This window comes from Nansenia antarctica, assembly GCF_963989245.1.
Source record: "Nansenia antarctica genome assembly, chromosome: 10".
Classification (NCBI taxonomy): domain Eukaryota; kingdom Metazoa; phylum Chordata; class Actinopteri; order Argentiniformes; family Microstomatidae; genus Nansenia; species Nansenia antarctica.
Window position 1 is genome coordinate 17,818,098 of NC_137680.1, and position 72,089 is coordinate 17,890,186.

The window sequence follows — 72,089 nt, forward strand, 5'->3', positions numbered from 1 at the left end:
CAAAGGAAACACACATCAACACTCATTCCACTGCAAAGTTGTTAAAGCGATATATCACAAACCAGATGACTGCCGTACAGTAGAAACACATATAACATTTACAATGGCGATATACAATGGCGATATACAATGGCGATATACAATGGCGATATACAATGGCGATATACAATTGGCGATATACAATAGCGACAATGATACTTCAACAATACAGTCATAACTGTTAGATAAACCAGGCACATATTCCTGTTTGAGACAGAGCGTGCATTTGCATACATCAGTAAAACATCAGTGCTTGAAGGAGAGGGTGTGTGTGAATCGTGGAAGCAAATGGGGAAGCTTCAGCTCCTACGAGGCAGCGAGCAAAGACAACAAGCTGTTATTGGCAGGGAACAGATGTTTGAGGGAAAGTTGGCATTCAACAACCATTCTTCACATGACAGAAGTCTATGACGAACACAAGAGACGCGGCAGCGTGATTGTCAGGCGATGAAAGAAGAAACCCTTAAATACAAGTGGCTGGAATCCAAAACCGTTATGATTTTCAACAACATCTGACCGATTTGAGTCGGTTTTACAAGTTGATTCAGCTGAGGAGATTCATGAAACACAACCGTACGCCGCTTCCACATGTCGGATTTCCTTTCGTGAGGGGGGGTCGGAAGCCTACATGTTGACCACAATCTCACCAGTCTCACCCAAGCCTTACTGTCATACCCCCCCCCCCCGCAGCACACACACACACACACATACATACACACACGCACGCACGCACGCACACACACACATACACACACACACGCACGCACACACACACACACATACACACACACACGCACACACACACACACACACACACACACACACACACACGCACACACACACACACACACACACACGCACACACGCACACAGACACAGAATGTTGGCAGTCAATTCAGTAAACACTCCCCTTATCCCATACCACTGTAAGTTGCCTCTGATAAATACCCTTCAAAGATATAAATGTCACCTGATATGATAAACTGTATGCTGACGTCACATCGAGTGTTCTTATAGTAAGCAGCTGAACAGATATACATACGCCACAGTATATACCTGATATCTGGACTGTGTCATTTGAGACAAGTAGTTACAGTACAGTATGTATCTCTAAAAGTCCCAGTAATATTACAAGACAGTGATTGTAAATGGCTCTCTCTGTAAGAATCATGCAATCTCCTCTCCTACGAAAGCACTCGCCCCTGACCCCCACACCTCACTCTCTCCACTCTGCTCCACGGCCAACAGTTTTGATGAGGCATTGTGGGTGAATAAAGAGGGTACAGCACACGGTAATGCTCCTACAACTCTATTTGACCAGCTTCGCGGAGGTAAGATTGTTATCCAATGCGTAGATTGGCGCATGTAAACTGACAATGCATTCTACAATCGTAAATTCAACATACTAATAATGTTTCCATGACAATATACAGTCTTATCATCTCGATAATAGTATCATTACAGTCCACTTCTTTTGCTAGATTCATCTAACACAGGGGAGGGTGCAGCCTGGTAGACAATGTCTGGTAAAGAGGCAAAGCAACAACATGAATTGGAAGCTACAGCATGTAGTGAAGTTAGCGGAGGAGTACTAAGTCAATTTAATAAGCACATTTGACATTAGATGTCTGCACATGGCCTCTCAACAACACTAGTCCAATAGGATTCCATAAACAACAGTGGAGAAGTGCTCCCTACATCATCCAGATTCCCTTTGGGCCATGAAACTTTGGGAGCAATTTTACAGAAAAATTACTCGGGAGAGCCCGGTTTCAATTCAGCCTGTTCATATCTTTCCTTCCTATTAAGCATCAAAATGCACCCCTCAGTACAAGTAGAGGTATGGACACTACCAGGAGCCAGCCAGAGGTGAGGGGGAGGGGAGGGTGTGGGTGGGGGAGGAGAGAGGGAGGGAGCTTGAAGGAATTCACACATCATATTACCCCCTAATCGCAATCCGCAGAGCATCAGAGATATTTTCATAATTTCTGTCAAATTTAGCTGACCTGCTTTGGAATGGCTAACAATCTGGGCAATTTATTGGCATATTGGCAAGGGGTGATAAGGCTAAAAACAACAGCAGCTAGCAGCTGGCCCGGGGAGATGAGCTGATAACATTGATATGTGCTCCCATACAAAACACCTCCTCTCCTATCTCCACTTTCTATCAAACTCTTATTACAATAAAAGTGTATGGGGTTTTTCGCTTTCTTGGGATAGGAGGGGGGGGGGGGGGGGGGGGGGGATATAGGAACGACCAGAAATATAGAAAAAAAATCAGATGTAACGTTTCAGGGGAAAAAAACAAGGGGGGAAAATACATAATTTATCACTGTATTATCGGGATATCCAGGCAGCCTAATCAAGGAGCACTGAGTGACTATTTTTTGCCTTATCATCCAAAGTGGTGGAAACGGAGAAGGAATTATCAGCCTGCTGCAGATTGCTGGGTTGGAATTTTAATGGTAATAATCGGGTTTCTGATGGTATATCTTCCCTGCTTATCTTTCCCATTATCTGGCCTTATCTCCCCAGTCATCGGAGCAAATTAATGGTGCTCTTTCAGCATCGCCTTTTTATCACCGCTCAGAGAGCACCCAAGGGGAAAGAATAAGCAAAATATTAAAATACTGCATAAATCACAATTTTAGATAACAGGCCAATGTATGCAGGAGGGGGGAAAACTGCGCCCAACAACCTTTTTGTCCTTTAGAATGACTGTCTGTGCTGACTTTCTGTGCATCGCCTCCCTGGCCCTTTCCTTCCATAGTTCTGGGGGTATGAGAGATCTAGGCTCCTCATGACCTTTCTGTTTCTAACTAGGGCTTTGTCTCAATGCTGCATACTGCCTCCACATTAACAACATCTCACACATGACATACTAATTCATACAAGTCACAATGAGATTTAAATGCGCTATTCCCTTTGCTTGACAACAATATTCCGACGCTACTACAGTACCTTCGGATTGGTCCATACAAAAGCGGACTGATCACGTCATACAGTGTGTGCTTATATGAATTCTTTGTCGATTAGTAATGCCTCCTCCGCTTTTCAAAATAATGAACGATGGAAAATCCAAAACGATAATCGATCACCAACCAAGTTTACACTGTTCATTACTGTAAAAGCTGATTCATTCCAATAACACACAAATATTCTACATTATAGAAATGTCTATGAGAGCATTGGAGAACATTTCTTCAAATCTATAACCCTAATTACTCAGAAGTCAAAATGATGGGTAATTAAAACTGGCCTTTAGGTGTTTGTGGAAACCACTTGAATATGAAAAGGCATTAGAAAGCCAGTTGTTACTCTAACATTGTTGCTACTCAACATTTTCTTCAATTAATTGTCATTTTGGTAATATGGCAATACCATATTAACGCAAAAGGCTTCATAACAGATATGCTCATTGAATTTTTTTTACATTAGCCATTTTGTTGATAACCATGAACAGTGCAATCCATTTTGGAGGATTCATATCAAATCCTAATCACTACCAAGTATCAACAAATTCATATGCAACATAGCCTTACATAAAACTGCATACAATCTCCAGTAAATACGAAAAACATACACACAAACGCTCTCTCTCACAGACAGACGCAAGCATGCATGCACACGCACGCACATGCACACGCACGCACACACACACACACACACACACACACACACACACACACACACACACGTGCGCGCGCACACACACACACACACACACACACACCAATCATTTCCCTCTAAACACAGACAGAAATAATCGAAGATATTAAAACGCAAAACTGTTTTGAGATGGCCAAAATAACTTCAAGCATACATATTCCATCTTCTCACCACTTTGAGACGAGACGTCCCAAAGGAGCCTTATACTTCAAATAAACCCATGACTGAGGACACATGCTCCCCAGTGAATCAGCTCAGTGTAATCTATGACTACTGGCTAAATGACACAGACAGCATAGAAAAACATAAATATCCACACATTTGTTACTGTTAGTTTACTGCAGGTATACATCTACCTGCTGACAATGCCTTCAAATACTTTTAAGACAATAATTCCCCATCCTGCTTTTCCATTGTAATAGGAATATGTCATAATGAATATTAATTTATCTTTGCCCATGTAAAATAAATACTGGAAAAAACGATTCATGTTTGTTTTTCAATTCACTGTGTAGATCTGAAAATATGCACTGTTATGTTCACTTTCAGTGTGACACGACTTAAACATTACTGAAATCTAGGCCATAGATTTTAATTGAAAATTTTGGATAAACTGAAAGCGTCTTCCCATTTTGCCATTACCAAAATCACAGGAAAGGAAATCATTGTATAATTTGTGTGACACAATTATTATTATTTTTTTTTCAAAACATGCAGTGACTGAAATAACCGTTGAATGCAGAAATACAGAGCCATGATGCTTTGTTGAAATGGGGAGTTAAAACTCAGCAACAAGTATACCGACTGCCATCAAAAACACTTCCCATATTTCATCCATCATACTTTCATACTGTATACCATACTGTATTCATCCAGTTAAACAAATATATTATTTAATGTAAATAACTGTTCAGTAACTCACAATGGAAATTCCATTTACCATTCCTGTACATCCAGTACTAAAGTACATCAGATCATACTGCACAGTTCCACAATCTATAAATGTGTTTGCTATAATCAAGCATGTTTTTTAAAGTTAAACTTAATAAATATGTTCTGTGTGTGTGTGTGTGTGTGTGTGTGTGTGTGTGTGTGTGTGTGTGTGTGTGCGTCTGTCTGACTGTCTGTCTGAGTGTGTGTGTGTGTGTGTGTGTGTGTGTGTGTGTGTGTGTGTGTGTGTGTGTGTGTGTGTGTGTGTGTGTGTGTGTCTGTGTGTCTGTGTGTGTGTGACACACATATTTAATACATATGACAATAAAATGTAAGATACAGATACAGCATATGTGACTCAATGGAGACAGAACTATCAAAATCCAGTTTGCAAAACAGTCACTCTACAGCTTCATTATATTTAATAAAAAATAATTTAGGATCCAGTCTTCATTGTGCTTAACAACTACTATATAATTTAGCATCCAATCTTTCATCTTGACTGTGCAACAATATTACAGTACACTTAACACATCATGCTAATGCACAATCATAATGATCTTGCAATAAGTACGCCTTGCCAAGAGCAGACAGACAGTCTATCCATTTTGATTATACTCATTTTAACAACAGGAAAACTTTAACAGAATATAGCTTTGCTGCTATTCTACTTTGCAAAAACATCATTTCGTTATCTATCATACAAACATGAGCATATTTTCTCAACAATGTGACAGAATATGATAAATACCATCACACACACACACACGCACACACACACGCACCGGCATCAATTACGTCTGAGATTGGCAATTGACATCGCTGCAGAAGTAGTCACTAACCTAATTTAACTTCTCCAACAAGCTGTGGGAGATAACAACAGCATAGCCAGGGTGGACAAACTTACGTTTAATTTGCCTCGGGTTGCTCTGCTTCCTGCGGGACATGCCTGCTCTCTCTGAGCCGGTCAGCGGGTCCAGGTGGAGCTCTGGCAGATCGATAGGTTTTGGTTCATCCAAGCACCGGTAGGGTTTGTGATGAAATTCAGAAAAAGAAAGAAAGGGGTGACGAATTTTGGACACTCTCTTTCAGTGTCGCTCCGTCTCTTTTCCTTTCTCTTCCTCTGCTCTGGCTCTCTCTCTCTTTCTCTCTCTCTCTCTATCTCTCTCTCTCTCTCTCTCTCTCTTTCTCTCTCTCCCTCTCTCTCTCTCTCCCTCTCTCTCTCACTCACTCTTTCTCAATGGTGTTCTCCGAGATGAGGCTGCACTGAGCTGCGATCCGCATGGACTGACTGAGGAGGTGAAGGCGTTTCGCGCTTTTGTTTGAAGATAAGGTTTGTGCCTCCCCGGGTACCGTAGCCACACAGCTTCTGAACTTGACTCTTAGCATGTTCTACCTAAGTGTTGACCTTTTTAATGAGAACTTTATTAGTCGCTATTTACTGTTTCTGTGCTTAGTTTAATCATATGCAGCAGTATTGCCAAATATGGACCAGCAATCCTTGTTCTTGTCTTGAACATTCAGCCACATCCCACAATGCCACAGCTATTTGAGATCATATCTCTAAAATGTCAGGACTGCATTTGTCTTGAATAAGAATCATTTACAATGGCTGACAAACAAGAGAGCAATCAAAATGAGGATGTCAATTTGTTTAACTTTAATTGATCAAAATGAGGATGTCAATTTGTTTAACTTTAATTGATCACTAGAATAAATGGACAAAAGTTATAAATCACAATGTCATAAACAGTTTGTGTGTGTGTGTGTGTGTGTGTGTGTGTGTGTGTGTGTGTCATGCTTGCAAGTGGGTGTGTGTGTGGTCTGAATGAATTGTTGTAAGGAAATATGATATCCCCCAAAAACATATTACTACAGTGGATAAACTAGTAAGATGAGTCAAGATGCTTTAGCTTGGGCACTGGAGTCAGTGTTCAAGTTGAATCTGTCTTCATACTGAAGAAACCTGGACACATTCCCTAGTAACCATGAACTGTATTTACTTAGCCAATAGAAATACAGCACTAGTGGCAACACAGGAAGTACCAAAAACTTGGCAGTTCAACTGGCTAATTGAAGAAGCCTGTTTTTAGTTCCTGCAGCTATTTATGAAATGATTCCTAAAATCTGAGAAATTACGATAAAACGGATATTGGAATCCAACTTAGACAACAGACCCTAAATTAACTTCTCTTCCTTTCAACCTGACCCTCAACGTATTCCAATTATTATTTTTTACCTTTCAGTGAAGTCAAAATCTGACGTTATATGAAAGTAACTTCTGAAAACATGTTGAGGTTTGATGATGAGGCCATGTTGCAGCCAAGGCTTGTGGTGGCCTGGTCTTGCCCACCCAATCAAAAGTTACCATTTGTTTTTTCTGAATTGTTGGTATTCTGGGGGCGTGTTTGAATGTTTAGTGCTTAAGTAAAGTAAAACCACCATCTCACCACACACGTTGGTCATGTCATGTGGTCATGACCACCCCCCCCCCCCCCCCCCCCCCCCGCCAGGCCTGGTTGCAGCTACTGCAAGAAACAAACCAACATGCTTTGTCATTAAAATCACTTTTATTGTAATTTCAGAGATTTTAAGAATAATTTAATAAATAGTTGCAGGAACTAGAAACTGGTTCTTCAATTAGCCAGTTGAACTACCAAGTAAGAGAAGCAAGTCACCTGTGAAATTATCTTGTAACCCAATTCGAGGTATTTGTAATGGAGTCTCAACTGCGGCATAATTCAAGGGGTTAACTGGTCAACGAGGCTGCACCTTGAGGAAACGTACAGGATATACACTTTCAAACACATATTTGTCGACAAAAAGACTTCTTAAATTTGCTACACTTAGTAGTTTACAAACAAGGAAACTAGTAGGCCTATAGTTTCTCTGCCATGGCAACTGTAGAATGTATTGTGCAAATAATGTGGCTCTACCTGTATCTGTTATACAGTCATTGTAATTCATTTTCCAAGCATATTTGTTTTCCTTTTCCAAGTTCATCTTCACTGAATACAATCATCTGAACACCCACAGACAAAATTACCCTTCATTAAATGGGAGAAAATAAAGAAATTAGGTATATTTATAAAGCATTACAATAACGTCCAACAAGATAGTTTTTGTACTGCCCATATTGTCAACCAAGCTCCAAAATCAATAATGATTTGTGGTACGACCAGCAACATAGTGAGAGAGGAGAGTCAAATTGCCAGCTGACGATTAATTTAAAACCCAGTCCCAAATCCCCTGAGACTGAAGCGTGGTTTCTGCTGTTCCTGAGCCCTAGTGGCTTGTTTGAAGCTGGGTTTGACTGACAGGTACAAATCTGTGAGAGGAAGAGAAAGCTTTCTCACTGGCTGGACCAGATGGTTGTGATAATTAACATGATACTGTTTCCATCACAGGGGAAATCAATGACACAAGGTTCATCATATTAATAGGTTAAGGTATACAGTATACGGAGATACAGAGCAGTGCTCTCATAATCTGGTTACAGGGAAAGGTTGATTCGATGTGATGTTAAATCATTTGATTATAACTGCCAAGTCACATTTGGGTGACCTCCTTCACAATCAGGGCAAAGGGGGTGGGGTGTCTGGTGGTTTGCTTGTGTTCGTTTCAAACTGTGATTTAACTGTGTTTTTATGGCTCATCAATATTCCGGAACAGTCTTCTGAATGCTTGTCAGCATGTCCACTATTACCTCAACAATATAATGTCAGCATGTCCACTATTACCTCAACAATATAATGCACATGCTTTGCCTGAATTGATACTTGGGACACTTGGAAGTGACACTGTTGTAAACCGTACCTTTTTAGCTTTGCTAATATAATAATAATAATAATAATAATAATAATAATAACAATAATAATAATGATAATGATAATGATAATGATAATAATGATAATGATAATAACAATAATAACAACAATAATAACAATAATAATAATATACTGTATTTTAAGCACATATGGGGGCTCTTATTCTTTTAGTGTTTCAGTTCCTTTAGCATATCATTTGTATTACACTTGAGCCACTTTTATCCTTTAGACTCTCTCTCAGTGGCATTTGTTTGCTTTTGTTTGTGTTTCCTGTACAGCGCAATGTATTGCATCCACATAGGAAACGTGCTATATAAATAAAGTTTGATTTGATTTGATGAGATTATGTCATTAGTCATTATTGCTACAATTATTACACAAGTGGAAACAACTTTTCTTAGGTTGCACAGTAAGGACCAACACTCTACACAGTATGTGTGGTTATGGATAGTAAGATAGTTATGGTGTCTTTTTGATTTTGTCTATAATGATGGCAAGTGGTGCAAATTGTGGAGGCACATAAGATATGGGCCACATAATAAAATCCATTTAAATACTCTTAACTGGCACAATGAGAAGTACAATGACATAGGTGGTGTCTTGTATGACACAACTTTGAGATTTATCTCGTAAACATTTCACTGTGGATGCACGAGAAACAGCATCTTTTGGATAGTAACTGTACACCTGAAGGCCAGCATCAGCAGTTCAGCTTGGACATTGGTGTTTTGTAGCTGCTGTGTTGTCATCCTCTGGCTGTTAGGGATCGGTCAGTGTGTGTGTGTGTGTGTGTGTGTGTGTGTGGGGGGGGGGGGGTATTGAGGGTGTTTTGGACACAGCTGGGGACATGGTTTCAAGGCCAACTATGTCCTTCTAGATTCAGGCAGACCCAAGGAGGTGAGTTTTAGTTTTTTCGTGAAAAGTATCACATACAGTATATTATATATAAGTTAGTGTTTATGCAGTGCTCTTAATGCCCACTACAGAATTCACCACACTCTGTCCTTGAATGCCCTGGTCGTGGCATCCAAATGTTGCCCCATCGTGTATGTGGTGAAAGGTCACATCTAAATATGTTCCCATCTCCTCAGCTCTAGTGTAAAGTCACCAACAAGCCTAAGCAATATTGCTGTTCTTTTCACCTACCCAATTAGGTTATGTCAATTTCTATATGAAGCCGTTTTTTTAGAGGAAGGGGCTGCTGGTGACGGTTGTGGCTGAGTGCTCCCCTCAGCCAGCAGTTCCAGCAGCAGTGAGCAAACAGATGTCTGAGAGTGTGCCCACTCCACTGGCCCCGCTGCCAAAAGCACCCCCGGCCCTGGAGGAGTCACAGCCAGCGCTGTCCAGAGATGCACCGCTCTCTGCTTTGCCATCCTGATTCGCCTGTTTACTGGGGGAGATGTATATTCACACGGCCGTACTGATTGTTTGCTTTGAAACAAAACAGAACAACAAAAAACCCTGGGAATAATACACACACAAAATCTAAAACCCTAGAGCATTTGAAGATTAGACCAGATTCAGTTTAAGGAAGTCATGAAAGTGCTAAGAGGAGGGGTGGAGAATGAACAAACTATGCTCCTCCCAATGGGAGTGTGTAAATCTGTGGATAAAGGCGTTTTGTGAAGGAGGAGGACAGCGACATGAGACAGCGCTGTCCTTTAGATTATTGTTGTTGTTAATCTGGATGTCCTTTTATATGGTCAGAAGTCAGAGATTGTGACATCACTTGGGATATGCTATCTTCTACTAGACTGACTCCAATGTTTAAATGTGATGTTTAAAAGAGAATCATCAAAGTGTCTTGGAGACCCAAAGTGTCTTTGCTTTAGAATAGAACTCGATTGTTTTAAAGAGAGAGAAGAAGCTGATGCATGTTTGATGGGGAATTGCCGCATGCAAAAAAAACAAAAACAAAATGATTGGTTAAGCCAACCATAGATCTCATAATACAACCTTCTACTAGAATTAAACACACATGACCTGAGTGTGCCTCTCACTGTTATAAGAATGTGTTTTTTTCTGCATATTAATCACTTTGATAGGGTAGGACTATTTTATTTGTTGTTTATTGTAGTGTCCTGTTATTGTCTTTAAATTATGTTAAAGGATTCTTTGGGCAGCATTCAAGGTTAAAGTTACACGTTTTGAAGTTTGGTCCCCATTTTACAGTATTCAGTAATCATAATTGTATCCACAACATTTGGAGGTTTCTTTCAGTGGTTTGTCCTTGTGTGAATCATATGATCAGCATCATAAAGAAATGCCATATGGAGGCAAAATGTATACTGCAATGTCCTAGCCCTGCATTTTGACAGACTCATTTAACTACTTTAATCTAACCTACAGTTTAATTACAGCTGCATCCAATATAGGCAACATCTTAACTGAAACTGCCAAGAAAATATATCTATTGGGTTGATTAATCTACAATGCTTACAATACAAAGGCCACATACCTTACATACAAAGACCTTGTTAATTATATATGTTTGATAAGTACTCCTAGTGACAGATTACTGTGTGATATCTAGTCTCTTGCTATGGCTGCAAATTAGTTCCTCCCCATATTTTTCTCTTTCCACAGTCTCAAGAAATAAACCATTCACTCATTACTACTAATGTAATAATCATATTAAGTATAGTAGGCATATAACTCATAAGACAGAGGATTTCACAGTACATATTCTCTTTAGCTTTTCCACACTACTTAAATCTTTTTTATTACTATTTTTAATCTGGTTGGTATCGCTGTGATTTAACACTCATCATCATAAGATTCTAGGTACTTTATATTTGATTTGTGTGATTAACATTGTTTTTGCAACCTGTGAATTGTAAACTTAAGACTTGCTATAAAAAAACAGTATTATATCACTGTCTGTTGGTTTATTTTATGTGTGTCTGCTAGTTTATTACATATGCAGAGGCACCAGTGCACAGCAAAATGGAAAATTGCATCAATATATTCACAGAAAGGCAGAGCGTAGACAGCTCAGAAAATAAATCTACATCTGCCAGGCTCCATGCAAATAGCAGAGCCATCCTTAATGGTGAAACCATCGATGAAAACAGATAAAAATATTAAATATTCAGACATTCCTTTCACCCAGTATCAAAAGCGTCCAGATGTGGGAAGCTGAAGTTGTTATCATGCAGCCAAACGACAGGCATTGAAAGAAATTCCTCTGAATTTTCAACCATATAAAAGTATTTTATGGGATGCAAATGAATGGTAATTTTTGACTATGGAGAAAAAAACATGCCAATAAACCCTATCATTTTGGACTAAAACTCCACAAACAGGAGACACTTTCAATTTGCTTTGCCTGTCTCCCCGCGTTAGATGGTTGCGATTGCCGCGAAATTAATCCATTTAACAATCTGTGGCTTAAATTTAAGGATTTCCAGTTTTTTTAGAATATCAATAAGTTCCAATTGAAGAGAGGATTCTTTTGCAATTCAGGCATGTGCAGGCGATAACGGCAGAGTTGGCATGAAGAGAGGCAAAGATGGATTAATTATGCAGAGAACATGGAAATTCTGCTTATCATCGCTTAGCAAAGGAGCCCAGCTCACATAATCAGAAAACGAGGATGAAAAACAATAACAATGCAATGGCACCTTCCAGCCCATCATCTTACAAGTTAGATTTTTCCTGTAATTAAAAAGTAACATACAATTATATTCATATCTCATATGCAGACTATGAGTGGGTGTATATTAAATAATTGCATTGGGGTATAAGGGTGGAGTAAAAAAATAAATAAAAGTAAATAAAATAAATACAAATTCTTGTTTCACTGGGGTATAGCTCCCCTGGGTTGGATTGAACTACTTAGAAACCCAAAACTTAAATTATCTTTTTAAAAAGCAAACAAAGACAAGGCTAAGGAGAGAATACAGAAACTATATTTACTTGTAGTTTAAACGGTTTTTGAAATAGGCTCTTGTGCACATGCATATTGCAAATTAGAGTAATAATGTCCATAGGCAGTCTTAGTAAATCCCCTCTGAGAATGTATGATACTGGCAGATATACTCTATTTTGTTTTCCATTTAATTTATTTTCTCTGATTGAACTATCAGACTGACTAAATGATATTGTGATTGATTGTACAGTGGTTGTTCTGTGGTCAGTTTCTTACAGAGGCTTTGAAACTACACTTTGTTTTTTTAGGGGGGTTAGGAGTGAGTGTGGTAGCGTACACTTGCAAAATGAATTGCCAAGTCACCCAAAAGCAACTTCAAACCAAAATCATCAAGCAACACAATCATTTTAAAGGTTGGGTACTGTATTGTACTGTACTGGATGTACATTCTTGGTTATGAAAACATAAAAGGCGAAGTGGTCCCACTGAAAAAGGGCTGCAGATGGTCACAGCAACAATGTCAGAGATTTTTTGTCACTAAATAGCTGGTACATAGAGGGGATCGAGAGGATTTGGCTATACAAGTAGGCTAACGCTACTGTAACAGAGTTGGGAATATATGTTTAGTTGTGGTGAATGTAGATGAGTTTCGCCGTGCTTTGAGCAGCCCTGGTTGTTGTTGGAGCCCCCCTTTGGAGTTTGGGTGTACTGCAGGTCTGCACGTTCTTTTGTCCTTCTCTTGTTGCCGTACTTGCGGTGGTGCCAGAACGAAGCCGCCATCTTAATGGATTCACAAGCAGACCAGAGAAGAATTGTGTTCTATATGTCTTCTCTGCAGGTCAAATAAAAGGATTGATTGAAAGAAGTTTGGCTGTTTGACTATCGTTACACTACCCCATTCACTCCCATCTTCATTGGTCAATAGTGTCAGCAGTTGATGACAGTGGCCAAGGAAACAAACCCAAACCATGGATGGCAGTCTCTCCTGGCCCAGAGACTACTTTGAAGGTAAGGAACCATCTGACGAAAGATGCAATTTCGGAACTATCCCTTTAAACGGGAAATCCGTGTTTCAAACAATAACAACAAGGTCTCCGCACCACCTTTTTGGTAAATAGCGGATGGGGCCTGGAGAAATGTTACCCCTCTCAACGCTTTAACCATGTTTTGAAACTACAGCATTTGTTTACAATTACATTGTTTACAAACAATAGAGTTAAATAACATTGCTGTATATTTTGGGTTGTGATGGGGTAAGACATAAGTGGATATGGGTAATATGACCATTAGTTCAGTATTGGTAACTCCTCCACTTGAGGTGCTTTATATAATGTCAAAGTGATGCCATAACAATTCAAAACAAATGTATATTAACCATGTATCCTGTAACAGTGTTATGAAAAGTGAAAGTAAGATATTTTGGAGATTCTGCATTCTGCATAGAGGCTACTAGGCTACATTGAGGATGCATTTATAATGCCGACACACATCAGTACATCATAAGTCTGGAAATCATTTGTAATGGCTACTGTATGATTTCATAACAGTCTACTATATTTCAATGCACAAATGCTATAAATATCTCACAGGTGTTTAACAGGAAGTGGTAGAGTACAACTATTTATTTTATTTGTTATATAGTCTTTGGTTCATAAGTCATACGTTTACGGAAACTGACAAAAGCTGTTTGGGTTATGTTATGGTCATCCCTATGTCCATACTCATAAGTTTCACTCAGATTGAACAACAATGATCAGTTAAGAAATCTGAGTACAACCGCAAGCAGTTTATATCTTAGGAAGACGTAATCAAGCATTCATAACCCCTTCAAGACCCATGGAGAGGTACTGTAGCATATACAGCAGCCTCTGAAAAATAGAACAATGATTATGTATCATTGTATTTAACCTCCCTCCCGACCTTGATACTTTCAATTGACCCAAAAAGTAAATCCTTCGATTTGTCCTGAACATCTCAGATCTGCCTTTTCTCTCCTGAAAGCCTTTCTAGTTTCTCTTGGAGATTCCAGCAGCTTCTCAGACTGCACACCTGTTGCTTGCGCCTTGATTTCGTTTTTTGATCAGTAGGCCCCTTTGACAAAGAAGAAAAAGAAGAGGACGAAGAAGAGGAGAGAGGGAGAAGAAAAGATCCTTATCGAATGCTCTCCACCGGACAATGAATTTTCTCCACCATTTAAATGTATCTGCAGAATGCTTGAGTGATTCATTACAGCAGATTCTGAAGTGTGACAATGGGCCAGAGAAATGAGTGATGATATCTTCTTCCTGATTTCATTTCCCTGATCCTCCTTATCCCCTGGCCTGTGTACCTCTATTAATTAGAAAGCAGGGATTTCCACTCATCAACTGATGGGTTTCATGCTCTGCTCTGTCACAAATCTCCTGCCCGCACTATCTCTCCTACGAACCCATAGCGCCTCGGAATGTATTTTGGTAGAGCTTCCATCTTAGCTCCAAGACGGGGTGGCTTTGACGATTCATAAATATTTATAAACCGATTAAGAAAGAATAATAAAGTTATAAGACAGTGGTTGGTTACCCTTGAACAGTGTGATAGATCAGTTACTGAGGAGGGAAAGTGTGTTGAAATGCGTGAGCTACCTCTTTGCTGCATTTTTACTGGTTATTATATAAGTTATTACAGTATATGGCCTTTCGTATCTTACTATGTATAAGATGAGAATTGGTAATTGTTAAGTTACAAATATTAAAACATGCAGCAGAGTGCCCCACTTGGCCGCTCTTTTATATTATTTTATGTTGTGGACAGATAGTATAAATTATAAACACACATTGAGAGAGCTGGATAGCTTGTATGATAAATACATGGCTGACCAACAGTTAATCATAATACTTACTGTAGCTAGCAATCCATTAGAAGCGAAGGCTTCATTTGTGTATAGTGTAAAATCATCAAAGTAATAAAAGGAAGGTTTGCTTAGTTCTTAAAGCGCCATCTTGGTAGGCTTTTTTGGGAGTTCTCCAAACACAACGTTTTAAAAGTGTCATAATTTATTAATGATAACCAGCACAGCTAAAATGACCAATTTCCTTGTTGTCTTTATGACTGCAAGGGTGCTCGAGGGCGAAGACCAGCAATTAGCAGTCATATGTGGGTAGCCATTATAAGCAACATCAAGCCCTGTTAGTGCGATGACTGCAGAAGAGTGTAGACTGAACTGCAAGCCTAATTATGCCATCCTGCTTTCCTGAATATGAAGACATTGAAGTTGATTAGTCTTTTTAATTAAGATATGCTTTTTGATATCCCTTACCGTACGTTGTTGCTTATGGCTTTTATGTAAGATTATCTTTTTTTTCATGTGCAAATGCTTTGCCAAATTTGTAAACATTTGTACATCGAGAAACAACAAATCAAGCTTTTGAGGAGTTGGAGAAGGGAGGGTCTTCTACAGACATACACCCTCCTGACAAATCATGACTTTGGGTAGGTGGTGTTCAGAACGAAATGGAGGAATCAGAGGAGGAGGCTCTGGGGAACAACTTTAGCCGGATTTCCTGCTTGTGCATGTCCCTCCCGTTCTGTCTTTAGAACACGGAAGACAATAAGCTCTTAGACACAAGCCGGGAGCATCCAGTATGAAAAAAGTATGTGGTCAGCGAGACTAATGTACATGACACCCACTTTATCATAAAACATTGGGTCCTCTGTACTCTAAGTGAAATACTTATAATACTTGAAATACTTTAGTATGTAAAAAAGCACAGTGTTACTGAGTCGCAAAGAGAACAGTAACTGTGAACAGCGCTGTTCATACAGTACAGTATGTTCAATATACACGAAACCACAGGAGCCACTTAACCCAAGATGCTGTCTCTAATAACAGCCAAATCAGATATCGCATCCCCTTTGCAACTGCTCACAAGGACATGACTGGGCAGAAAAAGGAGACTCCTCACCTGTAAGATTAGGTTTGGCAACTCTACTCCTCTCCTCCTGGTTGTCAGATTGGTAGAGTAAATTATATTGAGATCCTCTCAGAGATGACAGATGAAATCTGTCTCTTTGGGTTTGACGTGGAGCTGCAGGTGATACATGATACGCGATAAGGCGGGCGGGGGCCCACCGAGCCTTCAGGCCTGGCCTCTGCAGCAGTGATGTCACGGCCGCAGGTGGCTTCCCCCCACATCCCCTTCTACTTGTATAGAAAAATGGCAGGCACTGTGAGAGGCTCACAGAGAACTTTTATCTCTCCCCATCTGTGTGGTCTCAGGCGTGATGATCTTGGACTCCAGCCATCTCAACCTTCATGCCATTTAAGAAAAAAAAGGGCAACAGAGAGAGAGAGAGAGAGCGAGAGGGAGACAGGAGCAATATGAGCTGTCTGTAGCCCCGCTTGAAAGTTTTATGCAAGCGAGCAGCTGTTTGTCATGCTTTAGCACTGCTTATGTCTTGGCTCTTTTAGACTCAGTATGAATTCTTTATCTCGCTTTCATCGTGTCATACAAAAGCAGACAGATGTTTTTCAGATTATGGGAAAAACTATCGTGTCGATCAAATTGGATTATGGATATTTAATAATAAATATACTGTTGCATTAAGTTAAATGTAGTGTTAATGTAAAGATCCTGTACCTAAACAATAAATCAACAATAGTTTAGTTTTCATGCTGAGGTTACTGTGCCTGAGTATATACAGTGTCAATGTGATGCTGGTGCTTTTGTTCCTGCATTATCTAATCTGCAATAGGCACCTGTATGCGTTGAATAGAGCCATTCTGCAGCTCTACCACTGAAACAAGAAGCAACACTCTTTAGTCCAGCCCTTTATTCATCCTTAATCCACATCCAGAAACAAGCAAAAGAGTTTTGGAAAACATGAATGTACCTAAGATCATACCAAGTTAAGGAGCCAATGCACTTACTCAATATGCAAGTACTACTCTCTAGTTTACGTCAGCTAAGCATTCCAGAAGCAGGGTTAGATACTGTAAGAACATTTTCACATTGCTGACAGAAAGTGAAGCTTGAAGGACATATCACTTTGAAATGAGAAGGAGTAAATATATGTTGTTTGTCAATAATTAGGGCTACTTTCGCTTTTGTATCCATGCAGCGCCATGCTAGTTGTCAATGTGCCATTTCGGACTCAGCTGCACTTCAGAGATAGGCTGTCTGCAGTGTAATACGATATTTCAGCACAGCGCTATTCTTTCATGTTATGAACAACACCATACAGTACATCCAATCGCAGGTAATGCATGGTTATGGGAATATTGAACTCTTATGGCTGTAATGGGTTTAGTTTAAAATGTATGAATTCAATCAGCTGACTATCTCAGCATTTTGAACAAGCAGAGCAATGCTAAGGCCAAACATTTCAATCACTTTGATCTAAGTTGAGAATTCATTAATTACATTTAATTGAAAGATGTTCAATCAATTTCAGAGAGGAATCAGCTTCTTCTTGAGGTTTGTGTTTTAAAATGAAATAGTGTCTGTGTGTGTGTGTGTGTGTGGTCAGAAAAAAAAAGAAGAAAAAAAAACTAAGCATTTGGCTGTTTGCAATGCTACTGTTCTTGCTAGCATTGGAGCCCTCTAATTAACCTCAACGTTGATAATGTGCTTAATTACTTTATACTGATTTAGTTTCTTTCTAGAGGTTATACTTTTTCAGATTGAAGAAATAATCTCACATGCCTCAAAGGTGTTCAGCAAAGAATGTGATGCACCAGTGAGACGTTGCAGCAGGGTCTGTGGATTGACTTTGTGATTACTTCTGCATTGACATCAATGGAAAACATTTGACATCTGGCCCAGGGAGAAGGCATCAGACTGGAGTAACTTTGATTAAATGAAAAAAAAAAAAGAAGAAGAAGAAGAGAAGAAAAAAAACTTCTAATCTAATTTTGCCCGATCACCATGTTGGCCCAGTGTCCTATCTCAAGGCGGACCTCTCATCACTTCTAAATTTCTCTGGGCTCATGAAAAAGCCGAAACACATGTTTGATAAAAACATTTTTTTTAAAACCTGTGGCAACAAATGGGGTAGAATGAGACTCAGATCCTTTGGCTTTGATATCTCGAGTCACTGTGCAACAATTTGCTCGCAGGACAAATTTCGGGTCTTTGAATTTGAATGCTGTGGCACATAAGTACACGGTGGTCTGATATGTTACTCCAGTAGTCAGCAAAGAGTGAAAAAGACAGGTAATTGTATAGGAAAACATTGACATGTACGTAGACGTAGAGTAAGTATGTTTAGAGAGGGAGAGTACATCCTACCAGGTGTTTATCTATTAAACAATAATGTCAGAAAATCACCACAGAATTGAAAAGCAGGTAACTACAGTATACTACTGTACTACTCGATATTGGCATGGGACGGTACGTTGATAATAAGACACCCCACCACCCTCACCACGCACACACACACACACACCTCCCCCTCTCTTTGTTTTGTTTTGGTCAGTGCGGATAACACACCTGCCTCTTCCCCAGTTAATGGCCTTTTTAATTCATGGCTCAAACCCATTTAAATGCGAACCCTTTCACAATTTCCTTAATTTCTGATGTAATTTCCCCCCTATAATTACTGTTCTCTTCCTCATATTTATCTACCAATGTACCTGCTATGAAAATATAAGACCTTGACTCCACTTTCACGGAATCAAAACAGTATTTAATTTGAGGTCTTTGGCTGTCCAACAACATTGTTCGAGGGATGTAATTAGGACAAATTTATCATTTTTTATTTTGGGGATATTGCTAGGACATGTGGGACCTTTATGATAAGGATGGGGAAAAAGCGTTTGAACACTGCTGCCCAGTATCTCATGGTTATGTGAATGGCTTTCAATAAAATTAATGGTGTAGGGAGATTGCAAGGTTGCCATGTTGAAACAGGATGCAGATGTGGTTGTAGGGCATCCAGGTAAGGAAGCAGTCGTTTCCTAAACATAGTGTGCGCACACACACACACACACACACACACACACACACACACACACACACACGCACGCACACACACACACACACACACACACAAAGAATGAAAATAGAAATATGGATAATTTCAGTGAGTTCCTTCTTTACTCACCATTTGACCCACAGTGTTTGTGTATGAGTATGTGTGTGTGTGTGTGTCTCTCTCTGTGTGTGTGTGTGTGTGTGTGTGTGTGTGTGTGTGTCTCTCTCTGTGTGTGTGTGTGTGTGTGTGTGTGTGTGTGTGTGTGTGTGTGTGTGTCTGTCTGTCTGTGTGTGTGTGTGTGTGTCTCTCTCTCTCTCTCTCTCCCTCTCTCTTTCCCAGCATTGTCAAGAGTTGTTAATTGTTCAGTACTTTATATAAGAGAGCTGCTTGTTTGTTTTTGAAAGCACACATTCGATTGATTGTGGATGTATCTGTGTTGTTACCAGGCAACAGGGCAAGTGGCACTATAAAATGCCCATCCTGACATTACTTGGTTTTAATGAAGAGATATTTGTTCAGGAAAATGTGTTGCATTCTATGTAAATAATAGTGAGTTTCTTGATTCCAAATAACACTACATTAAGGTATACTTTGGGAGGTTTGTAAGTGTTTATAACTAGTTAATAAAGCTTGTTGTGTTATCTGCAGTTTGCCATAGCCCGTTTATGGTTTGACCAAAGGAATTGTCACACTATTGTATTTCCCAGAGTTCTTACAGTAGTACAGTATTATTTTACATGACACTCAATAAGCCCACAGCCTCAGTCTGTATTGAATTGAATACTAGATTGAATTTCCTACTTTCTTGTTCAGTTGTGTCTCACACTGAATGTACATCAACTGAAATAAAGGTGGGACACCTGCTCCCCAAGGAGTGAGAAATTACTCTCTGGGAAAACAGATTTTGGTGGGTTGTTATGTTCCCGAACACGGCCAGATTCGCTGTGCTCAACCTGCTATACGTTATGTTGTCAAAACTGAAGGTACTCTGAGAAAAGGGAAATTAATTGCGGCGAGGCCTGAGAATTTGTTTTCATGTTCAGTCAGTATTGTTGCGTGCCAGAATGGAGGAGGACAGCTGTGGGGGAAAGCTGGCCGACCCGCTGCCTTCTGCCTCTCCCATGCCTAGCTGCACAGCACCAGTGACAAAACAGCCCTAAGGAATACTGCTAAAAAAAACAAGGAGTATTTTCATAGTCGACATAACTTTCTGAGAGCACTAAAGACAAAACACAGACACTTAATACAGTCAGTGTATGTTCTGATTACATTAATAGGATCGCAGCGGCACGTGCGATAGTCATTGTAAACTGATGAGAGCAGCAAGCAGGGAGAGACTGAACTCATAAACAACCATGTTTGTTAACATGCTTTAACAACTTGCAACAAGAAATAAGGTCAAGCGTGTTGTAAGTGATTCCTCCTCTTCTCAATCTGCTCCAGCATGTGCTCTCACTGTACAAGGCTGGCGAAGCTAGGGAGAGATGAAGAGATAAGGAGCGCGGAGGTAGGGAACCATTTTCACACCGCCACAATTACAGAAATCGTCATTACATTGCTCACTCTAACTCAAATACAGATAGAAGCCCAAAAATTATGCACAGGCTAGGAGGAGAAAGTGGCTCACTTCTGTTTGCTAAATTAATCGCTTCCTAAATGGCTCCAGGCCAGGCAAAGTTAACATTTGCAGTTTCAAAGGTTTTCAGCGCTTGCAATGAGCCATGAAATTACTGCATGCCGTCGAAAATGGCAGCTGATGAAAAGCCCAAGGAGCAGGTCCCACAGGCAGAGAGCGCCTTGGAAGTGAAATCTTAAACACAAAGTCTCATTTCTGATGTGCATCGTGGTGAAATTCAGAACCAAACTTCAGAAAAATACCCCATATGCGAAAGTGAGACAGGCCATGACAAGACAGATGACGAACAGCTGTTTCTGCCCTCGCCGGCTCCCATCCGCACATCCATTGAGGCACAGTGGGGACAGAGGTGGGGTTTAAGGACGATAATCATGATGTTGAGATCTTCACCTGGAGCCAAAATGGACTGACCCAAATTAGGTTTGATTAAATCACAGGGGTGACACTGCAGATCTCAGATGTCGTTAACAACAAAATGATTATGGGAAGACATGTTGGCTCAGTGCTGATCAGTCAAACAGACCATGTGCTGTGGTAATGCCCACCGCTCATTATTGTCCTCCTATTGTTGTAGGCTATTGTTGCTACTTGAGTGTCAGTCAATTCTGTGTATCAACTGAAATCAAAACAAATGGAAGATATGCATCTTCTTCACCATCTACATCTAGAAGAATTGAGAAATAGAACAAATCATTGAAGAAATAGACAAATGAAAGTGCAAATGTGCCAAAGCCCAGCTTTCCATTAAATCACATGTATGTATATCATACCAAAAATAGCTGCTAGCCCTGTTCTCGTCATAGATCTTCAGACTGATTTCAAACACAGCCAGAGAACACCATGACAGCGGCTCATTCCGGTGAACTGTTTTACTTTCAATTACACAATTTGTCAAAAAATAATGAAGATGTGTTTTTCTTTATGCAATAATCCAATATGTGAGCATGCTGTATAATCATTCATGGACACTGTCGTGACAACTGCAGTATACTGTGTTATTGGCAGAAAAACTGAGCATTTTAGACATTAGGCTATGCATAGGGTTTGGATAGGCATGGACACATTGGCTTACCCACCACAGATTCTCTCTAGAGAAACATGTCTTAAGGAACGTATCCCATAAACGTAAAGGACCAAAGTCTATATCATGTTATCCGTTGTAAAACCAGACCCCTTTTAACTAAAACTGGAATATTATCATACCGATTTTGTTTCCTTATCTAAATTTTAAGATGATGTCGTTTGTAAATAATTTCCAGTAGAACCCATCTGAAATATTCTACAGTATGTGGGCTTGTTTGATTTCCAATTCCTCTGAACTGGGGCTGCTAACGCACCTTAGAGATTAGCACTTCTCTAAAACTCCCACTGTGCTTTGGCTGTGTGTTCCTGTCTAGCCATAAAAAGAATTGCCCCACAGATCAATCTTACATTACAGATGTGCACATCCTCATGTGGACTCTAGATTGCAAAGGCTTTGACCCACTTCAAAGTTTGAGTGACGTCATAACGAATTAAGCTAGTTGTGTGCCGAGCTTGTTCCTCATTAAATCCTTATTGATTTTTACATTTTATTTCAAAATGTAAATCAAGATACACTATGGTTAGCCTTATTAAGTGTTTTGGACAAAATGTTAAATTGTCTCTTTGAAATTAGCTTTTCTACCACCAATTTAGCTAAAATTCAACCATGGCCAATATCAAATTAATTTGTAATTATTATTTGGTCTAAAATGGGGGGAGCCCCTCTTTGCAAAGACATCACCTATTACTGCTAATAGAATTCTTGAATATGTTTATCTTGCTGTTCGTGTATTAATGACATTTAAATGTGTTATGCCTCGAACATAAAACATTAATACTCTATTGTTAGGTCAAATTTGGACTGAGTGGGAAGTGTTGGATGTTTATAAATGAGAGCTTAATTAATTAAAGAATGCATTACATTTTAATATGAATTGTTAACTCTCAGTGTACCCTCATTAATATGTGCCCCATGGGGGTTTCAAGGCTATAATTTCACCAGCAACCTGCAGGCTGCTCGTTCTATGGCTATTTCATGGTGCCACAGATTGATGGCTGACAAAGTAATTAATCATATGGAAGAATTAACCATCTCTTTAGCCTGTGTGCAAGGAGGAGAAGAAGAGCCAAGGCTGGTCTTTTGAGTGTGTGTTACTTTAGATAAAGGGTCTAATACATCATTTAAAACAGTTGTGTTCATTTTGTTGACAGTTATAGTAAGTGTGGCCCTTAAGACCACCAATGGTCACTCTATTACAAGGCTTTTAGGTCAGGGAATATGTGTGCTCATTATAGCGCTCCAGAAAAGATTTCTACAGAGGGATATGATATTACTGGCGATCAAAGTTCTATTGTATCCTTTCCAGTGACCCATAGCTCCATCAATTGCAATCTCTCACATACCAAAGTAAATACCTGTACATGTACAATATTTTGCATACAGTATTCCTGAATCTAGAGATATCAGATTCTCTGTGCAGATGCTACATACATATCCTTATTCCACAGCATTTTTCACTTTCAGAGAAGAGACTGAGAAAATAAATACACTATCATGTGAAACAGGGGAGGCTGATGGAGGCAGAAATCGGAGGACAGGCTCATTGTAATGCATGAAACGTGTGATACCATTCCTCATTCCATTCCATGCATTACAGTGAACCTGTCCTCCGATTTCCACCTCCACCCAGCCTCCCGTGATGTGAAAACATACTGACAGAGCAAAAACAACGCCATGTTGACTGGCCGAAGGGTGTACAAGTCCCAGTCCCCGTGCCACTTCGCTTGTGTTGTTTAAGACGTTTCACTCCACCCACTGGCTCTGAAGCTGTCCTCTTCTTTCCTTTCGCTTCTAATTAACATAGCCCAGAAAGTCCTCCGTCTCTCCATCTGTCCTCTCTGCCTCAGACAGAGACTCTAATCACTTCACAGAACAGGCCTCACGTGGTAGAGAGTGATGCAGAGCCACCACACCACCACACAGCCTCACCGACCCTGTTACAGTATGCCAACCCTCACAGGGGGTACACTCTAAACACTGTCCACGAGCTGGTGTGGGATATGTCGCCATTTAATGTTACAGATCTTTCACACTGAGAGACAACACCGACGCCATATGCTTTTTTCGAATGAAGTGTGTGGCATATGCTTACGGTACATACAGTACAGACTCCTCATTTGGAGTCCATATCAAACCTCCACTGAGACAAAGGCATGAAGGTCCTGTTCAAAGGACATTGTAAATGTACATGAAGCCACATACTGTATATGAGGGTATAAAAGTCAAGAAAATGAAAATGACTTTTGGTGGCTCCTTGCATTACAAAAAAGACAGTCTACTAAGGATTTAAGGACATTTAAATATATATATATATATATTATATATTTCTACAACAGTTAGTTCCGACTAAGTAATTTGATTGGACAAGAGGCATTCCATGAGTGCCGATATACAGTACAGTATAACAGCACTGGGACCTTTAACTATATGTATCACTCCACCGCACAGGTGTTCTACTAAATGACCGTTAATTAGACTACATGTTTGTGTTCAGGTTACTAGGCAACAGTCCAGTTGAGGTTCAGTTGCGGAACTATTTTTTGTTGCCGGAGCCAAAATAAATGATTAAATAAACAAACAAATCATAATCTGTTGTTGCTTATTACTGTTAACTAATAAATGGCGCTGTAGAACTGTTGTATAAACGCAATATCACACTTGAGGTCATGCTGTTATACTGAATATCAGCACAGCTGTGATTGTCGTGTGATATTGCTTAAATATATATATACTATTCTATATGACACTATAGTATTCTTGATGGCTCCATGCTATTTCCTCATATCCCTTCCAACAATCGTGATTTCTGTTATCTGTTATTTCACTATGTTAAGATCCCACTGTGTCTTCCCATTTGCTTTATTCACTCTAACAACGTTTGCTCCTTACTGGGGCTGGGCGCCGGAACTAAAAGTTTGACAAGACTTTTGAGAAGTGAACGTTTTTTGAGGCCAGCACCAGAAAGCTTCTCATCTTGGCGGAGAAGCAGCTGAGGGGAACTCGGAAACGATGACAGCAGTCGTGAAAGGGCAGATAAGCCCGTGTGGCTTTGCCTCTGATTGTATGTTCATCTCATTCTGATCCGGCCGCGATTCTAAGCCCCTGTCTCATAGTCTTCACTCTCCAAACAGTTGATCTTCTGCACGTTGAAATCGCCTTATAGATGATCCAGGAGACGAGGGAAAGTGGCTGTTTGTCACACAACTCTTGGTCTTGGCAAAGATAATCTCTACTGTTTCTGCACAGTATGACTGACTGACCGGCACTCATTAGCTTCTTGACGGATAGGTTATACTGTGAACACCACAAATCCAAACGTTGGACATACAGTAGGAATGAGTAGGAGTATACAGCATAATCAACTAGTCTCAGACAAACTGATGGACTGTAAAGGCATGACACATTACAAAAAAGACTAATTCTTAGAGAATGAAGGCTACAGAGCTCCGTCTGTACTGTACCTCTGTATTAAAAGCATAATATTCAATATAATTCAATATATACCATTCAATATATACCATTACACCTAATAGCTATTGGTAAAGTGACAGAACAGGGCAAAAAGAGCAGCACACTTGCTGCCACCATAGCGAGGTAGTGCTCACTATGCTTATTAGAGTGTGTAGTCCGACCTGTAAGCTTCCCTTCACTTAGCTTGACATTTCCAGCAGCACTGTCTGGTCTGTGGCAGACACTCACAGCCAGCTTGCAGGTCTACAGTGTGTGGTGTCACTTCTATAGCACTGCTGAATGCTCAGGGTCTTAAATGAGATCCCAATGGGAAAGTGGAGCTGATGGGGGGGGGCATTATCTTACCCTGCTAATGAACAATTGTATAATTTCTATCAAAAGCAGTCATAAGGCCTGCTCAGTCTTACCGTATCTGCTCTAAATACTGTCATGATAAAGGATTGTTAAAAGAAGGAGAGGGGTGGAGGGGGGAGGGGGGGTGGAAGCTGTCAAGAGGGCCGCTATGGTCAGGAGTGCTAGAAAGGAAAGTCTTTCCGCTTTATCTACCATTTCCTGCTCCCTTCCTGGCTACATTAATAATCTGTAAGTACAGACAATCACACAGAGCCGTAAGGAGATAAAACACGGATGACAAAATATCAACTTCCTGCTATAGAACTCAAAGCTGTTATTAGAATATCAGCGCAGACAGTAATTAATTTTTACTTTAATTACTTGCACTGTTCGTGTAGATTAGATCACAGGTCTGAGATGGGTTATTAAAACAACTGGGAAATGTTTAATATTTAAAAAAAGAAAAATGTTAATTTCCCCAACCCGCCTTCTTAACCTGCTTGTTGAGTGATGCAATTACATTTTTGCAGTACAGACAGGGGTGATATGGTAGAGATGAACAAGACACCCTATCATTCTGTTGGAAGTGAAAAGGTTTCTTCAGGTAAAGCTTCCAGATACAAGAATATCATTAAATATATCGTCATCGTGTTGGGAATGCCAATGTTCCTTTTACTTTCTTGTTTTAATCTAGGATACTTATAGTATGATGTCAAGATCTAGGCCTACACTCCAGAGGAAGCAGGTGGAGGTAGATATTGGTGGACAGTCAAGTTGTAATGCATGGAATGGAACACACAAACACGTGTGTTCAATTCCATTCGTTATTCCATTTCATGCATTTAATGAGGCCGTCCTCCGTTTTCGTCCTCCATTGCAATGAGCCCGTCCTCCAATTTCTTCCTCTACCAGCCTCCCCTGGTGTACTGTATCATCACCATAGACACAAACATCTGTCTGCGATGCTGCTGAAAGGCAGTATATCTCCATATACACTCTAACATTGACCTTGTACAGACAATGCCCACTTGTGAGATGAAATAGGACATGTCCTGTTGTACAGCTGTTGTTGACTGTATTTGTTTGTTTGACAGTTTTTTTAGTTTTTTCAGACTTTTTGCTGTATTCCACTCGCAAAGCCAAGATGAGTAGAGATAAATGATGAGATGGCATGCCACTATTACTTCCAAATGCATGTTTAGGCAGAAACAAATAAGAGGCACGAAGACCAATCTGAACACAGTGATTGACCCACATAAGTTGAAGTCTTATTGCTTCAATATTCCAGAGATTATACGTTGTACATGAAGACCCAGAATGATTCAGGGTATTAAAATGGGGGCATTCACAACCAATCCTCATCTTTCACACTATGATTTATGTGTACAGTAGATATGTTGATGATGAGGTCTTGATTTCTTTGCAGTAAATATGGAGCTGCAGCATTCATCCATGTGCCTTAAATCTAATGCAGCACATGCTAGGGTCTAATAGCTCTACTCTGTATCAGTTGATTCAATGCACACTTTTCTTCATCAATCAAATACCATCAGACACCCTTTCATAGTTCAGATCCTATATGCAAATAATATGCTGGGATGGTGTACTATTATAGAGAGAGTAGACAGGGTATTTGCAGTGGGATTATGGAATGAAAAATGCATTCCAGATATGCCATTTCAAATTAAATGCACCCTTCCTTTCTTCCTGCTATCTTTCTCTAGATAGTCTAATTAATTTACTTAAACTATAAATAAATATTTAGTTCCTAGCACTGCACTGGCCTGCTGCACTGGCATTCTGGATCCTTCATTATACAATAGTGTTAAGAGTATGTGGGAACAGCTAATCTTAAAATCCCTGCCACACAATAAACAGAGTGACAGAAAGGAAGGATGTATGAGATAAGTCCCAGTAATGAAAGTGGATGCCAAAAGAAGAGGACAGTATGTAATGAAGAGAGAGCAGAGGGGGATGTTTAAAATAAGTTCAAGAACAGAGATAAAGCCAAGGATGATGTTATCTTCAGGATTGAAGAAAGCATTTCAGTAACAGAATGGTTCCAATCACTTAATCAGTGCAACTCCACCCAGCCTGGTCCCTGTCTTCCATCATATGCTATTTCCCCGCTCTAAACAGTCCATTTTCACTCACACAATGTGTATGTGTGTGTGTGTGTGTGTGTGCACGTGTGTGTGTGTGTGTTGGTATTTGTGTGTGTGTGTGTGTGTGTGTGTGTGTGTGTGTGCACGCGTGTGTGTGTGTGTTGGTATTTGTGTGTGTGTCTGTGTGTGTGTGTGTGTGTGTGTGTGCACGCGTGTGTGTGTGTATGTGTGTGTGTGTGTGTGTGTGTGTGTGTGTGTGTGTGTGCGTGTGTGTGCACGTGTGCATGTACGTGATTATGTCCATGTGAATGTGGTGAGGCAGGCTAGACGATTCTGTCTGTCCCAAAATAACAGATAAATTAGACTGCCCTATTGTAAGTTATACAATCAAAGAGCTGATAAAGTAGTAATTAGTCATATAAAACTAAACTACGGACCTCAGCAATATTACATCCACTATCTAGATGTCACACAAACCACAATCAAATGCATTGAGATAGACAGAGGTTTCCGTTTTCATCTCTATCTCCGTCCATTATGCAACCGCTAGGCTACACAGTACATCTCCGTCACCCCGAAAGCTGATTTTCAAAAGCTGCAAATGCTCTGTTCAAAGACTCTAGATCCCTTTCCCTACTGGGCAGACAGGCAGCCAAACAGACCGGGGCCGAGGTCCTCAGACAAAGACTGGCCCGCTGCTCGGCTGCTTTGGACTGGGCCCCATATCCGCGCTCTGCAAACACCATCTCTGTGCTCATTTGTGAGGCCTTTAGTCGCTCATGAGTTTGTGATTAACAGTGTTTTGGTTCCATGGCAGCTCACCAGTTGTAAAAGTCGGAACGGACAGCGGACCCCCTCTGAGAACCAGGAAGAATGGGCCACTAATGCGCCGACCTCACATGTACCAGGACCCTGATTCTGGGCCCAGTGCTGGGGTGCCTCTAGACTCGGCTTGTTAGTGCAGGGTGACATACTGCAGAGGGGAGAGGAATAGAGAGAGGGAGAGGGAGGGAAGGGAGAGGAGGGAGGGAGAGAGGGAGGAAGAGGGAGAGAGAGAGAGAGACTAAAAGAGAGCGAGTGGATGATAGAGTGAGATAGAAAGAGGCAGAGAGAGAGAGTGAGAGAGAGAGAGAGAGAAGAGAATGACACAGGCAAGAGACAGAGAAAGAAGGAGGAGAGAGAGAGAGAGAGAGAGAGAGAGAGAGAGAGAGAGAGAGAGAGAGAGAGAGAGAGAGAGAGAGAGAGAGAGAGATCCAGAGACCTGCAGTAAGCCATGTTGCCTTGGCTGTAAGTGGCTGCTGGGGTTAGTGGCTCCATGCTGAGAGTCAGTGTGAGACAGGCCAGAGCAGAGACCGGTGGTGGTGGAGGCGCTGGGATCCTGGCAGCCCTTGGCAGGCGGAGGAGAGGGGCACATGGAGGCAACCACCAACCAGGCTGACTTCAGTCTGTCTGTCTGTCTGTCTGTGCAGGGGAGAGCATCCTCTCAATACACAAGCTAAAGGAGTGCACCATTGTTGTTCCACAGCTAGCTACAGCTAATCTATGAATTCAACATCAACATACATATATATCATGTACTAGTTATACTGTGTATAGGCATATTTCATGAAAAAACGGAAAAGATCAGAAATTGCTTCATTTTCCTTCCATGGAACCACTCAAGGGATTCTGTGTAGAAATGCAACTGAGCGGAGCCTTATGAACTTGGGAAGGCATAGTGGAATGTCTCCCCTGCTCTGTTTAAACAGAGGGGGGAGATAAGATTTAAGGAAAATCCTTAAGGTGAGCCAGCTGCCCTCTCCCAAGATGCAGCAGGCAGCAAACACACAGGAAAGAGACCAACCTCCAAAATGCTCCAATATCCAGGTTTAACATACTGTAGATACTGTAAGAATTCCTTTGGAAAATCACTTGAGATAAATACATTAATCCTCACATTTCCTCACAGCATATTCTCCTGAGATAAAGCCCTCACCAGGGAATCCCTAGAGAGAGATGACTCTGTTTTGGTGTGTCTGATGCACCTGTCTATTGTTTCTAGGCCCCAGTATGTAGGCTGCTACTTCTTATCCAATGCTACTGTATAATGACTGCAATCACATTGCACTGTATGTCAAATTCATGGTCAGTCATCAGTCATTCTACGTTTTCATTTCCTGTTCATGATGGACGTGTAAATTAGTTACAATACAAATAATGTACATGTCATTCTGAATCTGAACATTATATTGTAATGTTTATGCTATGTCTGGATTTACTCAATTATTCCATTTCCTTGTTTTCATTCTTCTCCTCTGTAAGCAAGCAAATGCATTCTTGCCATTTAATTGCATGCAAAACTATTACTGCAAAAAAAATCTGTTAACTGCCAGAAAGCATTAAGAAAATGGAGCATGCAAATATAAATGCATCTTGTCGTGTGCATGATTACATTACATCAAAAGAATGTTTAATATTTTGTCACATCACATTGTAATTAATGCAAAACATATTTGCAAGTACAACAATTTTTCAGTGAAAATCATTATTCATACACTTATGCACAGGACAATCCCGCAGTTTGGAGAGTGAAAAAAAATAATGAGCAGAGAAAAATGATTGTGCTAATGAGACTAGCATTTGACTAGGATACTTTTCTTGACCTCCAGTGTTCCTCGGCCGTCCAAGAGAAAAGCCAGATTTATAATTATATTCTGCAATGCACCATGAAATTGTTATTGTGAAATACCTTTTTGAAAATGTTATCAAACAATTACTTTAATTTTACCCCCCGGAAATAGTTGCATACAGTATGTATACTAAATGAAATGGCCGAGCTGTGTAGTCAGCCTGTCACCCCAACGCACGCTTCAAATGGTTCTGCTCATGCAGATGAGCTCGTTTTTTCTTTTTTTTCTTCAGACTGTGTTCAGAGGAATGCTGTGGCAAATAAAATAATACTCTGATAAAACTGAAATATTTTATGACAGAGTGATAATCATTGCAAGTATACGTGCCACTGATATGAGGCTGTTTGGGCGTGGGGGGGGGGGGGGGGGGAGGAAATAATCCTTTTTTGTGGGCTTTAAAAAATGAATCTCAGTTGAATCACATCAAAAAAAACTCAAAGACAGTTCCAAGATGAGCCAACTCCACGAGAAAATGACCTCCTCGTTTTGGTGATAAAGTTCTAGCCAAAATATGATATCAGCCTGGGACGTGACTCATTAGAAATGTGTGTATGGCGTGGAAGCAGCTCTCCCTATCTGGCAGTGCCTGGCTTGCCGACTGATAAGAGGCAAATGCAAATGTCCTGATAAGAACTGAATGCAAATATTTATGATATGATATTCCGTGGGAATTATGTGTGGATAAAACAAAGTGTATTATTTCCCTGTATTCCTTGCCAAAATGCTCTTTTTTGCTTTTGGAATTTGCATTTCTTCAAAATTGATTGGGCCTGCGTATTATGTTAAGCTATTTGTTTGCTGAGGATGGTAATTAGTTACTGTAATTACAGCGATGACAGTTGCTAAATTGTTTTTAAAGCATTACAGTGCGTCTGTGCCAGAAGATTGCAGTACTTATTTTAGGATTTAAGCATTTGCTAGAAAACTCCCACTCCAAGGCCAAAGTGGGATTTTTTTGAACTACAAAGCAGCCATTTTCTAAGCAAAGACATTTTTGAAAATGTCTGTTAATTTGCACTAATTGCTGGGTTGACTGTGTTTTGCAGTTTCTTCGCCGATCAGGGACATGTCACTGATAGGATGTCTTGAGGGATCAAAATGGGCTTGAAATAGTTTAAATACATGTGTTTGTTAGCTTTGTATGCATATTTTAAAACAGACTTTTTATGTTTTCTGTCACTAAGAAACAAATTGCTGTTGAAGGCATTTTTGTAATTATGGTTCTCAGTGTAGCCTATGCACTTTCAAGTTTAGTAAACATTAATTAGTGTGGATGTGGACAATTGGGTAATTCAGAAGACATTTCATGTACTGCATGAAGAGTAAATGTTAAAATCACATGGATCAGGACTCAGAGCTTCTTATGAATATTTGTAATGCAGCAAAACATTGTATACTTGTGCATTGTGACACACAACAGTAATAAGTATTGCTCACTCATAAAAGGACATGTTGCTTGAACAAACTGTGACCAGACACTTTCTACACTTAAAGAAAAGGTTCTTCTCAGTACCAAGTACCTTCTGGGTTCCATGTTGTGTAGAACCCTTCTGGGTTCCATGCTGAACTCTTTCCACAGAGGGGTCTGGAACCCAAAAGGTGGTAAACCCAGTACTGTGCTTACTGACAAAACTGACCATGTCCATTTCAGATACAGAGGACTGCCTTCAACTGCTGTTAGCTATAATTGGCTAGGGACCCCAATACAGACACAATAACTATCTCTTCTACTTTCCATTGCACATACTGTAGCAATGTAGTTTTTACAGATGGCACCAAAACTAAAGGGAAATCTCTTTAATTCCTCAGCTTTTCCAATTCCTCAGCTATTGAGGTTAGAATCATACAATGCCCAGTATGTAAACAATGAATTATGTCTTGCCTTACAGCAGTTGTTGAGTACAATAAAAACATATGTCTTTGAATGTGAAAATAAGCAAGTTGTCTGACAGTTGGGATGATGTCCCTTGACAGTTTAATGTGGAACAGAACATAGAAAACCATCAAAGGATTGAGAAAAGTATGAAAATGTAAAAACTTGTGACAACAGCAATCCTTGGTTATCCCTGAACATAAAAATCTATTGATTCCACCATTTTGAAAACGAAACATGAGCTGGTTCCACTCCACAAAGACCCCATGGGCAATGAGCCTTGTTACATTCTCAGGCATTATGCTATAAGTGCATAATTGGATTTGCTATTAACATAATCGGACAGCGTGCATGTTGACTTCCATATTCCCTTATGAGCTGTATTGCTCCTCTAAACCCTATAGGAAGAGACTGTACTGTACGTACACGGAGGTCCCAAGAGGTCCACTTTGTCTCTAGAACTTCCTTCGGACTTTTGAAAGAACACCGTCCTTTCAGACGTATTTACATTTTTTATTAAGGGACAGTGATTGTTTGTGGTTGGAACATGTTGTGCTGGATGCTACTGGGGTTAGTGTAACCATGGACACATCTTTTTTGTAAGGAGAGGATAGGCCTATTGTGTTGTGAGTCATTGGGTTATTGAACATGGATGAATACTTGTAGGTTGTCAACAAAAGAGACATGAGATTGTAACATATGCATAAGAATGTTTGACCTTGAACTAGAGAAAAAAAACTTGGCACTGAAAAGGTAACAAAGGATTGTTAAATTAGAAAAGCAGACAACACTCAATAGTGCTATCCAGTCTGGCCAATCATCTACCTCCTCTTAAACATAAGATATAGAAAACAGCATTTGTGAAAAGTAAAGAAATCCACTGCAGAAACAAACTGAAGATGTCTTGTCTTGATGTCTCTTCATTGAGCTAAAACAACGGCATTTCCTATTAGAACTGGAATGTGGCCTTGGTGTGTGGGGTGAATTCCCAGAGTGCCCCTCACTTGCGTAAACACCCACCCACCTCCTCTCCACGCCGGCTCTAGTAAGTACCTCTGTCCCCCCGCCCCCGCTCCCGTCCCCCGTCCACCGCACTAGATGCACCCTCTAGTTACTGCTTAATTAACACCTACTGTAGCTATAATAATAGAATCGCTTTTCCGTTGCTGAAATCCCTTTGAAATTACACAGGATTAAGGAAAGTTGGTTGCTAAATTGGTGTGTGCATCTGTAATTTAATTGCATCTGAGGCCATTAATTAATAAAGTGCCTTCTTAATAGTTAATGTATAATTGCTATTAATTAACAGGCAGTCCTGATAAACTGTCACCAAAATCAAACAAAAACAATTAGCATTTGGAGGTAAGTGTCTTTTAAAAGCCTAATTATTACGACTAGAGGTAATATACTGTAGTTAGAATGATAAAGAACCAAGTGTAGATTTTAATTTGGAGGGAGAAAAAACATTTGACACCCATAAGGGAATTAACATGTGTTAATTATGGGCTAAGCTCATTGTGACATAATAAATAATGCTGGAGATATGTCCCCTCCAGTTAAGTTTTCGCCTTTTTAATTGAAGGGGATTCATAGGTGCATATCATTAGAATTTTAATTATTTCAACTTTTTAGATGAGATTATTGTTGGATTTGATTGCCTTATACGGTAGATGGTAACTATTAACTTTCACCCCAACAGTTGTTCAGCCATGGTGGTAAAACAATATATTAAAAGATGTCAGTGTCTTAGTTCTGGAGGAGGATTGGAGCATTACTCCTGTATGTGCAGAAACATTATTCTTCAAATGTGAAAAGGAATACACTAACCCTACCATAAAAAGGACTAGAAGATGACATCTAAAGTCCTAATGCACTCTCGTGCAAAAACAAGTGAGTGTCTTGTGAGTTTTGTCTCACTTGGGTGTTCAAAGATGTTCAACTGCTTGGGCAGGCTAAATGGCTTGCCCTTCACGTGGCAGAATATAATCCCGGGCAAATGTAATCATCTCAACTCCTCATGTTTGAGTAGATTCCTATTGCAGTGTCACATGGTATAAATACAACAGGTAATAACTTAGTCCTCAGAGAACAACCATGACAAAGATTTGAAGACATAGTGTGGAAACTAGCAGCTTTAATGTTTAAAAGCTGCCTAAAGCTCATTAAAATAAAATAACACCAAAACAATTTAGTAGTTAATCTTATCTCATATAAATCAGTAGCTTTTTTTTTTTTTTGCTCAGGTCTACGCATGAAGCAGTGTTCATGCAAAATGAATTAGGTGTAGGGTTGAGAAACTACACACATCTGGAACATGAAACTTTAAACAAACCAGCTGATTATTTGCAGAGCATATTACTGTGAATACAAATGACAGCATGACCTCAATTTTCTGCAGTGTGCGAGTAGCGCAAACCACCGGTTAAGTGTTATTCCATCGCAAAGTGCTTGTTTGGTCTCAGTTTCGGTCATATCACAATGTCAACAATAATGCTGTTTAGTGTTGGATGGGTAAAATAATATTTGGTCGTTCTTCCAGAGGCAACTTCTATAAAAACCCATTTTTCATGAAAAATGTTTTACTAATAGAAATCCACGCCTACATTTCCACTATGCAATTGCTTTAGTCCTCTTCACCATAAGTAGGGTACATCAGCAACAGAAACAAGGGCAGCAGAGTAACACAGACACTTGACACCTATCCAACCATTCTCCACATTCACTCACTCCAGAGGATTAAAGCATAACGCGGCAAAAACAATTAAACTATACTATTCAACCTTTCAGATACATCTCCATTCATTTTCTTTTTCACAGTTTCACCACTACTTCCCCCCATCTCTCTCTCTCTCTACAGTCAGACAAGCAGACAGGGATGTGCAGAGTGTCCACTGGGAGCTGAGGGATATTTTACTCAGCCTGCGAGGAGCTCCCACTGGGAATACTGTTGAATCTGTGTGAGTATGTATCTCATTAGTTCAGTTATGTAATTTGGAGCACTGATAATCCTCCAGGACCGGCAAGTTGCGCACCTCTGAAACAGGAGTCGCACTCGTCAACAAGCAGCCAAGTACAGCACACAAGCTGCTAATTGCTCGGCGCAGCCACATTGTAAATGTCAGATTGGCCTCCATGGCATTTAAAGTCAGCTTCATAGTAAGACACAAAATAGGGTGTCTCTACAATGTGGTCAGTGGCAATCGATGTTGAAGGGTTGAGAGTGTCATTAACATGTTGGCTATCATTAAGTCTCCAAGGTAGTTCCTACCAGACCTTAGGTCATCATGAGCTGCAGAAAGAGGAATCATCTATTGTCTTGGGGATGGTTGACCGGCTGGAAAGGTGAGAGATGCGAGACTTGACCCTCTTCTAGGGGTTCTTCAGGGTCCACTTCAGCCAAACCTGGAGCAGTGAAAAGGAAGTGGAGAAAGGGTGTCAGTATCATTCAATGTGACACACGTAGTCCAATAACAACGTACAACATAACATCATTTAACCTTTACAACACATGTATTGATCCATTTTGCTGTTATCATGCTGCGATCAGAGCTCGGGGCTCGGCTTAGCTCAGCTGCTGGGCGTTTGAATTCACTGAGCAATATCGCAGAGACAAAGAGATCCCACCACGCTACATTTATTATTTTTTTATACCTTCTCCCAAGCTTTTTTTTTTCTTCTTTTTTTTCCGCTCTTTTGTGGAACAATGGAATGATATCTCTTTTTCTGTTTTATGAGACGGCTATATGTACAATTGGAGGTTTGAGATATCATCTCAACACACTGGAACGGAACGAGGAAGAAATATGCCCAAACCCCCTTGATGATTTTTTTAATGATGTGAGGAATGTCATCCTGCTCATTCAAAACATGGAAAGGAGAGGTTTTTGAAACAAACAAACCAAAAAAACATTAAGATATCACTCAATAATTACTCAATTAAATGTGGCTTTGTCTCTACCAACCTATTCCCTAAATAAATGCAGTAGAGAGCATGTTAATGACTTTGTGTCCATTCACAAGCCCCACAGATGCTTCTCTACCTGTTGTAAGTCAATGGGGCTCTTGGAGTGGCCCCTGTGGTATCCAAGGGAAGAACTGTACTCAGAGTTTGTGGAACGTGATTTAAGCAATCACCCAGTATCACATAAAACAGCTCGACCCATAGTGCATAAAGCGTTTTACAGCTTCCAAATACTGTACTACCATTCGAGTGCTGCTCCACCTGCTACTTGTGCTGATGACAACAGTAGTGGTGGTGACGATGATGGTGACGATGATGAAGAGGAGGAGGAGGAAGATGAGGGAGAGGGGGAGGGGTGGACATGTCTCTCACCCCACTTCATATGAATGGAAGCATCTGTAGTTACAATAGTTGTTTTCTTGCACTTAAATATTCAGGAATGTGTTTGTTGGTCAATCAAATGAGTTTCAATTAGAAGGATATTGAAACCCAGGTTTCATTACAATGTCACAATGATAGAAGCAAATAGCAGAGTTATCAAATTTGCAGTACATGCTGATAACAGATATATGTAGCGTCTAGGGAAATACCAATTTAATAGAATTTTTAACTGAAGATCTCAAAGGAAAATTAGACATACATTTTAATTGAATACCTGGTTCAAATTGCAGCCACTGCACCATTATAAATCATTTGGAATCAGTTTTACAGAACTGCTCTCACTCTCACCCACGTTACAAACACAGAGTAAGGCTTTTTCAGCCTCTGATAAGTGTTAATAAATTACCTGAATTTAAAAATTAATGGCTGGCCGGCTGCTTCTGGGAGATATCATTGTGTTTCATGAATATTTTGATTTTGTGATTAGATCAAAATGCTGTGAATTCCTAAACAGCCATGCCCAAGCTCCACTGATCATAAACTCTTCCCTTTAAAAAAAATAAATTCTATTCCATGCAAATCTGCTGATATGGAATAATTAGAATGGAGTTTGCCAGTATTTTGCTGTAACATTTGCATGACTTTAGATCTCAACCTAGTGATCTCCAAGCTGAGGGAAAATGTATGTTTTGTGCGACTCCCAAAATTTACCTTGCCGGGCGAGATAATGGCTTATATTGTGATGTTAAAGAGGCTTGTATTTACAAAAAGAAACAAAGGCGAGGCAGTCGCCAGTCCTGGGAGACATTGATTAGACACTTCCTGTCAGGTCTATTCAGCTGCTGTATCAGTGGCATTCCAGCTCATTTGCTTCTGTACATGATAGGGATCAAATAGATTCTGCAATGCTCATTGTCAAAACATTTACTCATATGAAGTATTAAGGGGGAGAACATGAATAGCAGACCAAACTTACAGACTTAATGACATATTCTTGCAAATGCCTACATTCCTCCACCCAGCACATTCAATGTGTCCTCCCTCTCTCTCTCTCTGTGTCTCTCTCTCCCTCTCTCTCTCTCTCTGTCTTTCTCCCTCTCACTCTCTCACCATTTACAGACACCAAAAATTCCATACACACTCACACACACACGCACACACACACACACACACACACACACACACACACACACACACACACACACACACACACACACGAACACATAAACACAGAAGGTATGTTAAATAATTCATCCTATGTCTCAGTGGAACTCATGCAACATTTGTGTTATCCCCTCAGCACCGCCATTGTGTTTTGTGCAGTGCATTCACTTTTAGTTTGGATTAATTTTTTGTTTTCCTTTTAGTCCTCCGTTTGCATCTAGTTAGGGTGTGAGCCACGAGGAAGGCATACGTTGTGTGACTTCAGATCTAACTTAGCCGCAGAGCACTTTCAAACATGGCAGGCGGCGGTGTGGTGGTGTAGTGTGTACGCACCCAGCAGCTGCACAGGGCCCATGGGACAAGCCTGTGTAGATTGGGTCTCCTCAACCAGTAGCTCATTAGTGAGAGTGAAAAGAATCCACACAGATGGCTGTCAACGTTCAAAAAAGTCGGCTATATGAGATATGTCAATTGAGGTTTAAGTTCCTTATGCTCATTCTTATGACACCGCAATATTCCAGCGTTATTTGTTTATTCCTCCCCAAACTACAAAAGCACGGGAGCTCTGTGACATCTGAAAATGTGTTTTCTAATGAGCGCTCAGACTACTGAACAGGAGTCTGTACTTGTCATTCATCACCACAAATTCCTCGACTCCAAGTTGACATGTTTTCAGTGGTACAGATGATGGGCTCGTCTGTTCCGCAAACAGAGGGAATAGTCCACATTTAACTGGAAATATGGCGACTAGTCCACCCAGGCGCCACGGAAATCAATTAGATTGTTTACCTGTCAGAGTTGAAACGAAGGCCACGGATGCTTTAACAGTGGCTCATCATTCTCCCTCAAATACACCGTCACCTGTTCTCTATTGTTTCATTAATGAATCTAAATATATACAGTTCGGATACAATGTCTTTATTCAACACTGCTTTCTTGAACTGTGTCCACTGTCATAAGTGAAAGCTGCATTGCAGTAAGTGTATGGATCTCCACCAGCTCTTGAGTCCCTGACCAATGAAGGGTTTACTTAGTGGAAAACAACATGAATGATCGTCTGTGACGTTGCCAGATCATGATCACATTACAATACAAATTAAATACAAAATGTTTTAGTGTAAGGCTGGCTCTCCCTTGACTTCTGGGACATGTTTACCATGTCTGTGTTAGTAATACAGACAACCCGTTCCATGAAGGGGTCTGGAGAGATGAGAGGGCCAACTGCATAATAATGCTCTATGCTTGAGTGAAGATGGTAATCTTCCCCCCAAAATGGCCATGTACAGTTACTAAATTGTATGTACACAGTACTAATAATACTGTTGTGGATGAGGAGTGTTTCTTTAAAGTTTCACTGGTGCATGTTTCATGGTTGAGTAAATAATGATGGGCTACTATACTTGATACTGTAAGAGCTAATGCTATTGTAGGGGGGAGTGCTCTTGTTTAGATTAGTCAAAGTTGGACCAGAGATCCAACTTTAATTGTGGCAACACAAATACGAAGAGCACTAAAGCTGACCTACTTGTGAGGCTCCCAACTTTGTTATCCTCGAGCCAACTCTAAAAATAGCGCAGAGGCCACTTTTAGAAATGTCTCAACTGTGACTCTGACACTTAGAAAGAGTACCAATGACAGAGTCCCATTAGAAAGTTCAGTCCTCAGTTAACACACAGTGCCCCAGTGCCATCTCTCTCATTCTCCTGATGTTGCTAACTACCTATTGTACAGAAAGTACCCTCCAAATATACTGTACATGTACCAATCTTGACCAATATCAAAACAGATGTTGCAAAGCAATTACTATAGTACTACAGTAACAATAGTAACAACTATAGTAACAACAAGGTTTTACCATAGTAATTACAGTGTTACTACCCTAGAGAAGAGAACAGTCTATGTTTACTGCAGTACAGTGCACAGGTATAAAATACATTTAATATTCTGTCACCAAGCCTTGTACAGTATACAGTACAATATCTCTGTTTTGTTTTGCCATAAATGATGTACATCAACAAGCCTTTGTACAGTATCCACAAGCAAATTAGGGAGACCTAGTGGAAGCACAATCTATTTCCTCTTTTAGTTAGACTGTGTTTGTAAGCTTTGCAAGGAGGATCAGTGTGAAGTAGTTTCCTTTTAATCAATTACTGTAAATAACAGCAAATGATTCTGCGAACACACTGGTTTCATGTTCAGGCAAAAAATCACATGGAGTTTTTGTGTTCTTTTCTCTTTTTTATCATTGTACAGCTATTTCTCTTGCTGCACGCGTCGCTCCTTAAGATGATTTGGAATTAGAGTCTTTTCATAGCTCACATATTATGTAGCTTGGTGGGGCTCCATTAGCTATAATCAAAGAGGACAGCAGTCTGCATGGTGCCACACAATACTGTGGCAGGCTGTGTTTCAGCAAATAAATAACAAATCCGAATTACCAGCCTATGCAAACCAACTAATTAAAAGATGAAAGGAGGACATCCTCATAGTGGTTTGACGGTTTGTTGAATTGTAACATTGGGAGAAAATACATTTGTTCACATGAGCTTCCCTAAAGGGTCTTGACCATCAGTACCACTGTATTGATTTGGGTTTAAGATTTTGTACAAGGGGGAAATGCAGACATGGTCTAGGGTGGAGGAGTCGGAAAACAAAACAGGGCAGATTGTTTCCATGAACGTTGCTGGTCTGTGCGAAGACGAACTGGCGCCCTCCCCTTCCACCAGTGTTCCATCTCTCCCCCCCAGAGCATCATGGGAGCGTTGAGCTCAGACGGTGGGATTAGTCAAGGATCCATCTTGAGACACAGATAATGTTCTGTACCCAGACTCCCCTGCTCCTCACAGGCTTCAGCCTCTGTGCGCCTATAGCTCACGACGTGATTAGACCGAGAGCAGAGACAAACAGAAATGGCTATTTGTGTTGCATTGTTTTTGTCAAAGTGTTATTGTCTGGTTATTTTCCCCCCATTCTATTCGATAACGAGACAACTAGGTCAAGACAAAGCTGCAGCTCCAACTGTTTCCATCTCGCTGTGGTCTGACAGTAACATGGAAGTGCCCAACGGGCTGTTTAAATATGCCCTCTGGCCATCCCATCTCAAATTGCTTAAGTGGGTGGCAGAGCTACTGTACGAGTTCTCTTGTTCCAAACTGCACAATGTACATTGTGAAACACACACACACACACACACACACACACACACATTGCATTGCACATATACCCATCCAGTTGTGGCTTGGGTTGACGTGAAGAGAGGGGTGTGTGTCAGGAGGCTCATCTGCCTGTCATTTTGAGTGACAGAACAGAGAGAGAGAGAGAGAGAATGTGCAAGGAGTCCAGCAGCTGGATTTGCACCTGCAGCCTCAAACACAGATACACATTTGGGGCATCACGTTCTGTCCCACACTGTTTCCATACAGTTGACATACAACAGAGTAATTCATGAACACCTATAGCACACATGAGCACCATATAGTGTACCTAGAATAAAACAATGCACGTTGGTTTAAGCACTTCAACTTCAACAGTGTTTAGCAGCATTCAATGCACTGTTCATAGGCTTAAGAGAGTCATGTTCTCCATTCACTGTTGCCACGCCTGTTTGCTATCCATTGACAACCTCACTATTACAGATGCTTGTCTGAAGGGTAAGTATTCTAGACTAATATACAGTAGAGTAGTCTCCTGGAATTCATATTTTCTATATGAAACTATGGAATGCCACGATGGTCAAGTCAGGTCAGAGAGAGCTAAATCTGCTCCTCCACCCACTCTGCCGAAGATGTGAAATTAAATTAACAGACTTTTTCTCATTCCTTCTATATCCTGGGCTTTTAAGACACAGAAGTGACTGTTCTTGGCCCATGTAAAAGAACCCCTATTATCAAAGCATTAAGATATGATTAAACTGACATTTTCTTAAGAAAACCAAAAGAGTAGGAGAAAAGCACACTGAAAGGGAAGGAGAACTACATACTCCAGATCTTATCGGGGGTGGGGGTGGTGGGCGGGGGGGGCATACATACTGATCTTTGAAGCAGCTTATTACAGAGCAAGCTAAGAAGACAAGTGCGCTGGTGTACAGATCAGAGGAATGCAAGCAAATGCACCTGCTAGATTTCACTATCGTTCACCGTATGTCAGTCAGCATTGAGGCCCTGTCGGTCGGTGGAGCAACCTGCTCCCTTCACATTTCTAATACCAAGAGAGAGGCACACACTTTATTGTCTGTCATCATCTATATGGACAAGATAAAAGCCTTAGAAACAGTATTGGGCTCATGAATGTAAGGATGGTTTGACCATCCTATGGAATTCGGGGGGTAAGAGCCTGAGGCATTGCCCTTCGTGACTGTTGATGAGCTAGGTAACTTTCCTTCAGTGTCGTATTTGTTTTGTCTGTGAAAGTTAGACAGGTCCCACGAAGACTCATTCTTCTGTTGAACTAGATTACTTTGATCTTAGTGTCTGACCAACATTGTTTGTGAACAAATATGATTCCAAATTAGGTCTCGTATGGTGCTCTGAAAGAATAAAATAAAATAAAAAATAAAGTTGGAAGTTGACCAAAGTCTTTCTATGGATGTAAGTGGTTTGATCAATTGTGTTACACACCTACAGTAGGCATCAAGGAGGTCAGGAAATAGAATCTAATTTCTGGTATAGAAAAAGAAGCAGGCTGCCATAATGCAATACGAAAACAAGCAATATATTGTCAAAAGATCTGAACCAAGATACGACCAAGACATTTTGATTTATAGTCAACTCTCCTCTATGTGGAGGTTCTCTCTCTCTCTCTCTCTCTCTCTCTCTCTCTCTCTCTCTCTCTCTCTCTCTCTCTCTCTCTCTCTCTCTCTCTCTCTCTCTCTCTCTCTCTCTCTCTATCTCTCTCTTTCCCCAAACATCCCCCCCCCTCTCCCTCTCTCTCTAACTGGCCTGTGAGTAAACGCTACCCCGGAGCCACTCGTCGGGGGTCTTGTGTGAGCTGTATCATCATCCTGGTCAGAGGAGGGGGAAACTAGGGGGATGCAGCATCAAATGACTAATCAAAAGGAATCAGTGAGCAACACAACATAAAACAAAACTCCCCCCTCCCCACTCCCCCTCCCTCCCTTTTCACCCCCAAGATTCTTCCATCAAATGTGATGCAGGGGGGAGAAATGTGCATCAGTGCGATGGCACAATGTAGCGTTGTTGCTGATCTCCACAGCTTCACTCAACACACTCCTGCTGTGTTAATAAATCTGACCTCTGCTTAATTAAAATAACAGACTATCCTCCACTGAGAAAAAAAGAGGCAGTTTGAGAATTATTTCCAACTAGGCTAATCGCTCATTAAGATTTGGGAAAACAACAAGAAACCCATCATGAAAGATACACTGTCTATTTTTAGTTATTCAGGGAGGGTGGAGCAGTCAAAAAATTATATTTGCCAACCTAATAATGAACAAATGTAAGTATATCAAGGAAAGAGTATTGGAGGCCTGAGGATGATGTGTGGTCTCATAACCACACTATGGAAGGTTATTGGGGTAGTATTGGCTGGCTGCACAGACAATCCGGAGGAATTCATACTGCAGAGTATTTACATTCATCAAAATTAATTAATTAAAGACTATTGTCAAAAGATAATGTATAATTACATGTTTTACATGAATAATGCAAAAATAACAATAGTAACTAAATAGAAACCTCTATTATAAACCTTTATTATGTAACTATTCTTTACAAAACAAGGTGAATTGAGGGGGAGAATAACTGGGTTTAATTGTACTTTGGCTGTTCCGTCTTCTGCAGTCTTCAATGCTGGCCACTGCTGCCATGAGAGCTGTAATGCGGCAGCATGGCGTGTTAAGAAGATATCATTATCATGTGTTTTTGGAGTAAGCCGGAGATTTGGTTAAATATAGTAGTTTTTTGTTTCCTCTTCTTTTCATTTGTGTGTTAAAGCTGGGTCAAGCCGACCCCTCCCATGCCAATACTCTCACATCAAGCCGCCAGAGCGCCTCCTCTGCCATAAACACAGCCAATATCGATGCTATGCTCAAAAACTGATTGAAAAGAGACTTACATATTTCAAAGCATGCTGGGAATTGGGGGCCAGGCGACAGCTCAGAGTATTAAAGCTGAGCTAGTCACCAGTCTGCTATAAAAAGACAGCATATGCCCACAGTGTACAGTACACTCAGTACAAACCAGAGCATGTAAACTCTGATTCTAAACAACATCTTCACAAAAAAAAATCACAAAAAAAAAAATCGAATGTGAAATAGATAATCTCTGGCTTTTGTCTAGTATGGCAAAAGGGCTCAAGACAGACAGATATCCATATTTACTCATATTTACAGTAAACACTACCAAGAGACATTTTAAATAAATGTAGCCTAAACCAGTTTTATCACAGTTTAAAAACCTGTTTAACATAGCTCTTAGGGTTATGATCCATTTAGAAGCAACCTTTTTCACTAAAACGATATGATTTACAATGTATATGTACATGCAGAATGGAGTAGGCAATATTATACTGTATAGTATATTGTACATTTATTTAGTATAAAACCTAAATATGATTCACCATCTCATCCTCTAACACCAGTATTTGTATTTTGTCTTCATTGGTTAAGGAAATAATAATATACCTTCTAGTTCTCTCAAGGAATTAGACAACAGTGCATTGGACTCATTTGTGATGTGGCGAGTCATGTGATCCCATTTTTGAAATGCTGTGATTCTATAGGTTTGAAGAAAGGACACCAGCTGAAGGGCATATTAAGAAGACATTTTTTGTAGAACTGTACTCTAAGAAGCAATTGATTTGAGACTGATATTCTTAATGACTGTATCTGAATGGATGAAAAGTCTCCCATATTTCAAATGATATCCGGATTATCGAAAGATAATAACACTATTCATCTAAATCCCCAGAGTCTCATTGTCGTCGCAAAATACTTTTCTTTCTTTACAAAATCGTTGTATCTGTCTGATAGGAATTCTGTGGTGCAGTGTATCAGCAGTGCAGTGCAGTGCAGTACGTTTGCATATTTATTCAGCTGTCACATCTATCTGAAGAGATCATCTGAATTGATAAGCTAAAGAGATGGGAGAACAGTTGTTCTTTCACTGAGAGGGTGTGAAATGATTCAAGCATATTCCTGAAAAGCCTGGAATTAAATACCACTTAAACAAATGTATTATGTTTTATTTGGAAAACAATACAATTTCTAAAATGTTTTAAATTGGTGGTGATAATGACCACCAGACCTTGAACAACAAATAATGTCAACAAAACAGCAGTGATAATTGCCTCGGAAATTACTTTTCATTTATTGTACTGTAGTTATTGTTGGAGGATGTTTAAATCTCTGTCCTTTTATATATTTGGTAGACACTGATCTGGTAACACGTTGGTTACTCTGTTATATGAAATCAAATTGGCTACTGCGAATTCAGATTCTTATGACAGTACCGGTATTCAATATTTCTGTACAGAATGGATCATGTGTGCTCAGCACTATAGCTTGTATGTTCCTGAGGAGGACACAAACCCAATGACATTTTCTAGCGACCTGTCTGAAGTCATGTTCTTCACAATGTTCTTGTGAAAAGCAGGTTGAACATTATCTGGGAATTTAGGACACAGGAAAATGTCCTCTTTGATTTCCACATGAGAAATGTAAATATCACCCTTTCTTTTCTAAATAAGATGTTATTTCTCTTGACACTTGTTGTAAACACTGACCTTTATTTCATCTGTTCCTTGGGGGCTCATCAATGTACAACAGTAGTAGAGATGCATCTGCAAGTAAAGGTACAGTATGGGAGGGTTATCATGATATCATCAGCTAAAATTATGTACATCAACTCAATGAGGAGAGGACACTAGGACAGCTAACTGCTGCGATAGACAGCGGTGGTATTGACAGAAGACTTGAAATGTTACTCAATGGTGCCATCTAGTGGTTATAAAGAGACACTGAGACCCAAACCCCTTGTAACGAAGAAGTTTGGATAACAGTAATCTGATAGTTGTATTAATTTGATTGCTTTGTCTGCCGATTTATCTGACTGCAATAATAAGAGCAGCATTAAAATACTAATTAATTAACTGAATTGCGAGTAGATTGATTAACTCTAAATAAACATGAGATTGCAACAGCAAATGAGCTCTGTACTGATGCATCTGGGAGTGTGGAAGACATTTTGATTATCTGCAAACACATGTAGTTGCAAATCTTTTAATTAACACAAATAGATAGTAGTGCAATAGTGAGTGAGGCAGTTCTGTTGCAACTACAGTAGCTGCCTGGTTATGTACAGTTGGTCAGTTTAAAGGAATGAGGAAGAGGATTCCAGATAAACACTTGTGAAAGGTATCGAGAGGCACCTGACCACCTCAGTCGTTCCATTTCAACACTCAGAATGTCTATGTGCCCCCCAAAAAATAATCAGTTCATCCCTCACACAAAATCAAATGCTCATGTTAAAATACAATTCTAAATCATTCGAGCATTACAGTCAAATTCAAAGTGGATTCTAGGCCCATTTCATCATCGTTTAATTTCATTTTCTCTTCATGTTCTCAATACAAAAGTAGTCATGTTGTATTAGTGGCAATACAATGCATTTGAATTACATTTCTGTGTCATATCCACGAGGAACTCGTCATTTGGAATCGTAAGAAATAAAAAACACAAAAATATCCAGCCATATTGAATCCTGTACGAAAGCTTTAATAGGCCAGCTATCCCACTTGGATAAGTGAATGGGTTATTGTTGACAAGCCCTACTCCTTTGACTCACTATCAGAGCAGGTTGACATGGTCTGTGATGCCACAGCAGATAGCAGATTTCTTGCAGATTAGATATTGAGGACAGATGAGGCTCAGAACAGTGGTTCCACAGAGGGATGTGCACATACTGTATCCACACAATCCAAGGCCTGGAATAGATTGAGAGGGGAGCAGTCAGTCAAAAGCTCCCCTTTCTGAGGGTGCTGTCAGCATCTGCACATGCAGAAAAGCCTAATCAGAGAGATACCGGTAAAGTGCATGTAATACTTTAGAGATTTAATGCAGTTTTTAATTGGATAGAGGCCCATTATTTTTCAATACAGAAGGGGCAGTGAGGCACATAAAGCTCTTGAATATTTTTGCAAATCGTGTTCAACAGCATAATGATTAACCATGGCACTAAATTTGCCTCACAAAATGAAAAGCAAACTTCATGCAAGGCGTAATTTAATTGTTTCCCTTCACATTTTCTGCCTCCCATTGTTGGAAGCTTAACATTTTCAGAGTCTGCTTAACAGCTGCCTTGTGATGCTTGAGCTGCAACAATGTGACTGACAAATGTTTTGAAGTAGTAGGAGACTCTGAGTGTGTTTTTTGCATCCTCAGTGCCAGGGAATCGACATCATTTCCCCCTCAAAGCTGACACCCTACAATACAGTAATATTATTATATTCTACACTTAATGTAAACGTAATTCACTTACATTCCACATGGGGAACTAATCATTTTCTGATCTCTATTGCCGTATCTTCACTGATCTCTACATGTGCATTCAAGGCTATGGATAAAAGAAGATTTTCCAAAAATGTGTCCTAAAATTTCCAAGGACCTTTGTAATAACATTGTAACAACGTATAAAAAGGTACAATTATTCCATTGTTTTAATATGAATAGATTTGCCTATTTGTTGATCATGTTCATATTTTGAAAAAACATTGAGGCAATACTGACATTTCAAAATGTGTGTTTTTGTTAAAAGCATTTTTTTACAGAATCCATTTCACTCGTCAACCTGAGGAGAATACTGCCATCTGGACTACAATTAGTGGAAATGCAATCTGGTTCTTGGTGCGCATGGATATCTAGCAGTCATTTTGCTAAACACTTTTGAATCATTTGCTATGGGCAGAAAAGAGAGAAAAGAGATTCATCTGATTCAAGATACGCAGAGAGACTCTGGCTCACTTTCACTTTTATGTACATTCTTTCAACACCTGTTTGAAGACACCTGTAATGATCCAAAAGGTTCTGCAATATCAGAGAGAAACAGGATGTCATACTTTTAATGACTCCAAGTGGAAATGAAGGGGATCAATAGGATTAGGGGAAAGTTAAAGTTAAAAGGCTTTTCTGTTCAAAACAGAAAAAGATTGATGATCAAAAAGACGAAAAATGAAATAAAATAACAAATAAAAAGTATTAGGTACTGTCAAATGTAAATGTCTCTCAAATGCAAGGCCAGCAGAGGCTATGGGTGGGGGGGGGGGGCTCAGCCCACCCAAACGTGCGTCTTGGCCATCCAATCAAAAGTTACAGTTTTTTTTCCAGAATTGTTGATAGGGGGATGTTTGAATGTTTATTCTGATGTGGCAGCAGCTGGTGAAAGCAGGAACAAGTCGGCAACCAATCAAAATGTTCAGACTTTTATTCTGAAAACTGTAAATAAATGTCAATGTTGTTGAAAATCAATGACACACTAGCTAGTCAATCCAAAATATTGCAATGCAATGGATTCAGTGAGTAATCCCCACTACTACCTAGTTAGTGTAGAGTAGTGGGGATTACTCACCGATGCATTGCAATGTTTTGGCTTGACTAGTGAGTGTGTCGTTGCTCTGTCTTTACATTTTTAGAATAAAAGTCTGAACATTTGGTCAGTTGCCGACTTGTTCCCACTTTCACCAGCTGCTGTCACATATTATATTTACAGTAGGTCTATCAATTTAGTGCTGCCCAAAGCCCCCCCCCCCCCCAGTGTCTTTCAAAGTGAGGGGAAAAGAAACCAGGTTGTGATTTCTAGGTTAGCTCCACAGAGACAGAGGTTCAAGCATGGTGTGTTGGAGCCTATCATGTGTAGTACAGGAAACGACAATGATAACGACAGCCTTCTAAATCCACTCAAAATGGAACTTTCTTAATTCAGCTTGCATGGAGACTGTTGGAGATGCCGTTGCTGCCTCGTTGCTTTTTCTGCTCCTGATTACTCCTCTCATCTTATGTAAATCCTCTTAAGTCACATGTTATTGTTTATTGCAACTGTGAAGGTTAGGTGTTCCTAAGCCCTGTGTGCTTCCTTATCTCACCAGTGCATGCATCTTTGTCTCTCCAATGTGTCTTGTATTTTATTTTTTTCAAAACACTAATGGATGAAAAAAAAGTTGTCGGGACTGTTGATGTGATGTTGACAACACATTTCATACTGCACTAAAATTATAATCTTTCCCAGTGGCTAACAACAATTCCTGAAAGAGATGCGGTAGCATGCTCCAGGGATATCACAATGTTGTCTAAAAAGCTGATGTTTTTTTACCTACTCAAATTTGACCTGTCTGGAACCTCTCATCAGCTCTCTTGTTCCTAAGTGGTCATAAAGGCACACTGTTTGCTCTCCTCTGAGGTGATGGTGGTGGTGGTTGGGGGGATACCTGATGCTCATACACTGTAGGTGGATCCCTGAACAATGGACCGTCAGTTAATTAATTAATTAAATAAAAAAATTATAACCATGTCTAATTGACCATCCCCACAATACCTTCAGGAGGAGCAGAAGATAGACTTGTATAACATCATGGCATGTTGAGGATTTCTATTGTAGTCAAGTCAAGTCAAGAGTCAAGAGTCACTTTATTGTCCCATCACTGGGAAATTTGTATTGGGCTTACACCCCACAGCAGCCAACAAAGAGCAACAGACAATACAGGATATTAGCACACAAACAGAAGGCAGACCTGATTAAAACAAGAGTGGAAATAAAATGATAAGCAAGATAAGTTACATTCATCTGGTGCAGTTTAAAAGTTTAACAGAAACGGGAATAAAAGAATTTTTAAATCTATTTAATCTAGCGCGGGGGACTCTGAACCTCCTCCCAGAGGGCAGCAGTTCATACTCTGCATGTAGGACATGGGAGGGATTCATGAGAATTCTACTAGCCTGTCTGAGAGTAGCCTGTTCAAAAATAGACTGCAGTCGATAAGGATCACACTTACAATTCAAGACCGTTGAATTGTATACTGATTATTCTTGATCTGAACTTGACCTGAACTTCCTGTAACCTTACATGACCTTGTGATTCTGTAGATGCTTCCTCTTTTAAAGGGTAACGATACCTTTGCACGTGGTTGAGAGCAGACATGCGAAACCGTTGCATGTGTCAGCGAAACCAGCTTTAGTATAAAAGAAGATTGTGTTGCTGTGTTTCGGGGTCGTTCTTCATGAGAGACCTTAACATTCTCTGTGTTGACGATCCTTTTTGCAGAAAGCTTTAATTGATAATAAACCATTGAACTTGAGTAACGAATTGAGTCATTGAATTTACAGATTTCCACCACAGTACATTACACAGACACGTGCCGTACATATTACATCAGTACATGCCATGTAATGACTCATGGTAACGCAGCTGAGCAGTTTGGGTTATTACTCAATAGGAATAAAGACTGTTCCTTACTGTATTTCACTTACAATTAAAAAAAAACTCCCAACTCAATTATGCAATTAATCACCTAATTACTATGTAACAACATGTTCATGTAACTAGGATAATTAAAGTACAACTATGCATGAATAGGGGCAGCATAAGGTTCAGAGATAGGAAATGTTAGAATAGGTATAGCATAGCATAGAGTACAGCACAGTGTTTTATTTGTATAGTATAGTATAGTGGATAGTGTACATAGCCTTTATTTATGTAAACCAGCTCTTTTCCCTTCTTGTTTTTAGTTTTTTTAGTTTTTTTCCTAGCACCAGGGGAGCCCCCCCTCCCAAATTTCGTTGTTTGGTACCTGTACTATATCAATGACAATAAAGACCATTCATTCATTCATTCATTCATTCATTCATTCATAATGTGTGTTGCCAACAGAGGTTGCCCCTACCCACTAGTATACCCCCCCCCCCCCCTTTATATTATAGAACTGGATGTAGACTTGTAGAGTATCACTGTGGTGAAAGTGCATCCAAAGTCCACACCCACCCATTGTGCTACAGTGTTTACTCAAAGCCACAGTTGCATCTTGTCTCAGGCTGAGTAGAGGCACTGTAGACCCTGGATTACCTTTCATTGTCCCACCATCCAGGAGGTGTTTGTTAATGTCAAAACACTGTCAATTATTCCCTACCCACCACCAGGCATAAGGTTAATCATCATCTCATCTCTGGCAGTAAGGATACTGAATGGCAGAATAGGTGGGGTTGTTTACATTCCAGGTCTAGGAGAATTAGACCTAGTCATTTGAAGCATACTGTGCTTCATTTCAGTATACTGTGTATGTATGGCCAAACCAAAGTGCTGATTTGAGACGCAAAGGTGCACCAAGAAGTGCAAGTGGCTGCTCTGTGTGTGCTTCACTTATAGGCCTAATGGTCCTGAAGAAAAAAATCTAGAAACCTTCAGTTTGCATTCCAGCTGCAAATGCAGTGAGCTTGTCTCGTCTTCAGACGTTATAGCTATAATAAGATAGTTTATGAAACGTTATTTAATAGTTTTACCTCATGTCTTACCTCATGTTCCAGGAGCGTCAAAATTAGACAGTTGAAAACGTTTTTTCTTCATCATTAATCATTTGCTAGTAGAGAGCAATAAGGCCTACCTACCCCGAGCTGCATGGAGATAGGCTCTGCACGTTCACTTCTTTGTTCTCTGAGATCCAACTAGCTCCATCTAGCTCCATTGACATTAGACTTCTCTATTCTCAACGACAATTATTTGTCGAGACTCGCACAGAAGGTCTACAACGTGCTGACATCTGGGAAGGTTTAGGGGGGAAACTGTTTTTTTGTGGCCTGTTCTAAGGGGCGCTGTACATCGGGAAATCTGCGGAATAGAAATCTGTGCAGACTGCAGAGCAAAGCTTCGAACGCTGTTACACTATCTATCACGTGTTTGTCTGAACAACAGATCCGTCTATTGAAATACTTGAGCTGGATATTTATCATCCGATATTTACGTCCAGCACTGCACTGCATATCGACGAGAATGTCGAACCAAAGCAGGATTCTCATTAAAGGAGGAAAAGTTGTTAATAACGATTGCTCGGTCATCAGCGATGTCTACATTGAAGACGGAATAATTGTTGACGTCGGATTAAACCTTCAGATTCCGTCGGGAGTCAGAGTGATAGATGGCACCGACAAACTGGTGATGCCTGGTGGAATTGATACCCACACGCACATGGAGTTGGCATTCATGGGCACCAAAGCAGTAGATGACTTTCATATTGGGACTAAAGTAAGTACCTGTATTTTATAGTTTAGCCTACACTATAGACATTAGTATATAATAATAATTAAAGTTATTAATTGTCACTTGTTTTTTTCTGAACAGAAGGTACATTTCTAAAGTTATGTCATATAAGGCAGGTTCAGTCAAATCCAATATATATATTTAAAATGTTTTTTTTAATTAAATTAAAGTCTCAACATTCTTCCTTCAAAATGTTTAAAAGGATGGGAGACATTACTATCATTCTCTTTCTATATTCCATCAACCCCAACCTGATGTTTTTCAGCAAGCTGCTTGCAAATCCAGTTATTCTCACATATGGGGCTATGCCAGTGGATAATAACTGTATAATGCTGTATACTTACAGTAGCCTATTTATTGTTTACAAAATATAAAATGCAGTTGCTATCACAGTGAGCTTCCCTATGGTAATATACCACAGTCCAAATCTAGACACTCAAGCTCTACTAAGAATAACTGTAGGCTATTACAGCACAATGAACTCTAATCTCAATATTGTACAGCTGCAAACACAAATATGCATGCTTTTTCAGAACCTTAACCCTAGTCCCCCTGATCATCACCCCCTATTGAAACCATAACTATATAGCCCCCCCAGCCTTACCTCCCCTTTCCCAACCCCGCTGACTCTCCCTGTGTCCTTAGGCTGCCTTGGCAGGAGGGACCACCATGATCATCGACTTTGTCATCCCCAAGAGAGGCACGTCTCTTCTGGAGGCGTATGACACCTGGAGGAGCACTGCGGACGCCAAAGTCTGCTGCGACTACTCTCTCCATGTGGCTGTCACATGGTGGAGTGACCAGGTTCAAGATCGCACAATCAATAAAACAAAATGTTTCTTCTCACAACATAGGAATGTTTGTTTTTGTGTTTTTGGGCCATTAAACATGACAATGAACTCACTGGAGAGCTATCATTTATGTCAATTGTTGGTCATAATGAAGACGTATCACTTCATGCAAGAAAAGCCTTAAAAAGACTCATCTTTAATGATACTTGACATTTTGGCATGATCCCTCTAGGTCAAGAAAGAAATGGAAACTTTGGCCCAAGAGAAAGGTGTCAACTCCTTCAAGATGTTTATGGCATACAAGGATGTCTTCATGCTCAATGATCAGGAGCTGTATGCTGCATTCTCTCAATGCAAAGAGATAGGAGCTATCGCTCAAGTGCATGCAGAGAATGGAGACCTTATTGCAGAGGTGAGTAAGTGCAAACATACTGACTTTTAAGGTAGGCTACTGGTCCCTGAAAGGGTCAGTATTGACTGTCTGCTCTCTGTGTAGTATTGTATTCCAGAGTTCATCACCAGTTACGGTGAATGTATAATCTTGAGATTGGCGAATACATGATAGACAAGTCATACAAAACAAGTGTTTTACACTTTTGTTTTTAAGGGATGAAAAGTATGGCCATCTCACTAAAGTAGGAACCCTTGCTGAAAGGAGGGCAGGATGAGTATGAGTCAACATACATTGCAGACAGCATACACCCTAAGTGATGTAACTTTGACAGGAGGCTTTGAAATAGTTGTGGACTAGTTTCTCATAAGTATGCAGTATGTGGTTCTTTCTGAACCCTGGTCAAGCTGGACCACAGTAGGGTCTTGTGTCCATTCCTTACAGATATCGACTACTATTTCTGAATTGTCAAAAGCAAGTGAATAGTCTATATACTGTATATGTTTAGTATTTTGCTATCTACCAAACAACTGTATTTAACCTGGTTTGTAAATACAGTAAGAGGCATATTGCCTTTTATAACACAGCTTTGTTGAATACTTTAACCTTTTTTTAAACCAAAAACATCTAATTATGTTATCATCTTGTCGTTTTCAAGCCATGCTGAAGGTCAAGAATGGCCTGCTGAGCTGGGTGAGCCCAGGAGTAGACAGCTGTATCATCAGCATTAAATCATTGTTTCTTTTTTTTTCTTTTTTTAAAGGTCATATAATGTCATGGCCAACCTAAAGCGTGTCTAGTTTCATGCATTTCTTACACTGGTATTACATAAACAATTTAGCTTTTATATTGGTAGTTGGATAACTGATCATTTTTATGAAATATATTGCATTATTTTTCTTAACCACTGTCACTCCTCATCAGGAGACAAAACTTCAAACTTTTGAAAGAAAAGTATTTTCTTGCAATATTAGGTCCATAATAAGTGTTAAAGTTGATGTTGAGTTAGTATTGGCATCGGCATGCTTTGAATTGAACTGTTTGTTCTTTGTCTGAGGGTGCAAAGGTTGTGACTGGACTCTGTTTAGTTGAGCAAATGGCTGTACTTGAAAAGCTTTCTCAATTCATTATCAGTTCAACTAAAAGAACAAGGGTCAAAACTCCTATCGCTTTTGACTGATTACGATTGGTGAAGGATCATTAAAGACAATCATGTATTTAGTGTATATAATATATTTACAATCAATTTAATTCAGGTATATTCTAGTTCTACTTAATTTCTAGATTATTTGACAAAAGTGGGGTCTGTCGAATTACCACTAGAGGACAGCAAATGCCCATTTGCTGTCTACCAAACACAGTCAGAAAAACTGCAGGGGAATATACATCAGTTGTGAGAGTGTTTGCAGTGATTTTCCAACTCCTTGATGTTCCCACACATTATGTCTGTTATCCCTATATTTTGTCGGAGGAATCCTCTCTACATCCCTGTTTCTGTGTTGTTGTGTGTTCACAGGGGGCTAAGAAGATGCTGGCTCTTGGCATCACAGGCCCTGAGGGTCATGAGTTGTGTCGTCCTGAGGAGGTGGAAGCGGAGGCCACCCAACGTGCCATCACCATCGCCCACGCTGTCAACTGCCCGCTCTATGTGGTCCACGTCATGAGCAAGTCTGCGGCGAAGGTGGTGTCGGATGCACGCAGAGATGGTGAGGGCGGTTTCTCCATGGCCTGCTGTGAGGACGTGTGTGTGTGTGTGTGTGTGTGTGTGTGTGTGCGTGTCTGTGAGTGCGTGTGTGTGAGTGCGTGCGTGTGAGTATGACAGCTTGACTGGACATGACATGGATGGTTTTGAGGGTTCTGCTGCATTTTCCCCAAACAGGCCGTGTGGTATTCGGGGAGCCAATTGCAGCAGGGCTTGGCACAGATGGCACACACTACTGGCACAAAGACTGGGCTCACGCTGCCAGCTTTGTCATGGGCCCACCACTGAGGCCTGACCCCAGCACCCCTGGCTACCTCATGGACCTACTGGCAAAGTATGTGGAGCTGCTACTAACCAATCAGATCAATGTTTCTCTCGTTCTTCAATGAGTGTTGGTGTTGTCTGGAATGCATGACAGGAATATAAATGATTGGCATAGGCGATAGTTTAATTGGAGTGATTTGCTTTTCTTCTTTCAGCGATGACCTCAGTGTAACAGGAACGGACAACTGCACCTTCTCTATCTGTCAGAAGGCCTTGGGGAAGGATGACTTTACTAAAATCCCCAACGGGGTTAACGGAGTTGAGGATAGAATGTCTGTCATCTGGGAGAAGGGTGTGGTCAGTCCCATTATTCTGTAGTACATACGGCGAGAAAAGCCATCCTTCTTATACAGCAGCTCATTCCCAGAGAGTTTCCTGCTCAGACCACATGGTCAAAGGAAAAAAAAACACCTCATACTGCCGCCAGAAATGAACGAAGAGATATATATTATACATATATATTATATATATATTGTTATTATACAAATTAAGAGATATACTGATTGCTGGACTGATTGATTGGTGCTATAAGATGCTTACTGAATATGTCACCTTCTATGTGTAGTTACAGGAGAATAGTATATGAAACGTTTGCCTTTCAAGAATGTTCTGTACCTGTCAAAATGTAAACCATCATGGTGTTCAGTACAGTATGTTGTGGGTGGCCATCTTTCTTTCCTTTCCCTTATTGTGAGTTAAATATTTCAGCCTGGTCACCCTTAGACCATTGAAGAGATTTGCTGTGTAAAATGCTGCCCAACAATCAGGAGTTTTGATATTTGGAGTGCATCTGTACAGGAGGTGCTTTCTGCACAGTTAAGCATTGACCTATTGTCCACTCATTCTGTTAGGAAGTTCAGTATGGTATATTGAAAGTCTGTATTTTGTGTAATTACGTTCCTCAGCATAGTGGGAAAATGGATGAAAATCGATTTGTAGCAGTCACCAGCAGCAATGCAGCAAAAATCTTCAACTTCTACCCCCAGAAAGGAAGGATTGCCAAGGGCTGTGACGCTGATGTGGTCATATGGGACCCAAGCTTAACCAGGTGAGACCAATGGAGACATTTATCAATTCAATTGTTTAATTTAGTTATGATGATGATTACTCTTTTTTATTATTATTCATGCAAACACATTCTTAAGATTTTTAAATGTACAGTCTCTATAGAATGTCTAGAATAGAAGTACAGTATGTCTCGAAACGTAGTATCCCTACTGTTGAGTGAAAGGCAAACAGCAAAGAGCAGTTTATTGTCATGTCAATGTACTTGGCTTAGAGCATTTTATCACTGCTATCAAAATCTTCAACTGCAGAAGTGTTGAAACATTAAGAAATCGTGAAAGCCTGTCTTCAGGGTGCATAACATTTGTCGAAATAAGAGAGCATTTCAGTCATAGCAATGCTGTAGATGTGAAGGATGAGGGAGATGTACTGTACGCTGTAGCTGATTGACAACATGCTCGGTAAAGTTCGCCGAACTATACAGTGTATCATTGGCTGTCATGACTACAACATTAAGCCTATTGAAACAATTGTCTCAGACTCCGCCCACAATGACTTGACATCATCACTGATGTCGTCTGTATCATTTTTATCATTAGTGTTCAAAAGATTGGCCAATTTGTACAGTATCTGTTATTGGTGATATTCCTATGCGCATAATGTATGAGTAATGTTTTTGGAAATTAGATGAAGGGTTATGAATAGACCATCATTGCCTGTTTAAAAAAAAAATCATGAAGCAATTCAACATGCTCATGGAAGCACTGATGCTATATGCATCAGTGAGGTAGAAATATTTGTTGCGCTGTGGTCATGTTATTTTTTATGAGTTTTACACATCATACATTATCATAATGTGGTGTCTCTGGAAGGTTTATGAAATATCTTTTTTTATCACAATTCTTCAAGCTTGATCAAATGTTCGTGACAGTAGACATACAGTAGTATGTGTGTAGGATGTGGATATTGTGTAATATCTCTCCCTCACACACAGCACAGTGTGTATCTCTGATACTGTATGTCCCTACAAGTTCACATGCGCGCACACACACACACACACACACACACACACACACACACACACACACATACACACACACACACATACACACACACACATACACACACACACACACACACACACACACACACACACACACAGTAAGGTACTGTACAGATCTTTCCCAAGCAGTGAACTATGTTTGCATGCAAGGGGCCAGCAGGAGCGGACCAGGCTTATATAACCCAGCACGACACTGCTCTCTTTACTATAGAATCTGGGCTAAGTCCCTCAAGGCAAATAACAAACTGCTGATGTGAGCTGGGAAAGGAGTATGAACACCAGTGTAATTTGCTGCAAATGAATTCCATGATAATGTAAGGCGGGCTCTTATATATTATCACATGTATAAGTGTGGCTCAGACTTTCTGAATATTACTGCCATGGAATGAGAAAGAGCCTTTTGATTCATACTCTGAATGCCTGAATCACCTCATATTTCAATATAAGATACATTGTTAGAATAGCAGGATTCTGTAGTTGTAGTTTGACTTAAAACGTGCAGTACACTGCACCGATGGACCGTTAACGTCTTAGTGTGGTTCAGGCTTGATTGTTTGATTGTTGTAGCTGTGAATTCATCTGTGAAACTGCATAATTAATGACCCTTCGAGTAACTGTTGCTTAAAAACATCCGGGGCCCAAGGCAAGAAACAGTTATGCAATGGGAGGAAGCTCTGTCTTTGGTTTTATGTGTCATAATTACACTACTTATGAAAAATGTATGAAAATTGTCCAAATTGTATTTACTTAGCTTAGGAGTTCTACGCTTTAGTATGTTATTGCTACAGAACTATACATAAAAACGGAGTGCGTGGACGATTATCTGGCCTCCAAGCATTCATCCTGTAGAGAGAGATCAATGCAAGATTAGCATTTGCCTTACTGATATAGTGTGTCTGTCTCTCAGCAAGGTTGAAGGTTTACCTTGGGACACAGCATTTCTTAGATAAAAACTTGAAAGTGATGCCTGTCATCTGTCTCTTAACTTAAACCCTCATTCATATTCATCACCCAGTTCCAGCTCGAGGCGTATGGCTGTGTTATGTCAGTGTGGCTGAGCAGCAGCGTTCTTTTACTATGCTGACGCAGCATTTCTCAAATAACTGCCACAGTACTGCCATAAGAAAAAAACACAGAAAAATATTTAGACACAATTTATTGACAGAAATGTTTTCAGGGTTAAATGCTTAGTAAGCTTTTTAGACAAGAGAATGCCTCATGCTAGTAGTTGTAAACATGCCACTCATTCTCCTGTCATGTGTTGGTACTGCACTGTCTCTGTCTGAGTAGGACCATATCTGCCCAGACCCATCACCAGGCCTGTGACTACAACATCTTTGAAGGCATGGAGTGCCATGGCGTTCCCGTGGTGACCATCTCCAGAGGGAAGGTGGTGTATGAGGACGGCCGCCTGCACACCGCCGCGGGAGAAGGCAGGTTCATCCCCCGCCAACCCTTCTCCGAGTTTGTTTACAAACGAGTCAATCAGAGGGAGCAGGTCAGTCTGTCTGGGTCTTGAATTGAATCTTTTACCTTACTCTATGTATTTTTGAGGGGGAAACTGGGAGGACTTTTGTATAACAATCTTTTGAATTTGAAATTCTTTGTTTTTCAGGTGGGACAGCCGTGTGCTGTGGCCAGAAAGCCTTATGATGGTGAAGTCATAACCATAGAATAGGACGGGACTTTGACTCTAGCAACATATCTTAAAAGGGGCAATCTGTAATGAGTACATCCATTTTCTGACTTTTAATTGTAAAAAAAAAAACACTGTACAGATTAATACTATCATTTTGATCTAATGCTTTTGATCTCACACCTATATAGGTAGGTACTATAATTTTCAAGACGACCACCATATTTTGAAATATAAATATATATAAATTATTTGTAATTGTCCTTTGTCGTCTATGTGCTGGTGACCATTCTGTTTGGGGCAAAAGGAATTGTTCCAGCCATCCCTGTACACGATGTTGAGGATGACAATTATGATCATTTTGATGATGATGATGATTGTGACAACTACAATGATGACAATGATGACGGGTGCTTGTGTTACCTCACTTCAATTGTCTGAGTTCTTGTACTTCTTTCTCACAGTAAAAAGAAGGTTCTAGCACTGTTTTCACATAGCATCATACAGTCAGAATGTTTTCTATTGGGCTGGCATGCTGCCGTGGCGTTGAGCCGCTGGGCCATTTCAGACATAATGTGAGTTTATCAGGACGCCACGGGTCAGTGGCAGCATGCTGAGTCAGCGTCAGCCCACCCATCCCTGTGCTCTGTCACCGTGCCCTCTCTCTCCCATGGAGGGGGTGGTGTGTGGTTAGGGTTAGGCCAGACACTCCTACTAGTGGAACAAGACTGAAAAAAACTCACATGTCCTAATATGCAAATGACTGTAAACATTTATGGTCCTTTTCAGTTCCCAAACTAAGTAGAGATTTACAAGTAATAAGCGATTAATTAAGTTAATTAAACACTTTTTTTCTCTCTGTTTTCAACTTGGAACAATAATTTGGTCAATTGAACATCCATATTTCATCATCAAAGAGAGACAATGTCCTGACTGTCAGCATCACTTGAAGAAGGTGTCAAAACAATATATGATTGTATGTTGCATGATGAGAGTTGAAAATAATAGTAATGGATTATGGATTCTCTGGGCAGGGGCTATAAACCTAGGCTAGGACTATATGTTTTTCAAATCACAGGATTATAGAAAAGCTATTCTTTAAAAAAAAAATAAAAAAAATCTTCCTGCTAAAAATGTAGCCCGTTGTCTGCTTCAAATCCCCATCAATATGTTGCTTCTCCGCAAAGGCTCGAATACCGCACTTTGGAAGGGATGACGTCAGAAGCGGACACCTCATGACCTTACCTGCAGCAGACTTTCTCGCCGGGCGCGGTGGCGCGTGCCTGTAATCCAAGTCACCGGGAGGCTGAGGTTGGCGGATCGAATGAGCTGAGGAGCTCTGGGCTGTAGCGGCCCATGTCGAACGGGTGTCCGCACTAAGTTCGGTATCGATATGGTGGTCCTGGGGGAGCCCGGGACTACCAGGTTGTCTAAAGAGGGGTGCACCGGCCCAGGTCGGAAACGAAGCAGGTCAAAGCCCCCGTGCCGTCCAGTAGTGGGATAGCGCCTGTGAGTGGACGCTGCAGTGCAGCCTTGACGATAGATCGGAACCCAATCTTTTTTTTCTTCTTTTTTTTAATACATTTATCCACAGAGCAAGCAAAGAAATAAACAACAAAAACAGATCACCTACTACAATCTCTGCTACGACCTCACAGTCCACTACTTCTGTCTGTGGGCCTGCTGAACAAAACATACACACGCAGACAAGCAGGCAGGCAGGCACACGCACGCACACACGCACACACACACACACACACACACACACACACACACACACACACACACACACACACACACACACACACACACACACACACACACACACACACACACACACACACACACACACACACACACACACACTGTATATAATAATAATAATAATTAGGGTTAGTGGTGGTCTAGTGGATAGTGAGTTGGACTTGTGATCGGAAGGTTGTGAGTTCAAATCCCGCCTGAAACCACACCACTACTAGTGTGCCCTTGAGTAAGGCACTTAGCCCTCAGTTACTCCAGGGGGAGTGTCCCTGTAATTCGTAATTGTAAATCGCTTTGGATTAAAAGCGTCTGCTAAATGGCAACATTATTATTATACTGTATATCTGCTTTGAATTATGTCAGCAGAACTATCCTTGTCTTTTTTTGATATATTAACATCTGAAACAGTCACACTTTGCAGAGTTTTGATAGTTGGAGTGTATCAAGGTGTCCTACAGGATAACGTTGGGGTGGCTGTCCACTAGCTGATGCTTGGGTGGTGCAGCAAGACAACGACCCTAAACCCCTAAATCTAAATAAATCTACTACAGTGGCTTCAAAAAAAGAAAATCAGAAAATCCAGTCAGAGCTCAGACCATAGCCCAATAGAGATGCTGTGGAATGACCTTGAGAGCCGTTTGCACTAGACATCATGATCCTAAGAATATGGCTGAGCTGAAGCAGTTCTGTAAGGAAGAATGGTCCAAAATTCCTTCTAAACGTTGTGCAGCTCTGATCCGCAGCTACTGGAAGTGCTTGCTTGAGGTTATTGCTGCCAAAGGAGGGTCGACCAGTTATTAAATCCAAGGGTTTTACTTTTTCACTAGCACTGTGAATGTTCAGTGGGTGTGTTCAATAAAGACATGAATGATTATAATTGTTTGTGTGTTATTAGCTTAAACACATTGCGTTTGTCTATACTTGTGACTTAGATGAATATCAGATCGCATTTTATCACCAATTAATGCAGAAAACCAGGTAATTCCAAAGGGTTCACATACTTTTTCTTGCCACTGTACTTTTTCTGCTGGTGGCGTTCCCAATCTGACAATAGGGGTGTTTTAGTAATCTAATGAAAATTATGTATGCTATTTTTGCATTCGAAAAAGTCATTTGCTGTTTCTTTTTTTATTTATTATTGTTGGTTGCTTTCAGAAATTAGTGACTATAGGTGACTAATAGTGAGTATTAATATGCCACCTGCTGTGACTTTCGCTCTTGTATTATGTTTTATTGTGTCTTTTTCCTTGTTATGTAAAGCACTTTGGGACCCTTGGTCTGGGAAAGGTGCTCTATAAATAAATGTTACTTACTATTAACCAATGTCAATATTATTACATTGTAGGTCATATCTTAACGATGGCCGCCGTGAGCCGGCTGTTTCTCAGCCGACAGGTCACCAGAAACAATTACCGGGTGTTCCCTGGATTGTTCTGCTCACAGGCACACGGGAAGGTATTTTGACTGGGGGTGCTGAGGTGCTGTCTACGCTACAGGGAAACAATTATAACGATTTTTCTCTCCCTCCCTCCCTCTCGCTGCTTGCTCGTTCGCTCACACGCACACAGTGGCATAACGACGGGCCCCAATGCACGGGCAATAATAGTTAAGCACGCACACACCCACACACTACAAAGACGTAACGTTAAATATTTTACCAACAATGTGTTGGAATTTACAGTAATTTCCACTCAGCTCACAGTGTCCCACAATGTCCACAAACAGGGGGTGGCGGGACCCCTGGTCTGTGTTGGCTAGGGCTAACGTAAGCCTCAGACCTGCTAGGTCCTGCTGCTACACTGGATGGGGTAACAGCCTGGTGGTGGTCTGTGGGCAAAGTGGAAGAAGGCCCTGCCCCTGCATCAGCATCTTCTTCCAGCTCCACTTCAATTGTTCTGGCTGAACTCAGAGATTCGTTTTTGCGCCAAGTTGCACCTGCACCTGATAGTTAGCTAACTCGGATGTCAAGTCCCTAGCAAGATATGACCATGTGATCACTAACATTAAAACTAACAAACACATTTTTACATTTATTGGAAAAAACACATTTATTTTTATTCCCAAAAGCAACAATAGTTATTATATTGTTTTAAATTATTGTTTGAATAATATTTTTATTTTTTAAATTCAGGCAGGAGGAGCTCCTTCTGCCTGCCGCTAGGGGGTGCTGCAGCACCCCCCTTCCCGCGTCCCTGTCTGCTCGTGCAGCCTTCGGAGCATTCTGGAATGTTTATGTTTGAACGCTTATTTCTTTGCCGACGGATGTTTACCATTGACCGTAACTCTATCTGAACTCGCTGGCGTTTTAAACGGTTTGCTAAAGTAGATAAAATACTTCCTAACTGGGCCTTTACAGGTGTTTACTACGACCAGGTAAGCCACATGAGGATGTAGCTATGTAATCAGAATGTTAGGTGGGTTTTGGGATATTACTGCTAGTTAGCTTTGTAATCAGTGTACCAACCGTTTTATCGAAGACTGACTGGACGTTACTGCCTGCCAACGTTGACAGAACATAGTTATGACAGAACGGTCTCTTCTTCTACTTCCTCATCCATACTTAAGTCATAAAACGACGTCAAGATGAACCCTTTGGAATGATACAGAACCGTTTCAGCACTTGTGAGCCTCCCACGTGAGAGGATTGTCTTTTGGGAGTCTTGCTTTGAAAGTGAAGCGGTTCACCTGGCGCGTGGTGCTGTGGCTGAGGACGTTTGAGAGTAGACCTAAGCAGTCTTAAGAAAAAGCCTATTAGTAAGGGCATTTTACCAGATATTTGACCAATCTGCGAAGTAAATCGTTACCAAGAAATGTCTTCACCAATGTGTTTCTAAAGGTGTGTAATAACATGTCCTAAAAGGTTGAAATTCAACTCCTGTGGGAAACCTCATAAAAAACTGCTCAAAGTTGGGGTACCGATAACCGATTTTCGAAAATTCGAAAATGCTTAAATTGGATTTGAGTAACTTTTGAGGGGTCAAACTAGGCATTTTTCATGATTCTGAGTTGATTGCAAGCATTTATTTGTCACTAAGAGCACTTCCTGGTGCAACCCCCCCCCACCTCCATTGGTGGTTGGCATTCAAAGTGAGGAAGTTTGGAGGTAACAGGTAACATTAGACAACATTAGACAGCACCAGCAGCAGCAACCTCTTACTCTGTGGATCATGGACGGACACAATATATTGCTTTTAACTTCAGATACGTAAGTAATATCAACATCTTTTTCTTACAACTTGAAATGTTTCACTTCACTACACTGTTAATTTGCATACTCAACATAACAGTTATAACTTTGCTTGCAAACAGTAAGGGGGACCAGACGTTAGTCCAACCTCCCATTAGTCCGACCATTAGCCTTAAGGTTGGGGTTAGGGTTTCGGGTTAGGGCTAGGGACATTAAGTGGTTGGACTGGGTTATGGTTATGGTTAGGGTTAAGGTTAGGGTTAGGGTTAAGGTTAGGGTTTTAGTGGTTAGTGGTCGGAATAAAGAGAGGTCGGACTGACGCCACGCACCCACAGTAAGCAACATGATTAGCTAACGTTAATGGTAACTCCCACTAAAAGTTGTCATCACCAGCTTAACATTACTTGTTAGCTGGCTAACAGTAAGTTACGTGACGTTAGTTGTCAGACTCCCACGTGTGTATTACACTCCAAAAACTACATCTGATTTATTTATTTTGTTAAATGCTAGCTGTCTGCTCCATTACCTACCTATAGGTTGACGTGGTGTAGCCTACTGCCTCAGAGATTTTTTTTTGCTGTTTTCTTTACTGTAAAGCAGATCTCTTATTTTCCTCCTCAATACATTATATTTGAAAGCTATTCCTCCTCCACATGACAGATTTTGACTTAAATGTCACAAAAATATGACTAACTACTAAATATTAAATATATATTTTCATTCTTGCAGTACTATGGATGAAGATGTTACTCCACCTCTACTCAAGTGCTTCATCTGTGAAGGCCCGTGCCCACCTCCTCATTGATGCAGCCATCTATCAGCACATCATGAAACATGCCTTCACTGAGGAGGAGCTTGGTGAAATGAGGACCTTAATGGAGAAGGTGGCTGATGGTAAGATGGGAGCCCGACACACAGATCCAGTAGTGGCACTGTTTGAACATAGGTTTGAAGAAAACTTCAAAAGACTCGCTGAAGGAGGAAGAACGCCTACACTCTGGGTGCAGTACCACCACATGGTAGATGTGATCAAGACCTTCATCCGAAGTGAGCGGCTTGCAGACCACAAGGGGCACCTGTCCTGCATTGCTACCAGGATGCTGGACATCTTTGCAGCTGCGGGCCATCATCAATATGCCAAAGGTGCACGGCTGTACTGTCAACTTATGAAGGAACTTGAAACGTTGCCTGCTTACAAAGAGACCATAGAAAGTTTCACTGCCCATGGAAACCATGTTGTCCGTTACTCCAGCCATGATTGGTCTGGCACCTGGTGTGACATCTGTATTGAGCAGACATTAATGAAGGCAGCCAAATCAGAAGGTGGACTGAGCAGAGGGAGGATGAGAAACAGTGATTCTGGCCACAAGTGCTGGGTGCTCACCCTCAGTCACTTCTCCAATGTCAACCAGTGCATGGAGGAAGATGTCAAGGAACATGCTCCACCCCACAGAGACCTTGCCAAAACACAGATGAAGCGAGATGCTGAAGCAGTTGAACTTGCCCTCCAATGGTTTGAGGAGAACAACCCATTCGACCATGATCGAGACAAGGAGATGCTTGTATCTTTCTCTACAGGATTCACAAGCACAGGAGATGACCCAGTCAATGCTGAGAGAGCAGCTGAAGTAGGGAGAGAGATGCAGATTAAGCTGGATGGACAGTCAGTGACATCGACCATGGAGGTGAAGTCAAAGGTACAAGCCCTGTCATCACTCAGAAAGATTCCCAAGATCAACGAGAAGAAGATTCACCTTGACTCACTCAAGTTGTTCAACCGACTGATCATTTTTGCCCAACGGGATATGACAGTTGAGACAAGCTTGGAGTATGAGCTGACTCCCGTCCCATTGTCCCTTTTCAGTAACAAAGATCAGAAAATGAACAAGGCGAACAAGGCAGGCTTTTCCAAGGCTAGCCTGAAGGAGTTAACTGATCCACTTGAACTCACTAACCAACCCTGCTCCACTTTGGTGGTTGATGGCGGATGGCTTCTCTACATGGTGACGTGGGAACAAGGTCAGACTTGGCAGGAGATTGGCAACAGTTACCTAAGCTACGTGCAGTGTCTTGGCCGTAACTCTCAAAGGATCATTGTGGTCTTTGATGGCTATAACAGATCGCCAAAAGATCATGACCACATCCGACGTACCAAGAAGTCATGCTGTGACCTCCAGATTCGACCGGATATGATACACTGGACACCAAGAGCGAAGTTCTTGGACAACACTCATAACAAGAGTGAGCTCATTCACCTCCTCTCTTCAACATTCAGAAAAATTCACATCACCGTGGAGTAGGGCTGCAACGATTAGTCGATTAGTCACGACTAATCGATTACGGAAATTCGCCGGCGTGAATTTTTTTTGTCGACTAATCGCATAAAAAGATATATTTAAAAAAACCTTTTTTTTTTCTTTTTTTTTACGGGAGCCATGCAAGAATCAGCTGGGTAAGTTTTAGCTAACGTTGTTAGCCAACTGGCTAACGTTATATTGTTAGGGTCGTAATGTTTATGTTAGCTTTACTGTTACATGTTGGAAAACAACGTCTCATGGACAGGGCTGTACATGCTATGAGCGTTTGTGCTATTAATTTATTTGCCCTGTGGCACGCATGTGACAGACAGAGGCGCTTGTATGTAACGTTACGTAGCAGGGGTTTTCCATGTGGAAGCCAGGAGAACGCGAGATGAAATGAAGTGAGGGGTGGTCGCTATTAAAATACCAGGTAGTCATGGTGGATGATCATGAATGATGCTTGATAAGTGAATGCTATTTCAATTATGTTGAGTCCACCAGCGAGCTGTCTGTAAGATAAACAGCGCCAAGCGTAGCCTACTAACGTGAGCTGTCTGTAGTCTAGCCAGCAATGCTAGCTAGCCAATCAACTAGCTCTGTGAGCAGCTGTAGCTTGGCGTAACGTTAGGTTAGATAGCTAGTTAAGCCGGATTTATGCTTCTGCGTCGCCATTTACGCGCAGCGAAAAGCCACACGACTAATCGCGACTAATCGAAAAAATAATCGACAGATTAGTCGACTACCAAAATAATCGTTAGTTGCAGCCCTACCGTGGAGCAGAGTGACAATGATGCTGACACTTCGATTGTGAGAGAGGCATTGGCTGCTGCTACAGATGGCTCTGTTGAGGTCAGTAACATTTGTGTAGGTATTTTACTTGCATTAGCTATGACTACTTTAAAAGAAGAGTTTTGACTATTTTTATATATTTTCACATAGTTGAACATGCATTGCATATCTTCTTCTATTTTCAGTTGCGGGCAGAAGACGCAGACGTGCTGGCAATGCTGGTGCACCATAGCTCAAGCACCAACCACCTACTCTTCTTAACCACATCGAAGGGCTCTTATGATGTCAAGAGGATCCGAGAAGCTCTCTCAGATAGAAAGAGACGCTACCTGCTCTTTTGTCACGCCTTCACTGGGTGTGATACGGTTTCTGCTATCGCTGGCCATGGGAAAACAACTCTGTTTGACAGGTAATAATAATAATATTATATCATAATGAAATATTTGTATATTGAAATATCTGAAACAAACCTTGAAGTGCATTCTTTTACAGGTTTTGTGCAGGGGACATCGACGAACATCGACTACCAAGGATGCAGTGATTCAGGCTGGTACTAGGATCTTCCAGTACATTCACCATGGGCCAGGTACTACTCTGGGTGCAATTCGATACAACATGTTCTCGCGAAAGGTAGCGGCTGGGCTGATCAAACCAGAAACTCTACCTCCAACAGAGGGTGCAGCTGCACAGCATTCTCTCCGTGCCTACCTACAGACCCGGGACTGGATCCTTCTACAGAGCATGTCTCTGGACCCCAGTGACTATGGATGGACATTAGGTGTTCATGGTTATGAGCCAGTTCCAACCTTAGACCCCATGGCTCCTGACGAGCTACTCCAGTTCACAAGCTGCAATTGTAATGGAGATTGCAGCAACCGGCGATGCAGCTGCAAGAAAAATGCTGTCAAGTGCATCTCAGCATGTGGAGTTTGTAAAGGCATTACATGCAAGAATGGTATTCATGATGTTGTTGAAGAAGACTCAGACATTGACTCCTGAAGCATTTGACCTATGGTGGATCTGTATTTGCTCTGAGTATTATGCAGCTAATTTAAATAAATGTATATGTAAATGGAAAAAAAGGGCGTGGCAGTTTCTCTACCAGGAAGTGGTCTTGGTGACAAATAAATGCTTGCAATCAACTCAGAATCTTGAAAAATGCCTAGTTTGACCCCTCAAAAGTTACTCAAGTCCAATTTAAGCATTTTCGAATTTTCGAAAATCGGTTATCGGTACCCCAACTTTGAGCAGTTTTTTATGAGGTTTCCCACAGGAGTTGAATTTCAACCTTTTAGTACATGTTATTACACACCTTTAGAAACACATTGGTGAAGAACATTTTTGGTAACGATTTACTTCTCAGATTTTCATATGTTTCCCTTACTATATATATAATGCCCGATGTAGACACGGCTGCAGCGAGTAGGCTATGTCAACCATTAGGGGTTAATCAATGATTGAGTTGTTTCCTCTCTATGTATTATGCTCTGCATGATCGCACCTTATTTCAGGTCATTGTTTTTTTTCCCATCCAGATACGTTTATTTTTTGTTCATTTTTAAACCAGTGTACTGTTGTGATTGTGTAGGTTCTCATGAATAGATCCACTCCACTGGACTGAAAGGAAGTCAGAAAGAAGACCAGGAAGAGAATAAGTAGTAGTTTTAGTGAGTGGTAATGGCCTACTCTAACTACAGCAGCCTGAATAGGGCTCAGCTCACCTCTGAGTATCTACACACCAACTCGTAAGTACCATCTTGGGGAAAATACACCCAATACATACCACACATGCATCACACCCAGACCAATTCTCCCGCCACCAATGTTCACTTTGCCCAACATGCCGACTTATGTTTTCAAGGTTTTCTAGGCCTATGGAATAACTGTTTACTAATGACTGCAGTCAGGTTTTTATTTTTATTTTTTTATTTAACCTTTATTTAACCAGGCAAACATGTAAGAACACATTCCTATTTACAAATGCAGCCTGACCAAAAAGCAATGGCTCTTTGGGGTGTGGTGGTACTGTATCCATTTTACCCTCAGTCTGTGACTTGCACTGCACATGATCCATAACAAGGTGACCTGCATGATTCCAAAGAAAAAACAGCTCTGAACATGTTACATGAACCATTTGTATGCTGGTGGATTTTGAGATGAAGCCACTCACTAGTGGTCTCCTGAGCCCAGGGCTTCACTGTCTTATCAGTGTAATCCAGAATCGTAGGGGCTCCAACACAGTTTAAAAGCTAAGTTAGAATAGACACTATGGATGACTATATGAAACCTGCTTTCTGGGCACCACTGAGTCTGAAGACAATGGAAGGATGGGGGGGGGGGGGGGGGTTAGGAGGAATGACGTTGACTGCTACGGAACAATGATTGAGTACATAAAACTGAGCAACACCTGTTTAAAACCCCTGTGAACCGCTGGGATGTTATATAATTGGGTGCTGATGTTCCAAGGTCACTGCTATGTGACAGCCAGACATGAGATTCTCTTTCTATAGCTGCTGTGGCTTACAAAACAAGATTAGGATTCAGATTCACCATAGAGGCCAGGTAGAGCCTGGACATTAACACCATCAAACAATACTGCAAGGATCAACTTTATCTTATGCGACCTGGTGCATGTAAGGCCCCTATTCAATGTGCATCAGCGTACAGAAGCGTACAGTGTACAGAAGCGAGCGTGGCGCAGAGGACCAAACCGCAGACCTTGTTGTCCTGGATTGCCCGGTGTACCACCCACCCAACGGGATGCATGGTCTGTCGGTATTAGATGACGAGACGATGACGTGGCTTCTGGAGGGGTGTCCAGAAATATAGCCCGGGTGAGCCCCTCAACCAGGTCTCGCGGTGGTAAAAGGGTAGCCCCTCGGCCCCGAGCCTGGTGGAGTGGAGAGGAAAACAACTACCCATACGCCGAAGAAGAGGCGTACATCTCTTAATCATTTGGGTTAAGAGTGTAAACATAATGCAAGAGAATTCAAGAACATGGTCTAAGACTGGTATGGACCAAGGCAAATACCAGTGGCAGACCATCCCTCCTCATTGAAGTGTTTTTGTATTTCCTGTATCAAGAATGAGCTGACACTATCCATCCCCTACAATAATCAAAAGGAAAATACTAGAGTATGTTAAATGTAATGGGAGGAAGAGGTCTGACGGGCCAGATGAGACTTTTTGGGGAGGACAGGGGAACCCAGAGGAATGTCAATGAAGCCCCAGTATGCACAGGAGAGGAAACCCCTCGCAAAGTTGAAACAACTCCACGTTCGCAGGAGAGGGAAGCAGTGCTCCTGGGAATTAGTTGAGACTTGCTGCTGATATTCAAGGTGTCAATGCTGAGAGAGACAGCTAAATGTTTGTCTTCAAATCAGTCAGATGTTATGAGAGCATAATTAGAATTATGAGAATTATAATTATCAAACTGCACAAGAGAAAGTTGTTTTAATCACAAGCAGATGAATTAAACTCTGAGCTTTCTAGATACCTCGATTGAGAGAGCACACAGAGAGCCCAAATGCTTCTTAATTGTGCTGGGAATCTCAGCCAGCCGCTGTGTAGCAGACGTGTATCAGCTAGACAGTGTTGGCTTCTCTGGTGCTTTGTCAACCCAAATACGCTCGGCAACAAGTAGGCCTACTACTGCGAGCAGAAGATGGAGGGTCGATACCCACCGGTCTCTGCGGAGGAGGTCAAAGGGTGATGATTGCAGCAGTGTTGGCTTTACTATTGTGCTGGAACGTCACTCCCTGGAGACATGTAAGTCCAAATGAGGATGACTAAGTAGTAAATGAAGGAAGATGCTGTGTGATGGCTTTCCACAGTAAATTACAATGTACACTGAAGCCTGTTGATGGATGGATGGCGTGATGTTACTACTTTATGAGGAAGACTCTGGAGTAAGAAAAGGTTGTAGGCTTAGCACATCTTAAAAATATATTGTCACCTTCTTAAAATAATGGCGTATGTCACTTTTGAGGAGAATGATGTTTTTGTCTAAATATCATATATTCTATATTTGGTTCAGTTTTTCTCAACTTGAAAATATGACGTACGCCATTATTTTAAGAAGGTGATGATATACAGGCTTAAGAAAAAGTGCAGATGTGATTTATCATATGAAGCCATTTTCCGCAACAATTTTTGGCAACAGTCATTCAGGAGTGTTGATCTTCATTTTCTTACTACTGGACCCCTGGGTCCTACCCACTGATTTAGAGCCAACCATCACAGTACACAATCAGTCGCCCCCGCTATCCCTTACCACCACCCATAATCATTTCATACTACTTGCCCGCCTCTACCCAGACTTTCTTTGCCACTTAAATAAATGTTCAATTGAATTGACTGGTTGTTGTATGTTTCCAGGACAACCCACGAGTTTCTATTTGGAGCTCTGGCTGAGCTGGTGGACAACTCCAGGTACTAATAATGTCAATTGCTAAGGCCTTGAGTTTAATGACTCTTCTATTAACGATACACAACACTGTTCTCACTATGTATATGTGCTGCTAAATCACTTAAAATAAAACTTAGCAGTGTCAGGTTATGTTTACCCTGATCGGTCATACACCTGTCGATCATCTATCCTACAGGGATGCAAATGCAACCCGGATCGACATTTACACAGGTACGCCATGCACACACATATATATATACACACACACACACTCTCCGACTCCAACACACATCTACCATCATGTTCTAACCTGTATTGCACCTCCCCTGGCTGACAGAGAAGAGACAAGACCTCCGTGGAGGCTACATGCTCAGTTTCCTGGACGATGGGACAGGAATGGATCCCAGTGAGTGCTACACTGATGTCACTCATATACAATGACTTACAATAACAGGGCTCTAACTAACAGAGAGGTCCAAGTTATACTAGCATGTCTCATGGTAGGGTTAGTCT

At 40.8% G+C, this 72,089-nt stretch overlaps 3 protein-coding genes across 3 annotated transcripts in view; 2 read left to right on the plus strand and 1 right to left on the minus strand.

Moving 5' to 3' along the window:
* zfpm2a (zinc finger protein, FOG family member 2a) overlaps window positions 1–5,585 on the minus strand; it is a gene marked incomplete at both ends in the record, with an annotated part of 112,864 nt that extends 107,279 nt beyond the window's left edge. Inside the window, one exon of the mRNA XM_080540282.1 lies at window positions 5,546–5,585. Coding sequence (XP_080396408.1) covers window positions 5,546–5,585 — 40 coding nt within the window. The remainder of the gene's footprint in view (window positions 1–5,545) is intronic.
* A 46,008-nt stretch (window positions 5,586–51,593) lies between these two features.
* dpys (dihydropyrimidinase) lies at window positions 51,594–59,323 on the plus strand. Its single transcript, XM_080540749.1, has 9 exons — window positions 51,594–52,204; window positions 52,865–53,023; window positions 53,243–53,422; window positions 54,918–55,107; window positions 55,281–55,437; window positions 55,583–55,724; window positions 56,333–56,475; window positions 58,786–58,993; window positions 59,111–59,323. Exons 1-9 carry the CDS (start codon window positions 51,953–51,955, stop codon window positions 59,171–59,173), a joined length of 1,494 nt encoding a protein of 497 aa, XP_080396875.1. The 5' UTR covers window positions 51,594–51,952; the 3' UTR covers window positions 59,174–59,323.
* A 9,522-nt stretch (window positions 59,324–68,845) lies between these two features.
* Window positions 68,846–72,089, plus strand: part of LOC308166709 (ATPase MORC2A-like) — a gene marked incomplete at both ends in the record, with an annotated part of 12,541 nt that continues 9,297 nt past the window's right edge. Inside the window, 4 exons of the mRNA XM_080541035.1 lie at window positions 68,846–68,913; window positions 71,546–71,599; window positions 71,773–71,807; window positions 71,914–71,982. Coding sequence (XP_080397161.1) covers window positions 68,846–68,913; window positions 71,546–71,599; window positions 71,773–71,807; window positions 71,914–71,982 — 226 coding nt within the window. The remainder of the gene's footprint in view (window positions 68,914–71,545; window positions 71,600–71,772; window positions 71,808–71,913; window positions 71,983–72,089) is intronic.

Coding starts and splice junctions, on each gene's coding strand:
- dpys (XM_080540749.1), top strand. CDS start 51,953: ATGTCGAACCAAAGCAGGATTCTCATTAAAGGAGGAAAAGTTGTTAAT. Junction 55,108..55,280: donor GTCGGATGCACGCAGAGATG/GTGAGGGCGGTT, acceptor TTCCCCAAACAG/GCCGTGTGGTATTCGGGGAG. Junction 56,476..58,785: donor TGGGACCCAAGCTTAACCAG/GTGAGACCAATG, acceptor CTGTCTGAGTAG/GACCATATCTGCCCAGACCC.